Raw genomic sequence first — 70,965 nt, forward strand, 5'->3', positions numbered from 1 at the left:
AGTGCTCCTAAACACCTCAGCATCAGCACCCAGCCAGCCAGAGATCCTGCTCACTCCGTGGCTTTTCTGCTCAGTAAAGCAGAATAAATCTAGTGGGGATGGAGCCAGCAACAACTCTGTGTCATCCTGCCCCCATATCCCCAGCTTCCAGCCTGTGCAGGCTCATCCTCAACACTCCCTCATCCCACTGTGACAGGAAAGGTGCTGCTGGAAGGCAGGAGGTGACGTGGGAGGTGGCACAGGAGGTGGTGGATGTTGGGAGCCGTGATGGGGTTGACTGCTGAATTATTCTCACCCTAATTGGAGTCAACATTTCACAGAACCACATTCTCAGCTGCACAGAGCTGAAAACGGGCAGGACAGGGGCTGCAGAGATGAATTCCCAAATGCCACATGGCAGCCCCTGGTTTAGGGCAATTGTTCCTGTTCTTTAAGCACCTGCAGACCCTGGAGAGAAGCCTCTGAAGCTGGGCTGCAGTGGGGGCTCCAGTCATCCTGGCCCAAACCACCCTGCATTTTTTTAAGCACCTTCTGTTCAATTCCTTCACACAGCACCAGGTGAGAGCAGGGCACATCCTCCTGCAAGAGCTCACGTTGGCCCCGTGTCCCCCAGCCCAGAACTCCTGACACCAGCTGCCACCCTCTGGACACATAATCCTGCCAAAGAACTGCAGTCTCAGCAGTTTGAGAGCTAAACCTTGTTCTGTAATCCTTTGTGCTTCTGCTTTTTTATTGTTAAATTAACTCAGTGACAGGAACACAACTACTTTTGCACACTCAGAATTTTGGAGAAGGTCTGAAAGGAAGAGGACTTGGAGAGTAGCAGGAGCAGCATTCCCAGCAAGTGCTTATGGGGAGTTGTTGATTAGCAGCTTTCAGACAAGCTCAACCCAGCCTTTTGTGTGAGCCCAGGTCTAAAACTCATTTATGCACGAAGCTTTTTAGGCTCAAGGCAAAGCAGAGACAGACTCAGACTCCACATGAGCTGCAAAGGCAGAAATGCCTCAGGAAGGTGCTCCACAGTGACAGCAGCTCTCAAAGATTCTTTGTCCTCTCAGTGTTGCCTGGGTTTGACTTTTGACAAACATCCCATCCTTAACTGAAGAATTACAGAGAACCTTTACCCACATTCTCCTCACAAGGGCTCTAACACTGGGGGCAAGAGATAACAGACTTTATTACCATTTTTATTATGAAGTTATGATTACTCAGAGCTACAGGCCCGAGGCTCAGTGCTGGGGGTTGGACCTGTTCAGACTCTTTTCAGTGCCCCACAGGTGATGTTTTCTGATGTTCCCCTACAGGGAACAAAGCACTTGGTAACATCAAAACCAGCAAAATGGCACAATTCACCTTCAGAGATGGGAGAAACCTGACAAACCCAATGAGAGACATATGCAAGAAACTGCAAACAGCCACAACTACCCCATTGCGTTTTGTCCTTGCTTTGACTGCTTTTGCTTTATACAAGGTGTTTGTGGCTGCAGTGACCATCTGCATTGATTCCTGTTGCTCTGCAATCCTGGTGCAGTCATGGAGAAGAGCTGATAAACTGCAGCCTTGTTGCTTTGCACCTCTTCCCTGGGCTCTTTCTGCCAACATCTCCACCACAACATCACAAGTCTGAATGAGAAGCTCAGAAAAAAACAGCTGCTGCATGTGATGACAAGTGGGGTTTTTATTTCAGACCCCAGGGCAGTCTTTAGCTTTCAGATGAGCTGTGAGATGTGGCCAGCACACAGGACACCTGAAACCCTTTTCCAAAACTAATCAATTTTTATTATTGCATCCTGCTAAATCATCCCTGTCAAAAGAGCTATGGGTATTTCCCATCTCAATTCCTCTGTTACCTAGTGCCACAATGCACAAAGTAATCCTTTGCCATCTTCTACTCCAAACACTTTGCAGTCTTTAGGCAGATTTCTGTGTAATTTACAGAAACACAGGAATATTGAACGATCTACAGCTCAGGACAGATTATTCTCCAAAACAGAGGTGAGAGGAGCAGCTGCTACTGCTCTGTGAAGAGAGAACAAGTTAGATGGTGGCTCTAGGACTGAGTGTGTAACAGCAAAGCCCAGCTATCCCCAGACCCTGGGCAAGAAGGCTGCTCTCATCAGGGCAATCACAAAAAACGTGGCAAGAGGCAAAATCTTTATTCCAGTTCTGAATTGGAAAAAACCCGTCATGGCCACAGCTCACCACTGGACAGTCCAGAAAGCACAAGGGAGGGGGCACCTGGCCCTGCCAGGCACACACTGAGGACACAGTCCCAGAGGCACTTGGAGAGGAAGCTCAGCTTCAAAGTACAAGCACTAAACATTTTGGCTCAAATTTTTAATATAAAAATTCACTAAAAAGGCTAAAATGTGACAAACCATTGGAAATACTGTGACAAACATCCGCCCTTTACGCAGTAAAAACCAAAACAAACCCAAACTGGCAAGAAGCTTTGAAATGCATGCTTTCTTCTTCCTCCTGGCACATCAGACCATCAGCTACTTTAAACGTTCCTCTAGAAAAATCCATGGCACCTTCACCTCGTAGTTCAGTGCAAGGGACTACTCTCGATGGACCAGCACAAATAAACCCAGTAAAAAGAGGACTGCATACTGCAAGAGAGAGCAGAGGAGACAGGAGTGCACACTGACATCTACAGCAGCAAATGTGCAGGGCACAGGGTTCTGCCCGTGTTCTCATGAAGGAATTACAGCTGGGGTGGGAAAAGCAGGCAGGAAATAGAAGAGCTCTTACCTTAAATTTTGGATAATCGTTCATTAAGATGGTCACTATTCCAATATAGGGCACAAATCTACAAGAATAAAGATTTTCTTAAAACAAACACTATTCCAGGGTGCAGAGGGAGAGTCAAGCATCCTGAGGGCTGCAGTCAATGGGCTGGTGACTTCTTCCTCCCTGTGGCAGTGGGGCTGAGTGACAACCAACCCCAGTGTGTGTTTCAGCCTATGCCTGAGTCAGATTTCAGTTGCTTGCAAAGGCTGAGCCTCCCAGGACAAATCTGATGACAATTCTCATCAAGTCTGAGCCCATGCTACCCTTACATCTGTGTCCATCCAGCCTCAACATCTCAGGACACAGCTCACAACGTGATGCCTTTGCTTAAGCCAAACTGAGAACTGAATTCCCCACAAAACCCAGCAGGGACTGCTCAACACAAGGGGGGAATTTACCAGATGGCTTTTGGGGACAGCAGTGTGAAAAGCCTCATCATTTTCAACTTCACCTACCCTCTTGCTCGTCCTACTACATCCTTCTTCTCCAGCCAGTGCTGCCCCTGTTTGTAGAGCCCTCTGTCATCCACGGCATTGTTGTCTCCCTTTGTCAGAAATTTGATGTCTCCGTTTTGCCTGGTAAAGACAAGACAGCCAGGTAAGGCAGGACAGAAACTTGTTAAAAGCCGTTCTACAACAAGCATGGAGAGACCAACACAAGGGCACTAGAAGCAACCATGGCCTACAATTCAAGGAGGATAAAAGAGGGAAACTCTGTCAAATGCAGCAGAAAAGCAGATGGTTTGGAAAAAACTGCCATGGGAAGAATGAGTTCTGGCCCCAGCCAAGCTTTCCAGCAGAGTTTCAGAACAGAACCAGCACAAGCCATTTCTAGTGCAGGTGCAGCTATTGCTTCCTGGTTTCTGACCCATCTTGTGTTGATGCTTCTCTTGCTTCACACAAATGTTGGATTCTGGTCTCCCTACTACCACACAAAAGGAGAGGTTGGGATTGAAGCACACAGCTCTACACAACAGTGGGCAGAAGCAAGCTGAAACTCAGAACTGGTTAGGAAAGGGGGAAAGAAAAAAACCAAATAATACCATGATGACACTGCATGAACTCACGATGTGCCTACATCTGGAATGCTCTGGGCAGTGCTGAGCCCCCCAGATCCTTTTCTGCAATGGAGAGAAGAACTGGCAAAAGTTGAGAAATGGTTAACAAGGTCTGGAACCACTTCCATACAAGAAACTACAGACTAGGACTCTTCAGCCTGTAAAAGACAGAACTGATGGGAGATATGACATAGTCCACCACAAATGACAGCAACAATCAAACAGCTTTTCACTGTCTCTTGCAATGCAACAGCCAGAGGGCACCAAAAGGAGCTCAGAAGTAATGGGTTAAAACCAGGCAGAGAAGGTGCTCTGCAGAAATAGCCACAGCACAAACCAAACCATGTCTCTCTGTAAAGGTATTCCGGTTAACAAAAAATTATATTGGCTCAAAACTTGACCTGATACTCCATGTAAAAGAGGAAATTAGGCTGTTCATAAAGAACTAGGCCTTTGTGCTTGAAATTGTAACCTTCAGAAAGCAGGGAAATTATCACTATATACTATCTCTAGTCTTTTATTAATCCTGAGATGAGTTAATTAGCTTGCCAGAAACAGGATTGTGAAGCGTGGAGCAGATGAATCTTTGCTTTGACCAGGAAAAAGCTTTACAAATTCTTTCCCAGCCATTCCTGTTCAGATTCATCACTGTCACCTTCCCATGGCACCTACAGGCAGGTGCTGAGCAGGAGCATCCTCAGTGCTTGAATCTCAGCTCTCACAGAAATGACAGATGGGATACAGAACAGGAAAGCAGGCAGTCTCCTTTGGAGCTCAGGCTGTTTTCATCATGCCTGAACACCAACCGGTTCCTTGACAGGAGAAGCTCAGAAAGGAAAAAGGGAAAAAACCCACAACTCTTTCTCCAAAGCACATCTGGCTTGTTGTGTGGGAACAACAAACACTCCAGGAGCTTAGAGACACCGTCTGGGAAAAGATTAAGATCCCCAAAGGTGCAGATAATGTAGTTTAGCTCTGAAGAGTGATGGTGTAGGAGTGCAGCACCTTATTGAGCAGAGTCAAGGCTCTGTCACGATATGGCATGAGAAGCCCGTGGTGCACTTCTCTGTCTGAGTGAAGTCTGGTCTGGCTGTCCTGCCCCAAAACCACTAAGTAAATTTTGACTGCAGACTCAGTGTTAGTAATAAAGAATGAATTCAATTTGGGGCTGAAAACAAGAAGAAAAGGCCAGCAAGTAAAAGACATTTTCTCACTGACACAATATTGATGTTAACTGGGGCCTGAGTTGCCCCAAAATCACAGAGAACACTGTTTCTGTTTTCCTGTATTTTGACACTCCTGTCAGCTTCTGCAGAGACTTTTCACCTCCAAACTGGCACTAGAAAATAATTCTTTAAGTAGTGAAAGAAGCAACTGACACCCAAATCCTGCCTGCAGCTCCCAGGTTCAGGTTGCAGTACGGGTTTTCCAGTTTATCTCTCCTAATAAAAAGATTAGGTTTGTGTTTGATTGTTTTAGTTAAATGAAACCTGAAATACTGAAAAATGGTTTTACCTTCCCAGGATTGCCACTATGGCCTTGTTACATTTAAACAAAAAGTAGTTCTGGATAACCTAATATCTAGAGATAGAGCCAGGCAAAAAGAGAAGGGTGGGCAACATCTGGAGAGAAAATGCTGCACTGAACAGGGGAGGGGGAAACTTGCATTTCACTTGAAAGAGTTCCCACAACATCACAAAAAGTACTCGTGCAACATTAGGGGTCAAATTCAGCCCGTAAACTGACCTTATTTTTAAATCAGTGGTATCAAAGAGCAGCACTTTGAAAACTGACACTGCGCAAAGTTCTGGGTACAAAATAAATCTGAACAGCAAAGAATGTGCTTTGCCTACTGGGAGAGACATCATCTCATTACCTTAGAGCCAGGATTCAGCTGTGTATTTATGTGCACAAGGCTGGTCACCCTGAGTTGGACCAGACAACTGGTCTGGATATTCCAATGGCTTTGGGAAAGGGACCCTCCCCATCCCATCGATGTCTCGACTAGAGGGATCCTCAGATGTCACCTGCTACAGCTGCAGCTCACACCAGAAAACATTTACTCAGCAGAAACAGATGCTGGGACCCCAACCAGCTGCTGCCTCTCAGAAATGCCTTGAAAAATCAGGGATTCAGTTCAAGATTCACTCAAACAACTCACATGGTTTGCTCATACCCCCACACACTGACCTGGAGAGGCCATAGCTCCATCCAGCAAAACAGGAAAGCTCATGACTGCAGTGGAAGCCTTGGCTGGAAAACTAAGGCCTGTTCAGCCATGAAACCAATGCCTGTTCCATTCCTTCAGACAAACAACCTCCCCAGTGCCGAGAGTATCCAAGGATAACAACACAAATTTCTAGAGAGACAAGAGGTCCTGAGTCTGCATGACAGCAAAGACAGGACCACAGAGACAAGCTCTGAAATAACACACAAAATACCTTTCTGCCACAGCTGTGCCCACAAACAAGACTCACTTCACACACAAACACAGCCATGCTACAGCAGACAGCACAGCAGCTCGGGACAGAGAGCATGGCACAGGAGACAGTCAGTGGTGTCAACCTTCCAGTGCCTAAAGGGGCTCCAAGAGAGATGGACAGGGACAAACAAGAGCCCTAAAATAACAGAACAAGAGGGAATGGCTTCCCACTGCCAGGGTTAGATGGGATATAAGGATTAAATTCTTCCCTGTGAGGGTGGTGAGGCCCTGGCACAGGCTGCCCTGGGATCTCTGGAAGTGTCCAAGGCCAGGCTGGACAGTGGGAGGTGTCCATGCCCATGGCACGGGGTGGAATGAGACTGGCTTTAAGGTCCCTTCCAACCCTAACAATTCCATGATTCCACAGTTTGGAGCGTCCAGGGCAGTGGCACAGGCTCTCAGCTTGTGCCTTTTGCTGGATGATCTTTACAAGTTAACCAAGGAGGACAGATTTTGTCTGTCTGAAACTTCTGTGTTACCTCCTACAGCACCTGGATACCTGTGACTGACATCCCACCCACTTGTTTACCCAAGCAGATGAAGAACACCAGTCAGGGAAACATCAGCAGGAGAATCCCCAGACTCTTAACATACTTCTCATGGATTTTCAGGACACGATGGACGATAGGAATTTCCCTTCCTTCTATCCTAAAGACGACTATTTCTCCCACTCTGATTGGATCTTCAATTCGGTTGGTGAGGAACAGGAGATCTCCTCTGTGGAAAGCAGGCTCCATACTCCCACTGAAAAAGAGGAGAGGAACAACTGAACAAGATTTAAACACTCAGTACCAGGTTTTGGAGTTCATGGCCCTCTAAGAAAAATCTCACAAGAACCTCATGAGAAGGAGAAGCTGTGGATACCCCATTCCTAGAAGTGTTCAAGACTAGAATGAAACTTTGATGCAGATCTTCTGAGAACACCACCTTGGATGCTGGGCAACTGTGTAACCTCTATTGCAATCAGGTTTTCAATCATCATACTGCCAGCAGCTTGGATCTGTTGGGAAAAGAGCACTGCCAGTACCTGGTGTTACAAGCACATCCAAAAGGAAAAGCTTTTTTAATGAGTAAAAAGCTGATGATGAACACTGCCTTTTGATTTCTGAGCTCACCATTGGCAGGGCAATGCTGGCAGCTCTGTAATGATGGGGAATTTTTTAAAATTTAATTTACTTTTTAGAGATAGCTAGATAGATTATCCTCAGGAACAAAGCGCTGAAAACATCAGGCTCTTGCATTCCCATCTGAAACAGACAAAGGGACTTGCCAAAAATCTGTTACTGTGATTCATTGCTTTGCCTAATTATCTCATTTCAGGCACCACGACTCAAGTTATTTTTCTTCTGTCTTGTAAATGGCAATTGTTACCAACTACTTATCCTTCCTAATTCCACATAAATAATGCAAAACAGAACAATGAACTTAAAGTACCACGTGCATTTGTGTTTTATCTTCACAGAGCACAGCAGATGCAGCCCAGAACAGCAGATCAAGTCACTGAAGAGGGGATGTGACCCTGTCATACTCACTGGAAGGAGCAGAGGGAAACATCTGCCCTGGGCTTCACATGAAGAGGGAGCTCTGGTAAGTGGCACCTGGTCATGGCATTACAGCATTTCTACATCATGAACACTGACATAGAAACACAAAGAAAAGGCCGATGTGGCCACGGAGCAGGTGCAATATCCCTGCCAGCATCCAATGGCAGCCCAGGGAATCTGTCCCAGGCAGCAGGAAGGTGGGAGTAGCACTGGTGGCACCCACTGCAGGGCACTGCTGTAAGGACAACGTGTGACAACCAAAACAAACAGTGACAGAGTGACAACGCTTAAGCTCAGGACCACCTCTGTAATGGACAGCCATTAAATCATCACAAATGGTTGGAAGGGATCTTAAAGATCATCCCGTTCCACTCCCTACCATGGCTGGGACACCTTCCACTAGATCAGGGTGCTCCAAGCCCTGTTTAACCTGGCCTGGAACACTTCCAGTAATGGGGAGCCACAGCTTCTCTGGGAACCTGTGCCCGGGCCTCGCTGCCCTCACAGGGAAGGATTTCTTCACTCTGACCCATCTAACCTGCCCCCGGCAATAGCAAACGGGACACCCTATTGTGCCGTCACCACCTGCCCGGGTATAAAGTCCATCTTCCTCTTTTTCACCAGCTCTCTCCCAGCCGGCTGACAGAGCGAGGTGAGATGCTCTTTCTACCCACTCCCTCCTCCCTCGCTATTCCTGAGCCTGGATTCCTAAGGCGCCTCCCCCGCGCTGGGGCTGTGCAGGAGCCTCGGGCAGACCCGTCCCTGTGGGGATCCCCGCGGGGCCCCGGCCATTCCCCAGCCACGTTAAACCCCCGCACCCGGGGACTGACCTCAGCACCACCACGATGGGACTCTCGCTGCCCGTCACCACCATGAGTCCCTTCCAGATCATGAGGGCTGAGGACACGATCATGCCGAAGTTCAACACCTGGTAGTACAGCTGGGGGGGAAGGGGGTGGATCAGGCCCCGCCGCCGGCGCACGGCGAGGCGGACCGGCCCCGTCCGTCCGCTCGGCTTCCCCCCCCAACCCGGCCCTCCCGGCCCCTCCGGCACCTGCCGCTTGTTCATGCGCCGCACATCGTCCAGAAAGTCCAGCGACAGCATCGCCGCCGCCGCCACCGCCGCCCGCACGGCCCCGCTTCCGCTTCCGCCCGCGCGGACACGTCACCGCCGCTTCCGCCCCGCGCGCGCAGCGAGGGCTCCGGGCGCCGCCGCTGAGGGAACGGGACCGGGAGAGGCCGAGGGGGCCCCGCGCTCCGCACACCCGCACCCAACAACGCACCCCCTCCTCCAGCCAACACCCCGCGACCAGCAAACACCCATCCCGCTGAAACGTCACAGCCACTCAATCAAAGCCATCCAACCAACGCCCAGTTCCATCCATCCCTCTTCCAGTCAGTCCCATCCACTGAACACCCACCGAACCAAACCCCTCTCCAACCAACACCCGACACCTCTCACACTCCACACCCCATTCAGCCAACATCTCATCTAATCTACAGCCCCACAGGACACCCCACCCACCCAACCCCTCATCCTACCCCCCCATCCCACACCCAACCTTTACTCATCCAACCACACACCATCCAACATCCAGGCAGCTCCAACAGGCCACGTCCAAGCATCCCGAGACCAGATGGCGATGAGCCCAAGCAAGGAGATAAATAGTTCTTAAATTATTTAAACATCGTCAGAGTAAACAATAACAAGCGGAATTCTGGCTCAATAGAATGAAAAAAAAAATAATGGTATAGAAGGTAATTGTATTACACAAAGCATGGGTGTGACAAGGAATGAGGGAGGAAAGAGAGTCAATGTGACTACATGGAAAGAAACATCTCCTAAAGGATGGGTAATGCTGAGCCACAGCAGGAGAGGAGTTGTGGAGCTACTGATGGAGCACTAGCCCCTGCTGCACTGCAGGATGGTGGCTCCCACTGGTTCCAACACCTCTGTGGCCTGTGCTCTGCTCCTCTCCCCTCAAAAGGAGCTGTCAGGGAGCCCTGGCACTGGTACATCGGGAGCTCTGGAATAGTTTCACTCCAGCTGACCCCACTGACGGGATGGGGGACATTATCCCCTTCTGGCAATGGTGCCAATCTGAGCTCCCCACCTGGGATGAGCCACCGAGCACCAGGCTTGGCAACACCCACCCCAGGATGGCTTCCAGCAGTGCAACTCCACAGACAAATGGCCAACGTGACCCCGAGGGGACCACGTCCTCCTAAACACTATACTCACCTAGGAGGACTGGGGCTACAAAATCCTCTTTCAAGGACAATTCAGGTCCAAGACATCTCATTAAACTGAGCTTTGCAAAAGCATGTTGTTATTTGGGCAACTAAAGAATAATCAGCACAACTTGGAGCTCGAACCCATCCCATGTGACGTGGATCCCGGATCGGCCAGCACGGTCCTGACAAGCACATTTGGCTGAGCCAGCGTTATGAGTTAAAATGAGTAACACAAAGGCAAGATGGGGAGAGAAAAAAGAAGCCATAAATAGGAGGAGAAAGAACGGGAGATTGGGAAGGCAAGGCTGGGGCTCTGGGCAGAGGCTGAGGTGGTGGCGGTGCACACTCAAAGGAGGAGAGCTCATCTGAAGGAAACTGCAGCTGCAAAGTGCTCCTGGATCCTCAGGAGTTGGCCAAGCCCCACTGAGGATTCTGGCCCTGCTTTCCCTTTTCACCTCTCTGGGCTGGCAGAGAGTTAGTGCTTCGGATGCAATGGCAGGGTTGGTTTTGTTTTTTTCTGTTTTAAATTTCCCTTACAAACAGGAGTTAACAGAAAGCAACGTCCATCCCAAGAAATCAACAGAATATTTCAAAGATTTGCCCCATCCCCACCCTGTATTTTGAGTAGAAACCCCCCAACAAAAAAACCCCGATCAACCAAAAGGGCTTTTTTTTTGCTTTTAAGTCTTAAGAGACTTTGAATGATTGTTCTGTGAGGTGCTGTTGGGGCCTTCTGCGCCACACGTCTGACTGTGCTCACAAAGAGCTGAGTCACTTTTGCACTCTTTGTATTTGTTTTCCTCTTCCACTGTAGTGTTCAACTCGCCATTGTAGTCCTCGTGTCCATTCTTACCCATCTCTGTTTGTAACTTCTGCCTTTCGTCTTCCTCCTCCTCCTCCTCCTCTTCCTCCTCCTCATCCTCTTCATCTTTGACTTTATGAACAATGAAGAGGTGTCTGTTCAGAGAGATGTGGGAAGTGTAGCACAGGCCGCAGAACAAGCACTGGAAGGTGGAGCTGTCGGTCTTGTGCCGAGGTATGTGTTCCTGGAACTCAGTCCTGACGTCCGTCTCGAAGCCGCACTTCGCGCATTTCCAAGGCGCTTTCAGTTTTTTGGCTGGCGGAGCATCCAAACCCGCAGTGCTCTCTGCCTGACCCAGCTCAGCTGTTGCCATCCTCTTTGGAGATTTTGCCTTAAAAAAATAAGATTAAAAGGTTACTTTATCATTTGAACCCACGGAAGAGCAAGTGCTAAAATCCACACGCATGTCTGAAGATGCCTGAGGGCGAAGTCATACCTAAGGGATTCCTGGGCCATTCCCTGCCCTACCCATACCCAAACACCTCATCCGGTGCACAGGATTCCAACTGCTGTCCTGTGATGTGAGATGGGAACTCTGGGAGAGGCTGGCTGGGCAGACACATGATGGGGAAATAGTTTAGAATCAAGGAATCATGGAACGGTTTGGGTTGGAAGGGACTTTAAAGCTCATCCAGTTCCACCCCCTGCCATGGGCAGGGTCAGCTTCCAGTATTCCAGGTTGCTCCAAGTCCTGTCCAGCCTGGCCTTGGACACTGGCAGGGACGGGGCAGCCACAACCTCTCTGGGTAAAAAATTTGATTTGGTGTGGGAACAACTTAGACTTTGGTGTGGGGAGGAGGAGCCCACACAAGAGGGACAGCTGAGGGACAGAGGGGTGGTCATTAGCCCAGACAACACTTCTCAGATTGAACATTCTCCCCTCCACTCAGATTTTGTCTCAGTAACTCATACCCTCTATCTTAGAATCCTGCAGCTCCTTCTCCCATGAAAATAACTCGCGTAAATATGTCCCCGCAGTGTCCAAAATGTGTATCTTTAAAATAAATGGTGCAAAGAAGCCCAAGCAGCCAACCCTCCACTCCAAACCAATCATAAATAAAATCAGTAGAACAATTACATTTGCTATACAAAATTACACATTCCTATTTAAGACAAATGCAGTTCTCACAGGTAATGGATCTAGCAAGTATTTTAAAACAGAAAATAAATCTTTTGTAAGTGGCAGAGAAAATAAGGGAGAAGGAAGAAAAATGTGCCATGCTCATGAATGGAGTACCAGGGGAAAACAAGGGTAATAACAAACTTAAATTACGAAATAGACTGAATAAATGCCAGTAAAACAGAGCAAGAAAATCTTGAGAAATTCAAGATGCAAATGCATGTTGTCCTGGTGCTGGTGCAGCTCAGCTGTGCTGGCACTGCTGACCCTGACCCCAGCAGAGGGAACCAGGCTGGATGGAATTGAGGGAAGGAAATCTACCCTATGGATGGGAGGGTTTGACTGGCACAAGGCCACAGCTCGACGTAACACCCCGAATGAACAGCTACTCGCCAAGTACATTTAATTGTACATTTAATTTTCCATGAAAATAGGTATCAGTTACTTCTGCTCTGTTTCTCTCTGGAGCTTTCGCTTTGGCCATCTGGGATAAGTCTGGGTTTTTGATGCCGTGCATGAGGCTGATGTGGTTCTCCAGCATGAATGGATGCGGAAATGTCTGATTTTCATCTGTGCAGTACCTAGGAAACAAAAGAAGGAAAAAAATTTATTAGAGGATATGCTCTGCCAAACCAAGAGGTGTCATTGGAGACAGACTGTGGTGAGTAATGTACCATTAGATTACCAAAGTACGCAGCAAAACATTGTTTTAATAATAAAACATTACCCTGAAAGAAATCTTGAACAGTTTGGAGTTTGTCACAGTGCTCATGAATGACAGCAGGGCATGTCTTCTTTACAGTGCTAAATAAATGTAGTGGGGGTCTGGAACCCTGTGACAAGTGTCCAAGAGGATAAATGATCAGGATGGAAAATATATGGGAGAACAACAAAAATGGCCTCTGAGATGAGAGAATTATACAGAGAGAGCTAGTGACTCGTGTGACACCTAGGAGGCCTGTGGCACAACCCAGTCCTGCACCCAGCACTCCCAAGTACCAGGGAGAACCAGCATTACATCCACCAGACTGTACCACAATACAGTTAAAATTCTTACCAAACTGCTGAAATTCCAACTTTTATACCAACAATCTAGGCAGAAACACTCATGAACATGTCACTTATATGTAACTCTTCATGTTTGAACCTGGCAGGACTCCAGAATTGCTACAGAACTGGCTGAGATCTCAAAAAGGAGCTGTGAGGGGGATGTGCCATCTGTACCTTCACCCCTGGATGACTGAGGTCTACTGGAATAAGTGCCAGGCCTTGCAGACACATAAACCAGCCCCCCTGAAGTGCACAGAGGGCTCTGTTAGCAATTGAGAAAGCCAAAATTGAGTATCTGTGCTGTTCTGGTGCTTGCCAGCACAACATGATGAATGTCAATCAGCTGCACATGGACCTGAGCACGGACAAGTGACACCAGAGTCCTCTGAAGTGCCTTAATTGCATCTGAGAAAGAGGCAGCAGGGGATTAAGAGCAGAGAGGAGCTGAAGTGTCCCTGGGTGACAAAGACATCTTCTAAAAGGACAGAAGAAGGTTCCTACTGATCTTCCAGTAACTAGAGGGAAATTAAATAACAGTCAGCAATGATGTGAAAATGCAGACATGCTCATTGAATACTTCTGGGTTTTAACAGGAATTGCTCAGAGGATAAATCAATATTTTATGATGATGGAATTTTTCTTCTTCGTGCAGGAAAGCTGAGAGGTTATTAAGTGCTATTTATCAAAAATAAACATGTTGAAAATCAAGTGTTTCAGACACTTTGTACTTAAGACTTGGAAAAGAGGAACATAACAGTAACCAAGTGAATTATGAAAGAAAATGCACAATACATCACAATATTTTGCAATTTGCCCTGATTTAGAATTCTTTTCATGTGAGCAGGGAAAGATGTTTGCCTAACCTGAATTACTCCAGTGACAAGCATGGCAGGAGGGTGCTCAAGTAAGTCCTCCATCACTGATTTCTCCCTACAAATTTATCCAAAGCCAGAGACCTAAGCAGGACAGGGGTAGAAAGGGGAAATCACACTTGGGAATGTTAGAAGCCAGAGAATCGTCCCCTACAAGCAAACATGCTGGAGTCACAAAAATTGTCAGTAATCAGATCTATGACAGATTTTATTCACACTTCACATGGAAACCAGGAGAAGACGGTGACATGAAGTTAAGGCATCAAAACCCCTGAAGAGAGTTACAGGTCAGAGTGATACAAAATGCCAAACATGAAGAAGGAAAATAGACACCAGAAGCAGAAGAAAGGAGGAACAGTGAACATGTGATGCCTTACAGAGTGCTGAAAAGAGTCAAGGAGGAATTCAGAGACTGGAGGTTAAGATTTTTAGAGCAGCACTCTACAAGCTAAGAGAGATCAAATGGAAGACAGGACAGAGACCCCAGATCCAAACAAAGAGCAGCTCTTTGAGATGCTGGGATGGTATTTCCAGGAAGAGGTTCCATCTGCAGCGAGCTGTGATTTCAGTGAGTCTGCCACTACAATGACTGACGAGAGCACAACCGCTGTCCAATTAAGACTTCATCACCAGATTCTGTGAAAGAGCAACTACAAGCTGGAGAATTAAATGCAGCCACAATTCCCTTGGATTACTAGCTATGTTTTCTCTGCTGGCATGATCATTGCCCCTGGGGTGAACCAATGGATCCACAGCTGTGTGTTGTTCTGAAAAGTAACAAGGTAATGCACTGCAGGCTGGGATACCCTAGGCTATCAGAAATTTCCACACAAATCCTTCTTCCCAATAATATCTTATGCTCATTTTCATCCTGAAACATTCCACTTTAAAAACAACTGATCCAGAGAGAACAGATTTATAGAGATCAGGTGAGCGTAACACCCAAGACCATTACTCACAAACTTAAAGCTGAATGAAAGACAATAGGAGCCAACATTTCATCTCCTCCAGATGTTAGAGCAGTTACAATAAATGGAAAGTTTAGAAGTCCTGGATGAAAAAAATGTCTCAGGAATGTATTCCCAGTGGTAATGCCTACACTGTATCCATTTACCAAAAGCTATTGTGCCTCACTATGGAGTCCAAAGAAATACAGTACTTGAGGAATGTACTTGTACTCTTCAGATGAGGTTTTAGCAACTTGAGTGCAGTGAAGTGACGGCACATCAGAAATGCTTTCATTACACCAAAATTTTAGATAAATTAGAAAAATCCCCCAACCTACATGACTGCAGACTTCTTTTCCAAGCCAAATGTGGTTTAATCCTGATTCAAAAGAATGTCTCAGAATGAGACAGGAAGAAATTTTGCACAGTCACTTAGCATACAGCTTTCTCTGCAGCAGTTACAGAGGTAGATTCATAGGCACTGGGCTTTGTCCTGAACTGAGATTGTATCCACAGTTTGTTGACCAGCAAAGATTTTCATTCATCACTGATTTCCATAAATTGTCTCAAGTCTCCAGATCCATTTTCCAACTCTGAGGTGTGAGTTCCCAAGCCATTCCAGCAAGGTCAACTCCACTGCCCTGCAGCCTGTGCAGCCGGTTCTGCCCTTCTAAAGCAGTGGCAAGATGTGGTTCATTATTAGGACTTTACACACCTTTTGCACCCAAGGAGAAGGCCCAAGAGTGATGCATGACCACACCAACCACAAAGCAGTGAAAGAATGGCCCAATATTTAATTGGCTGTTTCACAACGATGCAAAACATAGATCTTATTTACCCCCTGCAGATATCAAATCACACCTCCCTTTACATTTCCCAAAGAGATTCACTGCACAGTCAAAAGCAAAGTCTTATTTTAGCCACTAAGTCTCTTGTGTTTCACACATTCTTCTCCTAACTCTCCTTCAGTAACTTACAGTCTAGAGCAGACAGGAGTAGCAGACATGAGTTATTACAACTTCCAGACGTGAAGGACTGGACTGCTGCTGAACACCAGTCAGCAGAGGGGCGTTGGGTACGTACCAGCACGTGTAGACCTTCTTTGCTGTGTCGTGGTTGTTGCGGATGTGTCTGCGCAGGCTGTTGGAGGCGTTGAACGAGCGCTCGCACTGCCGACAGGGGAATCTCTTCATGGACTGCCAGGGAAAGACAAACAGCTCTGAACAGCAGGGACATGGAAGGCACTGATTGGATTCTAATTCCCATGCTCTTCACCTGGACGTTACCTCTCAGATGCAAAAAAAATCCCTTACATAATATGTAATTCTACTGATAGAGATCACTGAGATTTTGAGATCCCACTTAGATTCAGCCCAACAGCTGGGTAATACCAACACTCATCTTGTAAAACCAGGACTACTTAAAGCACATACTTGATTTTTATTGATGTTTTTATCAGGAATTATATATATGTTTCTTCTGTGGGTTCATTTCACTACTGGACCCCATGCAGAATTCACTCAGTGGAAGGTCCCTTTGTCCCCAGAAGGGAGCAGGACTCAGTCCACTTACCCTTCTTGCTCCTCGTAATTCAGCACAAGAAAAGGGCAAGATGCTAAAAAGCATCACACAGACCCTTCTGTTATCCAGGTATGATATCCACATCCCCCTAAGAAAGTCTGTCCTGTAACCAGCCTCCTCCAAAATTTTCCTACAGCCCTCTATATAACCTGCACGCAACATCTTCTTAGACTTGCTTAATGAATACATATATGTGTTGAACTGAAATATTTGGCCAATTTCCTACTTCTGTGACATTTGAATGGGAAAATCCAGCACTCAGGCTGCCCTCATCTTCTCCTCTTGAAGTGAGGACATCATCAAGTGGAACAACCTAGCCCTCCCCAAATCAAGCTAGAAGGACTTGGACACCATGATACAGATTCCCATTCATGGCTGGGTGACTCAGGATATCAAACAAGAAGTCCTGATGCCAAAGTACTGAGAAATCTGGCTGCACACAGCATCTTGGCCCATGTTCTGCCAGCGACAAGGATTAGCTTGACAAAAGTAGGTCAAAGCAATGCAAGGCTTGAGCTGGATGAAACACAAAAAAAATTGAGATTTGCAGTTCCTGTAATGACAGCCCTGCAAAGGGGCCTGGAAGGCAGGAGACTGCTGTTCTTCCCCAGTTCACTAGCTCAAGTATTTCATCCAAATCCTTACCCTTCCATGATTTCTCTTCATGTGGGACACATAGGTTTCCCTATCAGGGATCCACTGTGAACATTCCTTGCAAGTCCAACCAGTTCTTCTCAGTCTGGACTTCGATTCAGGATTATGTCCTTCCACCCTCATGTCTTTCCTCATCAGAGGAGAGGAGGAACTCCCATTGGCTACCAAAAGCTCCTTTGGTGAGGTATGAACCTGGTTCCTTGAAGCCTTCTCAGACTTCTGCCGAAAGTTTGAGAGCTCTTCAGGATTACGGGGGACTCCATGAACACCCTGTATAACAATAACAGTAGAAACACACATAACATTTACATGTAATTCATATTTCACACCTTTATTTATAAAGAAATACCAGCTACTATTTAAATACATAATTTAAATCCCCACTGGCCAAACAATGTATTGTTGTCTTGCTCCTGTATGTCTTCCCATTTCTCCTAGAAGCTGCTGCAGTGCTTTCCCTGACAAGAAATCTTCCCAAAAAACATGAAGCTTCTATTTCTGTTTCCTGCACGACAACAGCCACTCCTTGGTGCCTGTTTAGCATTTTGGATGAGCCCTGGGAACTCTGGTTAAGTAGGGAAGATGTAATGGAAGAGAAATTTCAATTGTCATTATTTCAAGAGCCCAAGCTCTAAAAACACAGAGCTTTGGTAAGCTCTGAATGAAATGTTTGCTGGTATCCTGGAGGCCCCAAAGCTGCTTTGTCTTTGCTCAAGAGATGGGAAGAGAAAATGTTTAAGTTTCTCCAAGTCTATTTACTTCAATTCTACTCCATCTATTGATATTTACATTTTTCATGCTTCAAAACTTTGCTCCTGACATATAAGATCAAGCATAAAGCCAAAAACCAGCCTTATAAGGAATATGGCTCTAGGCTCTTTGGTTATCCAAGAGGCCAAAATCCAAAAGTCCCCCAAAAAGTTATTTTAACAAAAAAATCGAACATAAGGAAAATAATCTAAAAATGAAGAGCTGTGGGAAAGCAAAAGCAAGTAAAACAGTAACATACCAAAGAAACCTCAAGAAACTCCCCCAGGAACAACAATAGTTCATCCACACAAAAGGCTAATTTAGAGGTTTAACTGTGCGCAGTAATTAATAATGGGTAAAGTTTCAACACATGAAAGCCCCAGGCATTTGGAAGTCTTTCTGTGGGTTAGACTCCAAGCAAACCTCCAAACACAAGGTCCCAGCTGAGAAGTCTGTGTGCTTTCCACCTGGCCCAGCTGATGACCACAGAAGCCACGGCACTGCCAGCTCCTCAAGAATACAGACACATCAATCACCTTTATCCCCATCTGGAAATCTCTGGAGTGTTTCAATGCCCATTGCTCCATTGCTACACCAGTGGGGTAAGACAAATGAGGAGCATGGAAAAATGAAGTGATTTCTCTGCAGAATCAATACCACAAAGCAAACTCCTGCTCTGTGGCACTCTAAACCTGAGGAAGATGAGGAGGCACACAGATCCTTTATCTTGCATGTAGGCACACACTAGACAGCACCTCCTAAAAGCTCTACAGCACAAAGGTGATCTCAGAGGAGATGGGGGAGTGCAATTACTACCCTACCACAGCCAAAAAGCCTTCAATTACCTCAGAGGTTAAAAGACAAAGTGCTGTGGTTAAGATCTCAGGGTGCTGATGCACAAAATGCTGCAGGCAGGACCCTGGGGTGGGATCTGACAATGAACCACAAGGTGAGTATCTCAGCTCCAGTTTTTTAGCACGGGGGATAAACACCTCTTTGAAGGTCCTAACCTTAATCTCAACTCTATTTTCCTAGCTGTAATGCACCAAGATTAGCAATCATCGACTTCACAGGAGGGCTTCAAACTGTAATTCATTACTGCATGCAAAGCACTTCCAGATTTGCAACTTAAAGACACGAGGGAGAGAGCAAAGGAGGAGTTCTGAATTGGTCTTGCTTTCAGGAATGAGCTAACAAATCTTCTGGCTTTTTCAGTGTTAGTATAAACAAAATAAAGTCACTGATTAAAAAAAAAAAAAAGTCCTTTTTTTTCCTTATCAAAGGGAAAGGAGACTGCAAGCTCTTTCTTCAGAATGCCACTGAGAAATCTTCTGAAAGGATTTTCCTGGAGTGCTGTTAGACACTGAACATAAAAACATCCTGAGTAAGATAACAGAAAAATGTAGCCCTTTTACATTTATGAGATAATCAGATCTGTAAGGCTGGTACCTCCAGGGCAATCACTTCTGCCTCTCAGTCGCCTCTTGCAGCCTGGTGTGGCTCAGAGCAGCAGGGAATCAGGCTGTTAAATGCCATGTAACCTCCCTCTGAGGCAACTGCAAAGGGGCCAAAGCTCTCCAGGTGAGCCCCCAAAATGGTAGATTCAGTTTTCATTATATAAATTCAGTAACACTGTGGGCAGAGAACAATTGTTCCTGTCTCCCAACCAAATAAAAGGCTGCCACATGAATGTAATTACTTTAAGAGACTGGGGACTCCCCATTCCTGGAAGTGTTCAAGGCCACAATGAACACTGACAGTGCCCTGAGCAACCTGGGATAGTGGAAGGTGTCCCCGCAGGGGGGAGAATGAAATGGGCTTTAATGTCCCTTCCAACCCAAACCAGTCTGTGATTCTGTGTTTCCATGAAAATAGAAGAGTTAAAAATCAAAGAGATTTAACTGTAAAAACAAGTTTTTGTCATACAGCTAAAATGCATCTAGATGAGAGGAACTGCCTGTATTAAGACCAACTAACACAAACCACTCCACTGACATTTCCAGATCCTGTAGTCTATATTTTCCACTAAGATATTTCTCAAGAATCTTTCACTTGAACCACTTGCCTCAACCTGATGGTTGATATAAATTCTCTGTGAACTCAAAAAGTAAGATCTTGTACCAGTAAGGAAGAGAGTTACCTACCTTAACATGCTGCATTAGCTGCTGCTTCTGCATATACACCAGCTGACACTGTGGGCACTTAAACACTCCCACTAACAACTTGCTGGTGTTCTGCTGGAAGTGCTCTTGGAGCAGCTTCTTCTTGTTAAAGACCATCTCGCAAGAGCATTTGTAGATCACCCTTAAACAATTAAAAAAAAGTCAATTCAGTCTCTCGGCCTCAAGAAGACAATGTAAAAAGTTATCTCAGCAACTGCAGAAAGGGACGGACTTCTGAGGAGGGCTGTGCTCTCCATGTATTGTCAACACACACCCACGTGGGCAACTGAACCAGTAACTCAACTGGGAAGAACATCAAAATGCCTCAGGCACATACCACAGCTTGCTAAAAATAAGTTTACTTCTCTGCATATGCATAACACTGTGTGTGTGAGCACAGACAGATGGGAGCAAACACAAAGCATACCAGCCAGCTACACACTGCTTTCAATCCCACCTTTCCATAGTTCCTCCCTTAAAGCACAGATTTTTGGCACTAGCTCAAGCCTTGGAGGAAAAAGCTACAGAGTGGAAAAATCAGGAGGCTTCTCTCTAGTGATTTTTGGGGGTAACACTGCCTGGGATAACTCTCCTCTTCCCTTCCAATGCCAGATGCAGCAGTTGCCCTGGAGCCATCTACCAAGAGGTGCCACTGAGGGTCCTGCTGGACAAAGAGGTGACAATTAAGTTCTTTTTAGGGTTATTTAGCTCTTGCCTGACCAAAGTCCTCTCCTCCTACCCAGGAGAGCGTGCTTGTACCAAGGCATGCTCTGGTTTGGAACAGACCCCTGCTGGCAGACAAAGCAGCAGATCATCTTATACAAGGACAGAAACCAAAAATAGAAAAAAAACTGTGAGGGAAAGGGGGAATTCTGGAACCACCCAGTGAAGGAAAAGAAGAGATAAAGCCAAAACACTTACTGAGTAGTCTTGTGAGGCTCTGCTGGGTGCTGGCTGGCCACGTGAGCCATGGTGCTGTCGGCAGACTTGAAGGCCTTTGGGCAAAAAGAACACTTGTGGAAGACTTCGCAGTGTTTCTCATGGATGTGCACTTTGAGCATGGCCAGGGTCATGAAGACAACTCCACAATGGATGCACCTGGGGAGGCATGACAAAGAGCTCAGTTACAGCCACAGCACCACTTCCATCACACCCTTGGACTGGGACAGATGGAAGGACCAGGCTGTGGTGGGTCCTTGATTCGAGCAGTTCAATCTCTTCCATATTAATTGAAGAGTCAAGGGGGAATATGATACATGAATTCTGAATGGAACTCACAGCAACAAGCAAACAAGATCTATAAAAGAAACCTTCAGAGACTAAAACAACACAAAAAAGAATAAAGATGTGGTTCAACAGAATGCCAACCTGTGAAAGCCAATTCCAGCACAGGCACAAGTGAAAGACTAAAGTAAAATTACCTGATGAGATCTCCCCGTGGCAAAAAGCAGCATAAATATCAGTTAGTCCCCAGTACAAAATAAAGAGAAATAATATCCAGTTAGAAATCTTCAGCAATTGCTACTCCACTGTGCTCCAGAAAAATCACAACAGCAACAGAGAAGGAACTGAGAAGCCCATTAAAATCATTAAGATACAGGTGCTGCCTAGAAAGTGCTTGTCTGGAAGGGCTGTCTGAGTGCTCAGGGAAGAGAGAGGGAGAAGCAGAAAAGGATTCTTCTCAGCAGCTGAAAACAAGGCCAAGAAGAGAGCAGGGCCACCCCACTGTTCCCAGCCTGCCTCTCCTCCAGACACACACCTGTGACAGGTCTCACCTAATATTCCCACAAGATGGCAACCATCAGCAGCCTTACTTCATTTAACTTCAACACTCCTCCCCAGATCTGCCTGCTGTGCCCTGAGAGATGTCACACTCCAACTCACAAGGGCATGTGAGGATGCAGCCACGTGTTGTCACCTGCCTCGAGCACACCAGCCGCAGGGTTTGCCATCCCATAGGAGCACCTCTGCTCATCTGGGACCAGAACAGCCTCTCCCAAAAGACAATTCCCATCATCCCATCAAAATGACACCAGTGGAACTCTGCTTAAGTCAGCACTGCATGTACAAATGTTAGAGCAGGAGAGCCCAGCCTGGTAATGCAAGGGCCAACCTTGTATTCATGGGGCACGAGAGATGCACAAGGGATAACCTCCTCACCTTATAAACAGGTTTTCCCTTCATTTCCCTCCCTTCCCTGGGGGCTGTGTCTGCCCACAGCACTGCTCAGGGCCATGTGCTCAGCGCTGCCACGGCACTGCTGGCACAGATGGACCCCAGCTATCGTGCACTGGAACAGCTCCAAGCCTGTATCAAAAACAAACAAGCTGCTGGAATATCCTTCCCTCCGAACCAGCCTCCCAACAGCGTTTAGGAAACAAGCCCAGGCTTTGAAGTTGCACTTCAAAAGATCATTAGGCAGAAGCCAGCCTGAAGGAGCCAAACACTCTCCCCCACATTTTTAAGAAAACACAGAATTGCTGTTGCCTTAAATTTCAAGAGGGAAGCAGTGACAGAAGCTGGTGTCACCTCTGGGGAAGCATGGAGACATTCTGCTGGGGTAGTTCTGCCTTCAAGCCTGATCCACAACCACATGAGACAGGGGGAGAGAGACTTTCTAGTACAGTAACACCAGGAACCACGTTGTTATGGAAGAATTCCCCAAGTATAAATGGAAGAACAAATACTAATCCTGGCAGTAAGGAATGACTGGTACATCCAGGAATATCCAACGGGCTTCCTCCACAAATATTCTCTGAACTAAAAAGAGATGGTTCTGCCAGATGCTTGATTTTGGGAAGTACTTCATTAAGAATGAGGAATTAAACAAGCACTAACTCAGGGTCAAATGATCACAGGTTAATTTAATTTACAGTAAATGGAAGTCTAAACAACAGCCATGCTGTAATTAAGAATTCCAGTGCCAGAAGGACAAGGTATGATAAACTAATTAGCTGAACAAAGTGGATGGAGGATGTCAAGGGGCTTGCCATGTAATTCCTGCAAATTGCAAATCCTGCTATCATCCCCACTACTGCTGGATCCCTCAGGGCAAGGAGGGTTGGCTAGAAGTCTTGGAAAGCATTCTGTAAGAGGAGATAACAGCGACAAGATGTTGTCTTAACCCTCTGAATGCTTCCTAGGCCATCACCTTCCAGCCCCTCAATTCTCCAAATGGCACCAAGCAGAAAAATGAGTCCCAAACGGGTGGGGACAGCTGAAAGGGGCTTGGAAAAAGTGGGGAAGGTGACCCTTGGAGCCAAGAATAAAGGAGCGTTAAGAACAATCTTGTTGAGTATAATTTTCAATTGTAGAAGACCATTCTCATTTTCAGTGCAATCACTAGCTATGACTCAACTCCAAATGTTGTGGGGCACACAACCATACCCCAAATTTAATTGAAAGCATAGGGGCATGAGCAGAAAAGGAGACAGAATAAAGACTTATTGTAAAACCAAACCCAAACCTATGCTCCAGAAATTCAAGAAAAACAGGCACGTAAAGAGAAGCAGTGAATGTCAAGCTGATCCTTGGAGGGATTAAAAGAATTCCTCAGCTTCCCAGCTCTGCAAGTAAGAAATGTGAAAGAAAAGAATGAAGTCACTCCGTGACTACAGGGCAGATGCCACAGATTATCTAGATACGATTCTGCAACCAAAATTTATCTTTTCTGTTTTCAACAATGTCAGTGACATGAGCCCTGCAGCAGAGACAGGCAGGATAACAAGGATGGCACAGCCAGACCTGTGTAGTGGACTCAGCTTTCACAGATGAGCTTCAGCAGATGTGAATTAGAGGAGAAGTTAAAGAAATTCAGCTTTTAGAGTAGCTGGATAAAGCTAAAAAATCCCTAAGTATAATTTATGAGCTTTGCCTTCATTTAGATCTTCATTAATGTCCCTGGCAGAGAGAGTAGGTATCTGCTAACAGTATCTGTAGCCAGATGGAAGCTCTTGTTGCTGGATTCCCAGGTGCCACTGAAGTCCCAAGAACTGCACCAAACCCAAGTTAATTTTCTGACACCTCCTCCATTCCCATTTTTCCATCTCAGGGAAAACATTTTTTCCTCCAGCTTTCCTCCTTCCCAGATTAACTTATTTTCAAACAATCCCAGTGTCAAAGCTATTTAATATGTGATGGAATTAATTCTTTGTTGTGGGCTGGGTCTCCTCAAATCAGATCCCACATTAAAAAACCTTATCTGCATATAATTAAACTCAGAATCAGTTTGTTATGTGCCTCTTGTCTTTACAGTTGCAAGAAAAAGCCCTTGAAAACCTCAGTGTGATTCAGACCAAACCACACAGCAGAGCTTCCTGAATTTGCAGACATCTTAAAAGAACATCTCTGAGAGCAGAAATTGCCCTGCTTGTTTGAAATCTCAGAGTATTTAATGGCAACCAAGAGAAAAAACAGAACTTTAAGGAAACACCATGTGTTAAGAGCTGTGCTACAGCTCGGGTAACCTAAACATGCCAAGGAGGGAAGGCTTGTAGGGAAAAGTAATGTCTTATTAAAGCAAGCTGTTTAGTTGGAGAAAAGATATTGTACCACATCCAGAACCTTGGGAGCCTTCTCCACCTGTCTCAGCTCATGAGAAATGTCTGGAGAGTTGCAGGGGCATAGAAGGAAATAATCTATGCCCTTCTCATAAAGGCACACATTCTCAGCCCATTACAACTGACATAAATATAAATTCAAGCCTTAAGGAGATTTACAGGATTAAGATCTGCAATCTTTTTGCTGTAAGTATCAATCCTGAGACATCCAGCTGCAACATGAATTCAATACAAGAGCTTTTCAGCTCAAAGACGCAACAAAATAATGTCTGCTCTCAGAAACCTTCCTTAAATCCAGTTAGTAATCATTTCCCATTTCAAATGTGTTTTGTCATGCAGAAAACCATGCCAGGCTCCAGCTACATCCACTTTCATTTCTGCTGTAAGTAAGACACAGTTCACAGTCACAGAATGTTTTGGGGTGAAAGGGACCTTAAAACTCATCCCATTCACTCCCTGCCAAGGGCAGGGACACTTTCCATTGTACCAGGTTGCTCCAAGCCCTGTTCAACCTGGCCTTGAACACTTGCAGGGATGGGTGTCCTGGTTTCAGATGGGACAGAGTTAATTTCTTCCCAGTAGCTGCAACAGTGCTGTGTTTTGGATTCAGAATGAGAATAACATTGATAACAGACTGATGTTTTGGGTTTTGCTAAGTTGTGTTTATCTTCAGTCAAGGACCTGTTTTTGTGCGTGTGTGTGTCTCCTGCTCTGCCAGTGAGAAGGCACACAAAACAAACCATGAGGGAGCACAGCCAGGACAGGGACAGCCACAACCCAAGTGCAGAGGTGTAAACCCCAGCTCCCCAGGCACACACCTGTAGCCAACCTTGCGGGAGTAGTGCAGACAGTTCTCCTTGACGTGGGTCTGGAAGTAGGCGGAGCGGCACACGGCCCCGCACTCGGGGCAGCAGTACGGGGACTTGTGCGCGTGGATCCTCTGGTGGGCACAGAAACTGCACTGGTTGGGCAGCATCATCTGGCACACTTGACACGTCTGATGGAAGAAAAGGTCACGTTAGTTAGTTATTCTCTACTTGGGGTTTTTTTTCCCCCCCAAATTCACTCTAGAAAACTTCCAGGTTTAATAAAGGGAGCACAGGCACATTCCTCTAGCAGCAGCATCAACTCCACAATGCTCTTTAACTAGTCTCCTTCACATCTTTTCCCAACATCTTCCACAGTTAACCATTCCACACAAAAGTTCCACACTTAAACTACATCTTCTGTGGTTTATTTCCTTTTTTCCCCATAAAAAGGAAAGCAAACTCTTTCACCTCTTAGCTCCGATGATGTTCTGAATGCTCAGCACTTTCATTTCCTGGCTCGAGGAGAGCATTTTTCTCAACAAGCACCCACTCCACACCAAAACATCACAAAAAAGGAGGAAAATTACAGCCCAATTCCAAACATCTGCTTCTGAAGGCAATGTAGTCCTGACGTGCACCTTCCCCATCAAAACCATTGCTGTGTCTCTTGCAAAATTTCTTTGTATCAGATGAAATTTAAACTTTCCAAGACCACAAACTTCGTGTTTCCCTTACAGGAACTTCCTGATGACTAGAAATAACTCAAAGCCTCTTTCTCTCCGTTTCATCCTTAATGAAATCCATTTTTACACACATGCTTACTATCAAAACCTCTTTGCAGAAGCATCATTTACTTGACATTTGAAGTTTTTATGCGAATGTATCATCCTGTTTTCAACAGTTGTCAAACCTCTGCTCCCTTTCTCAGGTGTCTCGACTCTCTGTACTCCTGCAAAGCCCAGGGGCAGCTATTCATCCCCTGTAGGATGCACATTACTGGGTGCCTGAGCAGGAATAGAGCTGGAGCAGATCCCAGCCCACTCTGAGCCCTCCAGGAGCAAGAACTCTCTTCCAACATTTACAATCCCATGCAAAATCACTGCTCTGACTTAAGAATGAACAACAGCACACAGCTAATTATGGATTATCAAATCAAGTAATTTAACTAAATAATTTCTGTGGACTTCACTGCTGGCAGCCAGGGTAGAAACATGGGACAGAAGCCCCTAAAACTGACCAAAAAAAATAGAATAAAATTAATGGCCAACTCCCTTTTCCGTGTCATTGTTATTTCATGCAGCACCTCTGTGATGTTCCACTACATAACACCCATCAGGGAACTGTAAAAAACCCCTGCAGGTAAGAAAAACCATCACTTAAAATGAAATGCAAAGCTATGACAAACCTGAAAGGTTCATGAGGTGGAAAGGCATAAAAAATTAGGCACTCAAAAGTGAAAACTGCAGAAATAACCAAACACATGAAAAGCCTCAGACATGATCTGAGATATGTTGCAACTTAAGTTTAGAGGAGAAATGGTTTCTCCAGGAAGGAGAGAAATAAGTGCAAAAACCATGTGGTAGGACTCCAATGTACAAATCCAAAAGGAATTAAAGGAAACTCAAGAGCATTTCAAATGCTGCAGAAGTCCCCTAATTTCAGCAAAGAAAAACAGTGTAAATGGGCCATGGGAATGGGAAAATGAGAAACAGAAATGCCCTCAGGATCTCTCTGCAAGGAGCTGAGCAGGACCTTTAATTCTCCAATGCACTCTCAAATCCCCAAGTAAAGAGCTGCAAGAAGTAAGTAATAAGCAATAAATTAATAGTAAATAAGAGCAGTAATAAGTAATAAGTAATAAGTAAGTAATAAGTAAAAGCAGTCATATTGTGGTTAAGACTTTTTTTCTAACTGGCTAGAGATTTGCAATGGAAAATTTATCTTCCTGGCATTGTTAAAATGGGATTCTTCTTGCTGTGATCTCAACTAGTATGTAAGGCAGAGTCAGCACAACCACAAGCTGAAAGCACCTTTGCCCTAGTAGCTCAGTGAGAAACACTCTCCCCAGATCCTGCCTTGTCAAAACCAATTTAGTTTTGATTTTAAGTCAGTTTGAGGCTCACCTCTTCCTCCCCCGCATGTCATACCCACTGCTCCCAAAATCAATCAGCACATGTTTGAAAACCTGAATTTTCACCACTCTGTCTCTTGTGCTGGATCTAAAATATGCCAAAACCACTCAGTGTTTGATGAGCTCCACATCTGGGCATTGCTGCCTGGGGATGTCATAGGGGCAGCCAGCTCCTGTCACCTCCTGTGTTATGTGAAGGGCTCCACAGGACCAAGACCATGCTAACATACGGCAGAAAAGTTTGGGGACTGTGAGCAAGAGGCACCAAAATTGTGGTTATCTACTTTAGGCCTGGCAGAAAGCCTGCCACAAAGTGTGGACACATGATACAGGAATAAAAAGCAAGACTCAGTGAGGATAAGGCTAAATTAATTCATTGCTCCTGCAGACACCACGGAAGGAGCTGGAAGGATTCCCACACTGACACCACACATCACAGCGGGGACAGAAACAAGCCCAAGCCTCCAAATTCAGATTGTCACAAAGAAGAGAGATGAGGCACAAGGATAAACAAGTAAGAATAAGGAAGCTCTGATCCTTAAGCAGCATTTCTTCTGGACTTGGGAAAAGTCAATGCAGCTTCTCCCTTCTGGCCACATGGAATAATCCGGGCTCTCCAGAGGAGTGAACAACCACAAGGCTAAGGAAGGCTGAGCTGCAATGGGTCAGGCTACCTGGATTTCCCAAACAGCTTTCCAACATCCTTCACTGCAGGATTTTGAGGAAACTAAAATACCACTACATAAGAAGGAGTTTGCTTGGATAAATAAGTAGTTAGAAGAAAAGAATAAGCAGTGATTTGACAGGGGAAGGTCCCCAGAAGTTCTGCTGGCATTTGGGCTCTTCAAAATAACCTCAGAGTATCTGGGAAAGTTAAACAGCAAAGATTGATGACCATAACCCAGTAACTCAGTATGTTACAGATAAGGGCTGACCACGAGGGTTGGCAAAAAGAACGTGCAGGGCTGAGGGTAATAAAATGAACCAAGCAGTGACCATACTAGAGCTGAGGAAGGTTCCAGCAAGAGGAAAAAAAAAAAAAAAAAGACCACCACCCATAACTCGTATCTTCCTGCTCACAGTCATCCTTTTCTCAACACCTGCAGAAGACAAAAGGCCAGACATCCTGCCCAGGAGGATTACAGACGGTTCTGCTCATCCCTTTTGTACCAGGAGCTGCTGCACTCTTATCAGGAGCCAATGTGCAGCCATGCTGGGCTCCCTAACAAACACTGAATCTTGGACACAGAGTGGTTCTTCCTTTTTGCAGCTCTTCTGCTTCATATGAGAAATTACAACTTGATTCCAGATGTCACATTTTTATCTCTCTCCTAGTTTTCCATGACTTTTCAAAGCAGTCTGGCAGCAATTTGAGACATTCATTAGTAAGTTATTTCTAAAACATGTTACCAGGACAGGATTGAGTTGTGTAATGTCTGTGTTTTTCATATACTCCCATAGCCTACGCTTTAATCAAGAGTTATTTATTACAAATTTTCTTTAATTCTGGTTTGCCTGCCACATTTCATTTGGGCTTTTCTTCCACAAGTCACATTCACACACAGACAAATGCTCAGAAGCTCTGCCGTTTTGGAATACTTGATCTGATTCCCATTTTTACTTATTAGCTTCTTCAAAAGGGGGAAAAAAAAATATTCACTGAGATACAGTGCCGACTGAAAACATGTACTACTCAAAAAAAGTTTGTCTGTTGAACCCAACCCTGGGGTCACAGAGGTGTTTGCAAATCAGGGCACTTATAGTAACACACAGTTTTGCCCCAGACAATGCCTGTGGAAAGGAAACTGGCATGAGCAAAGAAACATTCCAGCAGTTTTAGTCTCTTTGCTGTTCCAGAGTTAAGTGAGGAAGTCCACATCTACTTAAGAGCTGCCCCAGACTACAAGGGTCTCCCTTGACGTGATCATCATGGAGCTTCAGTTAAAAACACTTGGGCACCAGCCCTATGGCAAGGAACCAGGGCTAGGAAAAAGATTCATAAGCCAAATTCTCTCTCTCTCTCTCAAAAAAAAAAAAAAAAAAAAAAAAAAAAAAAAAAAAAAAAAAAAAAAAAAAAAAAAAAAAAAAAAAAAAAAAAAAAAAAAAAAAAAAAAAAATTACTAAGGACTCGAAGTTAAACAGTCATAGGGGAACAGAAGTTGTATTTGCAGACTGTTAATGTTTTAAAGAATGCTTGCCCCTAACATATTTAAACCAAAAATCCCCTACCAGTGGTGCCCTAAAGCCCCAGTTTTTCCCAAATCCAGCCTTTTGCAAGGCATAATTTTTATGCTTCAGGCAGAGCTGCAGGGGCAGCCAAGGGATCACAGAGATTAGCAGGATCCTCTTGCCATAAAAATATAGTGACCAATTACTACTTAAAGTTAACCTTTAACTTCTCAGTAGCTCTCCCTTACTGCCTGGCTGGGATCAAGGCCAGCAGCCTGTGTCCCTCAGCAGGGATGCTCTGACTAGTGGGAGCACAGCTGTCACACCTTCATCTCTGCCCCCTGTGCTCCCCTTCCCACAGCCCTCTGGGATGACTTGGGCCACACTACAGTCAAGCTCCAGATGCTTGGAGGGCTATTTTTTACTTATTTCAACCATGCAGGTTATAGCACTGCTACACAAGGTTTTAGCAATGTGAGGAGAAGCAGCAGGCAGAGAACTGAATCTGCTGTCCCTGTGATAACTGAACTACACTTCTGCCCAGGTTCTCTCTAAATGAACATGCATCATTGCATTAACATGTTCAGTTCATGGGTGAAAAATACCCCATTCAACAGAAACTCAAGATTATTCATTTGAAGAAGAAAAACCTAGAACTCTCATGTAGAGATTTCATTCCAATTAACCATACCCAAGCACAACAGCTATTGTTATTTCCCTAATTTTAGCTGCCTATTTTGTCAGCCTAAGGAGCCAATGCCACAATGAGTGAGCCTGCCTCCCCTTCAACCAAAGGACAGGATCACAAGACACCCTTTAATCCCAAACTCTTCCCATCCATTCTCTCTTCTACCTTCAGCTCACTCCCCCTTCACATTGATTCATCCTCAGCCTCATTGTTGCATCCCACCTCCTCCCATCTGCCTTCTGTATTTGTATCCTTGAACCTCACTAACTCTTCAACACTCCCAAATCCAGTGTCCTTCCCCAGACCTGCACCAAGACCAACTCCTACACACATCTCAGTCATCCCAACACACCAGGATGCTTAAGCTTCAGTAAGGTGCTCCAATAAAAACTTATCTCTGGAAGCTAAGGCTGTTAAATAAACACAAAATGCATTTTTTGTATATGGAAAAATCCCTGGTTAAAGCATCGGTGTAAATCTAGAAACTCAACAGTTTAGAGAAACAAAGTGGAATTGTAATGGAAAAATCCACTAGCATCACAGATCTTAGACAATGTTGCAACAAATCAGCTTACTGCTGAATTTGCAAAATCTGTAGCTCTTTTCTCTTTATGATCTCAGCTGTAATTTCAAGAATTTCAGTTTCCACATCTTTTCTTTTGACCCACTTCACCAGGTTTACGTGGCAAGGTTTTGGTTAGGAGGGGCTGCTGGCCTCTGTGAGAAGACACCAAAAGCTGCCCCCGTGTCAGACAGAGCTCTGTGATGGACCTGTCACTGGCCAAGACTGAGACCTTGAGCAGCACCTCTGGGATAACAGGTTAGGAAAGGGTAAAAGATGCTGTGCAGCACCTGGGAAAGAGGAGTGAGAAGATGTGAGACAAAGAGCCCAGATGCCAGGGCAGGTTTCCCTGGACACTGTCAGGAATCCATGGTGATGCAGGTTGTTCCCCTCTAACCCACAGAGGGCCACAGTGGATGTGCCCTGAAGGACACTGCAGCCCATGGAGACAGCCCTTGCTGGAGCAGGTTTTCTGGCAGGACCTCTGACTCCATGGGAAGCTCATGCTCTTCCAGCCTGTTCCTGAAGGACTGCACCCCACGGAAAGGATTCATCCCAAAGCAGATCCTGAAGAACTGCAGCCTTGGAAAGGACTCATGATGAAGCTGTTGATGACAGACTGTCTCCCATGGGAAGGACTCCATGATGGAGCAGGGAAGAGTGTGAGGAGGAAGGCTGGGTGGGCATTTGGCTCCAACTAGAGATCTGAATTCCCACTTGCTAAAATAATCACGTAGTGTATTAACTGAGTTTTTACATCCACACTTTCAAGTCACCAGTGTGATCCCACATGCTATAATGGGACATTTCTCTTTTCTTACAGTGGTGACATTAAAGGCCTCTGCTCTTTCACCCTGCAGGGCTGATTCCTGCCCATCCATGATGATCATCTCGCAGCCTCCCAGCCGAGCCTTTTTCTTCTCACCCTCTACCCCAATTTCTGGTCTTCCTGGCCTGTCCTTCCCAGAGAGGCAGTGTCCCTCCACACTGACAACACTCCAGTCTCTTTCCTGTGATGCCAACACAACCAGAGTGCTGCACACAGATCACAGAACACAGAATGGTCTGGGCTGAATGGGACCTTGAAGCTCATCTCATTCCACCCCCTGCCATGGGCAGGGACACTTTCCATTAGGTCAGGTTGCTCCAAGCCCTTTCCAATGTGGCCTTGAACACTTTCAGGGATAAAGCAGCAACAGCTTCTCTGGATTGGAGACTGTGTTTATTGCCCTTGGTGTTTGCAGCAGCATTAGACACTTCAGAGGGCACCTTGTCCCCACAGCAGGATTGAGCAGACCATGACCACTGCCTGGCCCCTCATTCCCCTGCCTGTCACCCACAGAGCTCTCCAGTCACAACTCCAGGTTTCCTGGGGCAGTATCATAGGTGCCCAGCTGGAAGAAGAATGCAGGAGCAATAAGAAAAGCATATTGGGGAACTTCCTTTTAGTGCCAGCAGACACCAGCTTCCAGCCCCATAACCAAGGACATCCCCCCTATCTCCAGCTGTCCCCTCCTCCTCACTCTCAGCCATGTCCTGGCCCTCAGTTCACAGCCCTGCTCCTTATCCTCTTCCCTCCAGCTGTTCTGAGTCCTCTGGGGGCTGCAGGACCACCAAGGCCAGGCATGGGTGGGATTCAGATCCCACACTGACTTAAGCAGACCATGGAGCTCCACCCTGGCTTTTCTTCCTCACCAGCCTCTCCTCCTCATCCTGATGCTCTGGTTTGGCCTTGGGTGCAGGCTCTGCTCCCCTGCCACTCTGTCTTCACTCCCAGTGATCCCTGCCTGGAGCTCCATTTCCCCAGTATGCTTTCATCATAACATCTTCCATCCCTCTGCTTCTACAAAATCCACAGGGAAAATTCCCATATAAAACAAAATCCATCCTTGCTAGTACCTAAGGACTGCATTAATCACTCTTGTTTTGGGAAAAAGAGAAAACAGTGCTTTATGGGGCTAAGGGAATTTTTTGCTGATTTTCAACCCTCTTGTTTTCTAAATTAAAACATGAACTTGGAGGGGGGAAGGAAGAGAAAAACAGGAAAAATACAGCTGCTGCCTTTCTTATTTTGCTGCTGGGAAATTATCAGGGCAGCGTGGGGTTCTACTAGCTCCTGGCAAGTTTCATCCAATAAATTATAAAACATTGATTTAAGACAGGGAAGGAAGAACAAAAAGAAAAGGCAGCAATAAAATTGCTTTTAAATTACTCGTGTAGGTGGTACATAAACAGGACACGTCATAACTCATTGAAAAATTCTTACTGGACAAAAAAAAACCAGAAAAAAACAAGAAAAAAAGTAAGGAGAACAAAAGGTTCAAGAAAATTCAGAGGTCCCGAGTTTATATTTTGTACTTTATTCAAGTTGTTAGCTACCTTGGTGGATTTTGGGTGGTCAAGTCACAAAAGAAAGGGAAAAAAAAAAAGGATTAAATATCTCTGGTTACCAGTAGATGGACAATTATGCCCGAGAGGGTCAGGAAGTACTTTTAATTCTTGCATATGTTATTGCGCACTGGTCTGTCTTACCAAGAAAACAAATAAGCTCTGTCCAAAACCAGTTTGTGTCTTTTGTTCCGTTACTTCTGCTGCAAAGCTCTTCCAGAATTAATTCCCCTGATGATTACAGACTGTCCTCTGATTTTCTATGTAAATCTATTTCAGTCTGTTCTTGCATCATTATTGCCCCTAAATTTAAAAGCTCCTTTCTACAAAGATGACAGCAGATACAGCGTGAGAGTGGATAGAGAGGACACCCTGTAATGAAAAGCACATCCTAAATGCAGGCACCAGGAGCTGCATGGGCTTTGTTTCGCCCCCGTAATTTGAGCCCTGAAAACTGTCTGATGCTGATGAATTGCCCAGAGCAATTCCTGTGAGTACAGGAAGTATTTCTTGTGGGCAGATTTCATTGCTGGTGGGGGAAAAAAGTGTACTATACTCTATACTCACCTTAATCCTTTGTCTGCTTCAATGCTGAAGGAGATCCACCCTCATTTACCAGGCCTTTTCCAAGCTAAACTCATAAAGGGGTTTTCATTTCCGCTTAAGAGATCATATTTCCATTTCTGGTCATTCTTCCCTCACTTATTCCAGTCTATCCTGATAAACAAAACAATACACTCCTCTCCAGCTCAGTTATTTCTAACAGGAGGGAGCATTACCACAGCCCTGGCTGGTGCTGCAGATTGATTTAAGTCTCCTGCACAGTTGTGTCACTTCGGTCATTCAAAGACTTCTCAAGACCAAAAATCCTGCCTTTGGCTGCTTTTCATACCATTCCTACTCAGTCTTCAAGTTCATCTTGATCCTCCTGTAAAATACTCCCTATTTTCCATGACTGCTTACTTTGTTAGTTTGGTTCAGCAAATTCTTTAACACAGTCATCCCCCAAGGTCTCCTTAACACAATTATTAACTGCACAGACACCCAAAACAGTCCCTCAGGAGATCTCATAAAAACCTGATCCCAGCTGCAATTACTTCTGGGAGTTTACCTGATTCTGCTCCAACCTCACAATCCAACTTCTCCAGTATATCCATTCTTCATTCAGCATTCTAAAAACCATCTCATTGAACATCAAGGAGATGAAGATAAACTAATTTCTCTATTCCAAAAGTAAAGATTAATTTGGGATAAACTACATCTGCTTAAATATCCTTTCTCCCCCGTCACACCCCAAAAATCTTGCTCTAGAATACACCACTGTACCAGACCAAACAGACCTGAAGTTACATGAAACATCTGGTACCACCTCTTCATCATCTGGACAAGTACAATGCCTACATAGAAAACAGCTTCTGGTTTGAACAAATCCAACCTACCAGCAATTCAAATTCCCATTCTTCCTTCTTGCAGTTCAGCCATGGAAAAGCAGTACACAGGTCCCATTGAGCAACTTGATTCACAAGCTTGTAAAAATCGCAGAATTGGCCTCATTTAGTTGCCAAAAAAAGGCAAAGTCATTCTGATTCATTAAGATGATCCATTCAAAACATACATCCAAAAAAATCCAGTTCTTTATGTTTCTGAAGTGATTATTCAAGCCTGTATCCTCCCTGCAAGCCATGGAGATCCCATCCCACCACAGTGTTTGGCTGGGAGGAATTGCCTTCATCCTACACATATTCTGTACCAAAATAAACCCTGCCTACTCTGAGCAACTGCAACCATGTCCATGTCTAAAAATACAACATTAAGGTCAAGCTCTCCATCATTTTTTTAAAGGTCTTCCCTTTAGAAAACCACAGCACCTTCTCAACCACATCATCATCACCCTCTCTTCCTCCCACTTGCTCCAAATCTCCTCCTTTCCCTGCTGTTCAGACCACATCTCTATCTTTCTTTCTTCCTGCAACAGAACTGTGAGCCAGCCATGTCATTCACATTTTGGTCACACCTAGGAAAGTCATTTACCCATTATCCATCCTATTTATGTGGGATTTACCCACAGCCATGTAAGGAATGTAACACCAGGTATTTCCAAGCCATCATCTGGAAGCAAGAGAAAATACAACAATTCCCTTTCAAACAGCTCTGGGAAACCTGAAAATGTCAGAGTAATTCATAAAGTCATGGTAAGAAATTCCAATTGAAGTGAAAAGTCTTAAGTATCAACACAGGGTGAGTTTTGTCATGGAGCAGAGCCAGCTTAGCTTCTTCCCTCTATCCAATCCAATCCAATCATTTCTCCCTCTTATCACAGAGTGCAGATCCTTCAGCTTCTGTGTAACTGAAAACATCATACTGAAAAATAAGTCTTTTTCCTGCTATTTCTTTTCTCCATCAACCCTGCTGGATCAGCCCTTCCTTCTCAGCAAGGTGCCACACCAAAGCCATGTCCAAACCAGTTTTTGAGTTAAAAGCACCATAACTGAGCACTTCAAAGCCTGTTTGGTTTCACAAGTTATGGTCACACTAGATGTGCATTCACATTTGGTGTCACTTAACAGAAAAGCTTCCAAGAACATGGATCAGAAATCACCTGGCTTATTTTCCACCTTCTAGTGGAAAGCTATAAGCTTTCCAGCACTAAGGTTCCACCTTGAAGCTCTTCAGAGGGGTAAATCAAGCCATGTCTTTATGTGGAAAGCATAAGTATTTCCCAGTTTCTCAGCAAGGCATGGCAATGAGTTTGTGCCTGAATTCTGAGACTGAATAAGAAATTAAAAAATACAAAAAAATTTCCAAATTATCAGAATGCAGCTTTTTGCTGTCTTTAAGAAAGACAATCATAGCCCATACCACCACCTCTAAACCAGCATTTCAACACAGTGAGACAGACATCAGATATGGAGGAAGAAATACACAGGTTTTGTTCAAAATGCACAAAATTATGATAAAACTCTAGATAATTAGTCTCTTGAAATCTAGGGATGTGGTTCATAGCCAAGTTTGCCCACAACAATTAATACTATTTCTGCATCTTGACAGATTGTCCCACCACTGCAGCGTGCTGTGGATCAAGCACGACAACTGGTGTGGACTGTGGTTTTAATTAGATGTATCAGTATGTAAATCAACACCTTTTGCCCTGTGGACAGAGTGGTTTAGAACCACAACCAGGGCACTAAAATATGTTCACTACAGGCCATCAATGCCCTCCTCAACAATGCAATTTCAGAGAATCAGAGAATCCCAGATTGGGTTGGGTTGGAAGGGACCTTGAGGACCATCTTGTTCCACCCCCTGCCATGGACAGGGACACCTCCCACTGTCCCAGGTTGCTCCAAGCCCCATCCAACCTTACCTTGAACATTTATGGGGATGGAGCAGCCACAGCTTCTGTGGGCAACCCATGCCAGGGCCTCACCCCATCACAAGGAAGAATTTCTCTGCACCCAGTTTCTACCACAGCACCAAAAAACAAGTGTCCTGGCACAACTCTGTATATGGAAACCAGAGTTTTTAACCACTTCTACCATGTAGGAGTGTTGCAAAATCAGTCACCTGATCCTCTCCTGCTTACACCAAAATTTCTCTATTTTTTTGACCAAAACAGAAAGAACAACACAAGGAATTAACTTAATGCAGAGTCAGGGTATCATCTCGGAAAGGAGTGGCCATGTTCTCCTTTTCCAGGAGTTTATGACACACATTTCAACAGCTTCACCTACGACCTTCTCACACCACGATTAGTAGTATTACATTAATCAATGCCCTATATATAAAACCTTCAGCTTCTCAGACCTTGATACTGCTGGAAGCTACACTGTATTATCCACGTGGGACATAACATATGAAGGTCATCCATACCTTTTCCCTTGGACAGCTCAGAGAATCAGGGACCCCTATGAGACCACTGAATTTCACCCATCTTTTACCTCTCAGCCCAGTGACACCAAACACCTGGGATCTGGTAAAAAGCAGTGGGATGGTTTCCATCAGCTACTGCTAAATCCAGACACACAATTACAGGCATGGGGCACAAATGCTTATTTCCTTTAGAAATGTAATGACTTTATTGAAACAGATGTTCTGGGAACAGCATGGAGCACCACCGGGCAGCCTGGAGGACAGCAGGTACAGTGGAAAAGGACTCTCAGAGCAGTGCCTGCATCCTGTGGAGTGTAAGCATGGGAAGATCTAACAGGGAGGAACTGGTTTCAGAAGCTCAAAAGTAGCCTCTTTTTCCAGTGCTTCTCTTCAGAAAAATACCACAAAAATAATCTCACATCTAACAGAATTACTTGAAGTGAGAGGCGTAAACTCTATTCTTGGTTAAGTTACAGAATAAATTATTTGAACACAAGCTAAAAATACTTACTATCACACATTCTTTTCCTCTTTAAGGAGCCCTTGAATTGATAATCCCACAACAGAAATAGGAAGTACATTTTTAATGCCACTGATTAACATTTTAGTTCACTTTGGAGCATTCACTGTATCCCTTCTCCTGGAAGTTTTAATGCCAGACAGCTGACATTTCCTAAGAAAGCATTATAGTTGAAAAATAAGTTCAGGTGTTGACAGAGTGCAGTGCTCACTGGCCTGCCTCAGGCAAGAAACCTGATTACGTGGCCACACTGATCCCTTTTGGCCTCACCATTTTTCACTACATCAAAACCATTCAGCCATAATCTATTTTTTTTGGTGGCTAATCAGTTTAAGATAACAAAGCATCTAAATGGGACCACAGCAACCTCAACACTCCTGCAAGCTATTCAAGTGGCACAGGGAGGCTCTGGAGAGTGCAAAGATGTGGTCGTCCTCCCAAATGATGGTGTAGAGTCCAGGTTTTTGCAGTCCTTGCATTGGGAGCCAGCTCTTCTGGCAGCCACATCAACATGGAAAACTTTCACCTCATCTAAAGAGATAAGGAGAAAGGAGTCCTCCTCCTCTTCAACTACAGGTTGGTTAACACTTAAACAAGACTGATCATGTCTTCCAAAATAAAAGCCATAAACAAAGTGTATGGTCCTGGTACACAGCAACAATCATCTTCTCTTCATCAGGAGAAACCTAAGCTGGAGTTTAATTTAAGAGGATCCCAACGAGGTCCATAAAGGTGGTGGAGACCTGAGCAGGGCAGGACAGGAGGAAGGCAGGAAGCCACTAAAAAGAGTCTTGAACCCTGCTATGCCATCATGGCACCCACTCACCCTGTACCACCCAAAGGGCAAAAGTAGCCAGAAGCAGCCTTTCCCTCCACACACCACAGAGGCCTGTCCAAAACACAGCTGACCACACCAACAGAAACAACACCACCTGATGCACAACGCGTTACAGAGAAGGTTCTGGCACCAGTTCCAGGAAAGGCAACATTAAACTGTGCCAGATCTCCTCCAGCCACGCTTACAGCACAAAAACCTGTTTCAGGTAACGCTCCACTGATCCTCCCCTCCAGCTCTTTTGCACTCCTCATCCAAGCAGTCTTTCATCTCCATCACCTTTCTTTGATACTCGATGATCTCCACAGTCTCCTTACTACGCTCTTTTTACTGGCAAAGGGTAGAAAGACAGCAAGCAAACAACACTAAACATCTCTTCACGCGCACCCGTCTGGGCTCATGTGCATTCCAAATCCTCCCCATAAGCACTTTTTTAGGCAAAGCAACTCATCTGCCACCACGATGCCTACTTTTCCCCTTGAGGACAATCTCTTTAAACTCAGAGAGATTTAACTAATAACATTAAAATGATGACTTACCAGTCTCTCATTATCTTCTGAGGTTCTCTGGTAATGAGCTGCTAAAGAAGTGTAATCCTGCTCCTGCTTGTTACACTCCAAACACTTAAGTCCATGACGGATTAGCCTCTGTGGGTCCTTGTAGAGAGGCAAGGCTGGCTGAGCGTTTGCAGAAATCCCCACCCCGCCTCCTGAAGCAGCACTGGACTTAGGTGGAGGAGAGGACGAGAGCAAAGTCTGAGGAGCTGAAGAGACTGAAGAGCTTGTAGGAGAAGGTGAAAACATTTGGTCTACGGAAATTGGTTTCATGAGCAGCTGAGAACACTGCATGATAAATCCTTTGCTCTTATGATCTCGTGCATGTTTAAGCAAGCTACACTTATTAAAAAAAAGGAGCATAGTTGAACACTGAGTGCACATGACTTCAATGTGAACGCTTCGCCGACTATAGTGTTGAGTCAGGCTTTTCTCTAAGGCAAACGAGTCCCCACATTCCAGGCAACAGTACCCAGAGGCAGGTAAATTAATACTAGTGTCAGGCGGGGGGCTAAGGTTTGGAGTATATATCGGCACTGGATTGGCACTGTGGAGCACTTTTTGGAACGCCTCCATGACAATGGGAGCAGCTTTCTTGACTTGGTGCACCAGTGGCACTGACATCTGTGTCACTTGAGGCTGGTTTCGCCTCTGTGCCGATGTCTTTGCTGTAACAGAAGCAGCAACGCTGTGGGGGACCAAGTTGAGATTTGCCAAGTGCACAGCTTTGGGAAGAAGGCTGGAGGTGGTCGTGTTGGATGGCTGTGTCCCCGTACCCTGCTGCTGCCTCTTGACCCCCACTTTTATGGCACCGCCGCCACAGTTTGGCAGTGGGGACAAGGACACGGTGCACGTGGTGTTTACAATATCCATTTTCATACTATCTGAGTAAGGACTCATTACATTTGACAGCTGGATAGCCACAGCAGCCCCGTTTTTGGTTGAATTCCTGCCAGCCTCACTCTCTGTAACTGCACTAGTGTCAGGGGATGGGAAAGATTTGATAAACTCATCAGTAGAAGAGGTTTCCGCAGGTGACTCTTCTGAAAATTTGACCAACTCATCGTTTTCTGGCAAAATTCTAGTTACAGTCCTTTTAATTTCACCGGAAGATGTCTTGATAGTCTTTATTCTAACTTTGGGAATAGCTGGTGGAGAGCCAGCTGCCATGGAAGGGGAGCCTTTCCCACTGCTGTCGCTGCACACACTCCGAGGACTCTCCGGCTGCTTGCCAGCCTTCCTCACCACCTCCAAGGGGCTTCGGGGACTCTTTGGCGACTTGGGCATTTTTGGACTTCCCTTCGTCCCATCTTTAAAAGGACCAGGTTCCTTGGAAAAATTTGGCTGATCGCTTTTTGGAATACACACAACCTTTTTGGCCTGAAGAGCTACTAACGCTGCCACACAGGATGACAACTTGGAATGAGCTGGCTTTAGCCTCTGCCGAGGTGGTATTGATGAAGACACGTTTAGCTCAGGCACAGACCCCTTGCCATCTCCTAAATTATTGTGAGGGAGGTCTCCAAACACCAAGCCTTCTCCAAGAAAGCTGTTGGTATCTAACAAGTCTTTGCTTGACTCCACAAACCTATCCACTGTTCTGTCTTGTTCTCTCCTGCTTATTTCCAGCCGATTCTCTGGCTGGCAGTGGATTTCCATCTTCTGCTCCTTTTTACAGTACTGATCAAACATGCTTAATTCGGGCTCAGGCACCTTCCGAAGATGATCTAGGACTGAAGCCCCCGTTGGTACATATATTGAAGGTGGTGGAAAATAAGGAGTTTGGGCATGTTTGGGTTTATCTCCAATACTGTTCTCTTTGAATGTATCCTCTGGTTCAGGGCTGGAAATGGGGCTAAACTGACTGAATGTTGGCAAAGGCTCTGACTTGGACTCGTCCAATTTATCAGAGTAACCTCTCGAGCTGTCACCATTAATAAAAGTTGACTCAAACTTGCCATAATTATGGACTAAAGCATGAGCCTCGGCTGGCAGATCAGAGCCACGAAAGCCATTGTGTAACAGACCAGTTCCAAGGTGATTCCCCTCCTTTTCTGCCTCAAAAGACTCCTGGCGACTTGTGTTCTTCACTATCACACTCACAACAGGGGCATCAGAGGGAGGCAGAGAGTGGGATAAGGACACATTCTCATCGATGCACATTCCTGATGACTTCAGGTGATTCTCACTCTCCTCCCCAGCGGATGGAATGGCCTCCTTAGCATCGAGACTGGTTGGATCAGGGATGTCAAAAGCGGCCAAGAGGTCATCAAAGTCGGGGGTTTTCATGTCCCCCATGATGAAAGCTACAAGTGAAAGCACAGAAAATACCTTGTCAAGTACATTTCCCCCATGGACAAACTCTGTAAGGCTCATGTGCACCAACATCTTCTGTGACAAAAATCACAGCTGCCCAAAGCCCGAGATGAGGGCAGAGCTGCTCCTCAAAGGTGCTTCAAGCAACATGGTGATGGACAGCAACCATGCCCTTATCCCAGGATCCCTAAGAATAGAGCTGACCTTTGAAACTACACCAAGCTCATGCAGGGGACGTCTTTTCAACCTGTCAGGTGTATCACTGATCCAAAGCCAGCCACCATCATGAGCCTCAACAAAAGGTTCTGAAGTGCATTAGCAGAGTGGTTGTTTTTTTTTTGTTTGGCAATGTTTTTTTATGTTTGGCTCTTCTGTAGAGCCAATAGGCAGCAATCACTGCTGATTTCTCAACAGATTGTCACATTTGAAAAACTCAATCCTTCGTTGAGGAAGAAAGGCAGGGGCAAACAGGTGGTCCAAGAGAGACAGACCTGGAAAGTGAGATCACTCCCTACTCTGAGCAATTTAAATAATAGAAGTCTTCAGTAAATATTTCAATACAATTCCAAGAAGGGTTTTTTGAAACAGGGGCAATCCTTAATTAGGATGTGAAGCAAAAACCGCCCAAAGACAGAATAAAGAACTATAGCCAAATCATAAGAAGAAATTGTGTTCCCAGCCAGCTCTTTCTTTCTAAGTTCTTCAGAAAGGATGTGGGGACTTGGAACACTCCACACAGCAACCTACAACAGGAATAATCAAGCTCTGGTGAGATGCATGAAAACTGACAGCACAGAATTACTAGAACATTTGTGTTCACTACTGTCAGGGATACTGGATACCAAAATATTTGCAAGTTGGTACAATACAGAGACTTCACAAACGTTTAGTGAGTCATTCTTTGAATACATTTTATTTAAACCCCAAATTTATGTGAACTGGTGCATGCCGTACATAAAGGAGGGGAAAAAGAAGTGTCAACAGAACTAGCAGGGCACCAGTTCCTGCTTGGCAAGGAGCTTCCACAAGCAAGGTAAGTCCTGCCACACTTCACTTGGGCTGCAACAACACTGCCAAAGCCAGCAGCAAGCGAGGCTGAGGAGGTGGCAGGATTCCAGGACAACGGGGAAGAACTGGGAGCAGAGGTGGGGCAGAGAGGAGGACCGTGGGACAAGGCAGAGGGAGAGAGAGAAGCCATCTGATGCCTTCCCAAAAGGGGCCTGATTTAAGGCTGCTGTTGTTATTGACAATTCAGTTGAGAGTTGAGTCTGTCAAGCATCACATTCAAACCAAACAAAGCCCAACCCTTCTGTCCAGGCTGCTGGAACGGGGAATAGCTCCTAGGCCAGGAGAAATCACTTCAGAGTGGAGCACAGGGACACAGTGGTCTCTGAGCTTTAGCTCAGCTGTTCCTCCAGACAAGTCCCAGAGGTGCTGCTTTGGTTAATCTACTGCAAAACACTCTACAGAGATTTACTTGGCTTAACAGTGGCTTGCTGTTGCTGAACTTGAAACTCCTTCTTAAATTAAACCACAAATATGGAGGTCCAAAGAGGGCTATGCAATAATTTACAACCACGTCCCTCAAGGAATCACAGCTGGGCATGAAATCCCTGGAAGCCCAAATTATCCACACACTCCACATCCCCAGCACTTGATAAGGACTTTGGAAACAGCACAGACTACTGTAGCTGGCAAAGGCATGGGCCCGAAACTTCCCATTCCTTTGGGTGGGAAAACTTGTACCAGCTGGGAGAGAGCTAGGCACTATGCAGCTCCCAGAATTTCTGGCACACAGATCCTTCCCCAAGGAAGACACTTCATTCCATAACCTGGCATGCTTGAGCTTTGTACAGAGAAAAATGAGCCTGCCAATCACTCTTGACCTTCCCCTTCCCACTCTGGAACACCTCTCTACATCTGTGTTTTAAAATGCAAGACAAAATAAATCCCACGTATCTGCAGCACCTCAAAATATCCTTTTCTTGGGTGAAATCTTGCTTTTTCCGAAGCATTTGTGTTCATCTTTGAGTCTTTTAAAACACTGTTTTACTGTCTTTGCAATCATGAGGGCACAAGTCTCTACCCAAGTATTTCTCCACAAAACTGCATCTTAAAACTTGTCATGCACAAAGCTACACTTTCTCAGAACAAAACAAGTTTTGACCTGGATTCTAGAAAATAAGTATCTTATCGAAGCAATTTTTAGGTAACATAAATTTAAACTTTTGACTTAACACTGTTTACCTCTGAACACAGATATAAAGAAAAGAGATATTGAAGGAAATTATGTAAACTAGCTTGTGAGGAAAGCTGAAAATAAAGACCTTTGTCCTTACTCCACCATTCTTGTGCAAAGGACTGAGAACCCAAGCTTGGGATCCAATGAAAACATGGAGATTGAGATTTGCAAAGCTGTAGAAGAGGTGAATAAAATGAGCAAAAAAGGACTTGTGGACTAAAGAGTGTATTTCAGTGTGCAAACTCAACCTCACTACAGCATATTTCTCCAGGAATCAGGAAACCTAGAAGGCTTCAAGCCCCCCAAAAACCCCATGGGAAGGATGTGAAATCTCAGGGCCATGTGCTACGGATCAGCTTCAAAATTAAGGAGAGACACCACAGGAGCCACATCCTGCACTCACTCAATACCAACCTTCGTTTAGCAGTGTTACCCCAGGGACCTCTGGAGATTGGAAGTAGATGCTCTGCAGCTTTCAAACTAGGGAGGAGGTTTTAGGCTGCCACTTAATAGTGAAGCATGAAACCCCAGTTACACTAAGGAAATTGAACACAGAACGGTTTGGATTGGAAGGGACCATGATGATCATCTAGTTCCAATCCCCCGCTGTAGGGGATTATTTATCATGTACGTTGCCATTACTAAATACTGGCAATTCTGCAAAACAACAGTGTACAAGGGAAAACATCTGCCAAGGGCTGCTCAAACCGGGCCGGTGTCTCCGGGAGGGGATGCAGAGACTGCACGACACCGGAATCCCAGGGGAAGGCAGGGCAGCAGGAGGGAGAAGCGCGGGGAAGGCAGGGCACGGGGTGAGCGGCTGTCAGGGCTGCGGGGAGGGCACGCAGGGCGAAACCGGAGGGCGGCTCAGGGGGACCCGGGGCTGGAACACCCGTGAAAGTTTCACGAGCCCGGAGCGGCTCTCGGTGCAAACGGGGCCGCTGGGCTGCGGACTGGCCCGGCCCGCGGCACTCCTGCACACACACAGACACACACCCACACACCCGCACACACACACCGCCCCCGGCCCACGCCGGCCCCACCCGAGACAAAGGCCGGCCCCGCCGCCCCCCGCGCTGACAGCCCGGCCCGGCCCGGCCCCGCCGCACGTGGGCCGCCCCCCGAACTTAGTTTGTCCCGGCGCCGCCGGGCCGGGCCGGGCCGGGGTGGACTGGGCCGCCGCGGGCACCGCAGCCGATCCGGGGCAGGGACCTGAAGCCCGGGGAGAGGCAGCGGCCTGCGGGCCGGAAGAGCCGGTGCGGGCGCGCAGGGCTCGGGGCGCCGGCGGCGGGGCCGCCCGCCCTGCCCGCGGGGCGGCAGCACCGCCCGGCCGCGGGGCCGGCGGGAGGGAGGGAGGGAGGGAGGGAGGGAGCGCGGGAGGGCGGAGGGCAGCGGGAGGGGCGGGCCCGGCGCGGCGGGGCCCGGGCGGGCGGGCAGGACTCACCCACGCAGGCGGCTCCTCCGGGCCCACCGGGCCCGCGCGGCCTCACCCCGCACCGGGCACCAACGGCCGCAACATGGCGGCGGCGGCGGCGGGTGGGGCCGGGGGCGGGGCGGGGCGGGCCGGGCACAGCGGAACCGCCCCCCCTTCCCTTCCCTTCCCTTCCCTTCCCTTCCCTTCCCTTCCCTTCCCTTCCCTTCCCTTCCCTTCCCTTCCCTTCCCTTCCCTTCCCTTCCCTTCCCTTCCCTTCCCTTCCCTTCCCTTCCCTTCCCTTCCCTCCCCGCCGCAGGGACTCACCGCCCCGGGCCCCCGCCCGCTCCCCCTCCGGAGGCTCCTGACAGGCCCGGCCCGGCCCCGCCGCCGAGGCCCCGCGGTCCCGCTGTTGGGAGGTTTCCTCACCGAAACATGCCCCGCGAACGGCTCCCGCTGCAGCCCCTGCCCCGTGTCTTCAGCTCCTTCCCCGCCGTGTCCCACACCCGCCCTGACGCGGTTTGCTCACAGTCAGTGATCCCGCACGGAGGCGAGAGCGGGGATGAGAGGAGCTCCAGGCTGGTGACTGAGCCTCACCCCGATCCCTGGGTAGGCGACGGAGCCAAAAAACCCCTGGAGCCGTTTCCAAACACAGCGAGGACAAGGAGATGTCTGGGATCTGTCAGCACAGGTTACAGAGGGCCTCCATCCCTGATAACCTGATGCCTTCTGCATCACAATTACTAGAACGGTAGAGTTAGATTTGAAGTAAAGGAGACATTGTTCCCTGTGAGGGTAATGAGACCTTCTTGGTTGTCCAGAGCAGCTGTGGCTGCCTCATCCCTGGAAGTGTCCAAGGCCAGGTTGGATGGGGCTTGGAGCAACCTGGTCTGGTGAAAGGTGTCCTTGCTCCGGGTCTGGAACAGGATCAACTTTAAGGCCCTTTTCGAGCTAAACCGATTTTATGGCAAGTTCAGGGGATGAGGAGAGGGTGACTATTGTTTGTTCTCCACCCATGTCCAGCTGTGGGCTCCTCAGCACAGGGGAGACAGGGACATACTGGAGAGAGGCCAGCAAGGTGCCAGGGAGATGATGGAGTGGTTGAAGCACCTCCACTGTAAGGAAAGGCTGAGAGAGCCAGGGCTGTTCATCCTGTGGAAGGGCAGACACAGGGAGGGCTCATCAATGTCTACAAGCACCTGCAGGGAGGGTGCAAAGAGGAAGGAGCCAGGTTCTTCCCAGTGCTGCCCAGTGCCAGGACCGGAGGCCATGGGCACACACTGATCCACAGCAGGAAATATTTTTCCCTGTGATGGTAACCACAGGCTGGCACAGGTTGCCCAGGGAGGGGATGGATTCTCCATCCTTGGACATGTTCAAAAACAGTCAGGATTTTCTGAGCAGCCAGCATTAGCTGGCCCAGCTTGAGGCTGGACCAGACAACATCAAGAGTTCTTTTCCAACTTCAAGTACTCTGGGATACTGTGAAGCGTTTTGTATCAAGGTGTGGATATGCACACTCCTACTGTAATAAATAACCATTATTTCTTGAGGTTGTCTTCCCATGAACAGACATTTTAACAATTTACCCCCAGTAACAGATGTACAGCATTGCTCACATTGCTCATACTACATTTGTTTCTCATCTAGTTAAATAATTATTTTTTTCTTTGTCATCATGGGCAAAAAAAAAAAGATCTTTATTTCTAACTGACACATGTAGCTTCACATCCTTGATTTCTGAATCAGTGTCATTGCTTTTCTCCTTTTGGAAGCAATAGCCAAAATGAGCAAAAGGACAAAGAGAGTCACAAAAAGAAAATATTTTCAAAATTGTAACTGTTAGCTGTAATTTTAGCACATGTCTAGGAAAACCTCTAAATTGTATCTAGTAAGAGAGATGACGTTTGTTACACAATTTACTAAGAGCTGTCACAGTCCTGAACAAGTTACAGCTTGCTGGAAAGCTTTAGTAATTTGAAGGATTGTGGTAATTAAGAAATGTAATGCCAATGGGAATTTATCTCCATCCCTCAGATGTCCAAGGAGAAGAGACAGCCCTGGAGTGGCTGGGGTCCCTTTCTCAAGACAGCAGATACACAAAAGGCTCTAAGGAGAGTCTGTGTCTTTCAGCATGACCTAAAAATCACATTCCTTTTCTTATTTTTAGTCCAATGTAGTGATTTGACTAATCTGGAAGCAAAACATCTTCCTCCTCTTTGTTTTTCTTTTAAAAGTTTAAATTTGTCCCTTTAGGCTTGTTTTGTAAAGGTTGTGGAATCCCCACACCTGGAAGTGTCCAAGGCTGGACAGGTCTTGGAGCACCCTGATCTAGCAGAAGGTGTCCCTGTCCATGGCAGGGGTGTGGAATGGGATGAGCTTTATGGTCCCTTGCAACCCAAACCTGTCTGGGATTTCTGTGATGTGATGTGGAAAAGATAAAAGCTGTTGATCTTAGAAGACTGTACAGAGCAGCTCTCTGCACTTGGGAGGTGCTGAGGCCTGACAGAGAACAACATTGGTGGGACCTGCTGGTGGCACCTCAGAGAGGGAAGCCCCTGGATGAAACACTCTTAAGCTATGTCCAGCTACATGTGGGACCTTAACTTGTAATTCTTAACCTGCTTGGGGTTGTTGGTGCTTGCCTTTTAGCTGGGGGAAATGGTTCCCCCCAGGTGCTAGTGTGTTGAAAAGTGTATGGAGGCAGGCAGGCTGGCAAAGACAGTGAGACCCATTTTATTTTTAATAACAAACTTCACAAAGTCCTGAGCATTCATGTCTAAGCAACTGTCAGTTTTCACATCAGTGATTAATTTGTTTCTGCCAGAAGTCCATGTTGCAGTGAATTACCTTGAACTGATTGCAAAACTTGCATATTACAAAACTATAATTAATGTTTCAGAAACTCCAGGGAAGATTTGTTATTGGCAGGGTGAGTACAAATCCCCAGACACAAACATTCCTCTAAGATAACAGCGTAGCCTTTGGTGTTACCCACACACACACAAAATGAGGTGTAACCTAAGCCAGGGTAATTAATTACACGGATGTCTTCTGTATACCTTTAAAACCACTTACACCTATCACTTTGGCTTTTTGGTCTCACTCACTCCCAGGGCCTGCCCTCTGCATTGCCCCAAACTGTTTTTTTCCCTTTTCCTTACTGACACAAATATTGTTGAGCCAATGCATCTCTTCGGTGAAGATCCCTCTGTACAACCACTGATCCACCATAAACACAAGAAAACCTGCCTCTACTCCACATCCATGCTCACTCAGCACAACTTGTAGTGGCTATGATACTCTCTTGCAGTGATGGAGCCCTGACCTTAAATTCCTGAGTCAAATCTAGGAGAACAAAGCCATGTATCCCAGTGAGTTTGCGAACAGGAATAAGAATGATAATGTGGCAAAATTCCAATAGAGAAGGACTGTTTCATATTCTGACATGTTTCTGAATCCCATTTGTTGGAATTTGGTGGATTCCCAGTTGGAGACATGATGAGATAGATGGATTTCTTGCAGGGAGGTTGCAGCCAAACCCTGCAGAAATGCCAAGGATGCACATTGCCTGTATCAGCTTTTTCTGGTGCAATACTAAACCCGTTCTATTACTCAACCAGAAGACTGGGAGAATAACTTCCAGACAGCCACATTTCTTCACCCATGAGGACTGCAGGCTCAGTGCAGTACAGACAGGCTGCAAGGTCTGGGCAAGCAAGGACCCTTTGTGCAATCTTCTGACAGCAGAGCCCTGAGCTCTGTGTCGTCCTGTCCAAGTAGAGCTGATGTGACCATTTGAGGGGCTCCTCACGACTGCTGAACATGAGTGGGATTCACAGTGACCCCTTTCCTCCTCCAGCTGCTTCCAAACGGACTCACTCCCACGCCCCAGACTATGGCAAGAGAACCTTCTCCAGATTCTCTTCTGATGAAGCAACGTCTCCTGTGGCTGCAGCGTTGGGCCTGGCCCTGGCTCTGCAGTGGCTGGGGAACACCATGGTTTCCCCATGCATTTCCCAGGGTGACAAGGGCTTGAGCTGTTCTTGCCTTTGTGCCTCCACTGAGATGGCAGTGGGACAGCTCTGTGAACCAGAGAGAACTGATCCAGGCTTGTAAACCTCTTCAGGGAAGAAATTAAACTTTGAGTCATCCTTCATTATAGAATCATAGACTCATTTCAGCTGGAAAAGCCCTCTAAGTTCATTGAGTCCAACCATTAATGCAGCACTGTCATGCTCACCACTAAACCATGTCCCCAGGTGCCACATCCATTTGTGTTTTAAATCTCTCCAGGGATGGGGACTCCACACTGCCCTGGGCTGCTGTGCCAGTGCCTGAACATCCTTTCACTGAAGAAAATTTCCTTAATATCCAACCTAAACCTTTCCTAATGCAACTCAAAGCCATTTCCTCTTGTCATTGTGGGAGAGCAGAGCCCCACTTGGCTGCAGGGAGTTGTGCAGAGACAGATTCCCCCTGAGCCTCCTTTTCTCCAGTCTGAGCCACTCCAGCTCCCTCAGCTGCTCCTGGTGCTCCAGACCCTTCTCCAGCTCTATTCCCTTCTCTGGACCTGCTCCAGCCCCTCAACATCTTTCCTGTCATGGGGGGCCCAGAACTGCCCCCAGCATTCAAGTTCAGCTTACACATAGTCTGACAAGAGGTCGTGTGGCCAAAAATGAAGACTGAGGTACTTGACTCCCAGGTGAGATCCAGCTGGAGGGAGAGCTGCTGGGATACAGGGATCAGCAGCATCGAGCCACAGCCCACATTGCTCCTGGAAATTCTCCTGAACTTTGATAAAAAGTTTAAACAAAGCTTGAAAAAATTGCAGGAAAAATAATTTCATAAGGGTTCTCTGTCTTAAACTGCCAGTAGCACACTCCAAGCAATATCAGTGCAGTTGTATCTTGAAAAACTTCCCCAAAATGCTGGCACAAGGTCAGTACATGGTACAGGCATAGCTGAGGGGTGAGTGGGATGTTTTTCCCAACAGGAGGAATAGGCAGCCAATGTGACCATGTTTAAGGTAAGGTAGGAAGGGTCAGTAGATTAAATTCTTCTGCTTCAAATTATCTCACAGAGCTAGCAGAGGCATTTAGGAGAACATATGAATATGTTTCCAGATGTTAAACAAGGATTAAGGGCAATACAGCCCCAGAACAAGGGGCTAATGTACAGAAGCTGATTCCACTACTAGAATAAGGATAAAACAGCTCAGAAATGAAGGCTTTTGGTGCACAGGCCCCTTCCCTCACCCCCAGACCTTGCCACTTCTGCCCTGGCCCTTACATACTTAAATACCCTTCTTCATGCTTCTGGTTGTTGAAATGTTCTCTGGCACTTTCCCAGGTGCTCACAAGGAGCCCTGCTGATCCTCCCTGTGGCGTAGTGAAAAGGTCATGGGGGACTGTGAGGAATCTGAGCAATTTATTATGCAGCTGGGTGCGAGTGGGGTGGGTCCAGCCCCAGGCAGGGTGGCACTGCTGAGGCTTTATCCCACGAGCTGTGCTGAGGAGCTGGATTTTAAACTGTTCCCAATCTGGGGTAGGGGCTTTTCTTCATAACTAGGGACAAGAGGATAACTAGGAACCAGAGGAGTTTTCTTCTTGCTCTCCAAACCTTCAAGTTTCTTGGAGTCCCACAGGTGAGGCAAAAAAATCCTCTGTATTTGACTTCCACCCTGTCATATTAATGTCATACTAATGGCATAACAATGCATTTGGATCAGGAGCTGGGATCAACCTTCGTGGTGTCTCAATGCAGGTCCCCTGAGAAAATCAGGGTGTGCTCCAGGGCACTCTGCTGCTCTTTCTCCCTGGGTAATCCTTCCACCAAGCTCTCAGTCAAGGGAAAGACCAGTACCCTGGAAAAACTTCTATATTTTCAAATTGGTTTCAATTTTGTTAACACAAATGTTTTGCTTTCAACTTTGTGTCTTGCATTGTTTGACAAATGAGGGCAGAGCCCATCATATCTACTGCAGGGGGACAAATGTAGACAAGTTGGTGCAGCCTCAGCCTCCTTCATGTCCTGTGCCTCCTGAATCACCTCTGCCTCCACCTATTTCACCTGCACCTCCCCTTCCTCCTGCATCTCCTGTGCCTCCTGCATCTTCTCTCCCTCCTGTGTTCCCTCTCATTCGTGCCTTGCCTTTGGCCCTTGTATCACTTTTAGTTCTGTATCCTCTGCCCAATGGGGCAACCCACACATTGGTACCACACAGCACACAGTTCCATACCCCTGTGAAAGACTTGCTGGAATTAATCAGCAGGAATTACTCCTCTGGAGAGGTCACAGCTGTCAGCCACATGTTGAAGGGCTGCAGCTCCTGAGAAGCAATGTGATATCCATTTCCTAAAAGTTAGAAAGTCATAGAATCCCAGAATAGTTTGGGTTGGAAGGACCTTAAAGTTCATTTTGCTACACCCTCTGTCATGGGCTGGGACACCTTCCATGAGACCAGGTTGCTCCAAGCCCCAGCAGTGCACAGAGTATCATAAGAAGTGCAGGCTTCTGAATACTTTCTGTTCAAACCAAGCTTCGAGAGAAAGAAAAAAAGATAGGAAAATATAAGGGGGTGTGACAAATGGGCTTTTCAGGAAAGAAAAAAACCCCACAATTGTAAGATTTGTTAAGAAGAAGATTCTTTTTATTTGTAAGATTTGTTAAGAAGAAGATTCTTTTTATGCCTTAAAACATGATAGACTCTACTGAGAAAGCACTGTAATAGCACTGTCAAAAGTCATCTGAAAATTAAGTTTTCCATTGTGGGCCTCCTTTGACCCCATTAACTGAGGACATTAGAGCATTTTCATGTCCTTTTTTATCCTGTTAGGCACCCACGGGGCCTCAGTTAAGCAGGGCTGTCACTCAGGACACTGAGTGATGGGCTGTGGTGGCTCTGATGTGTCAGCCAAAGATGTTTAACTGTAGCACAAACAAATACCTCTGGCCTTCAAGAAACAATTTTCCAAAGGTTGAACTCGTATTGACTCATGCCAGCCCAGCAGAGAAATGTGCTCAGCCCTCTCATTGCAGGGAAACAGCAGCATTTCCTGTGAGGGAAAATAGTGGAGAGGAGCCAGCAATGAATAAGCAGCCTTATTGCATGGTGGATCATAAAACCTCTTCCTATGAAAGGGCTAAGTAGGGCTTGTTAAAACATTGATGAAGTCAAAGAATAAAATTACAATGAGGTACACAGCATAAAATTATAACCTCCAGGTAGGTGAGTAGGTTGAGGTAGGAAGGAAACAGGTAATAAAGGAATTAGACTCTTTGGGAGGTAACGTATGTCATCTTCTCCTGGAGCATCTTTCCATGTCACAGAACGTCCAGTGAAGAAATCTCTCCTAATATCCATCCTAAACCTCTCCTGGTGTAACTTGAGGCCATTTTCTCTGATCCTACTGCTGGATTTCACATTCCTTGAGAAGGATATGCATCACACAAGGACCTCAGAAAGAGCTTCTGCACTTCAGCCCATGACACAGGGACCATGTATGTCTAGGTTTTGTTCCAGCCACTGAAGGAAGCCACTGGAGTTTGCTGATGTGCTGGGGGGTTGTGATGTGTTTCTGAATGTCCTGTGGGAGGAGTTGAGATGGACTGACTGGGCTGATCTAAATCATGGCATTAAACAGGGGCTTACTTTGTCTCATAGTGTGTGTGTTGATTTGGCACAGCCTGGTTTTTGGCAGTGGGGGAGGGCCACAAGGGTGGCTTCTGTGAGGGGCTGCTGGAACCTTCCACCATGTCTGATGGAGCCAGTCTCTGATGGCTCTGAAGGTGCACGTGCTACTGGGCCAGTTAGAGAGGCTGGTAAGTCCTCTGTGATGACATATTTAAGAAGAAAAACAAAATCCTGCAAGAATCTTTGAATTAGTGGAACTTGTTGCCAATGGTACCTATGAGCAGCAGTTTTTCTTCTAGTCAGAGAAGAAGAGGAAGTGAGAACATGTGAGGGAAAACAACATGGCTGGTCCAAGGTCAGTGCAGAAAAGGAGGGGGAGGAGGTGCTTCAAGCATTGGAGCCAAGATCCCTCTGCAGGCTGTGGTAAAGATTGTGTTAAAACTTTACTGTCCCCCTGTAATGCATGAAATCCACAGGGGATGCAGAGATCCACTCACAGCCCGTGGGAAAAGTGCTCCCACCAGAGCAGGGGGATGTTAGAGAAAGCTGTGGTCTAGTGGGACACCCAAATAAAGAGAGAAGGACTCTTCTGCCTCTGTTCTTCCAGAGGTAGAGAGAGAAGGCCCTTGCTTACAAACTAAAGCAGCCCATGGACAAATGACCCCTGCCACAGCAGTTTTGGGATGACTGTTTGCCTGAGGGAGGGACCCCATGGCACAGCAGAGACAGGACTCCTCTCCCTGACTGAACAAAAGACCTCAAGTGATGAACTGACCAACACTCCCATGCCTTGTCTCCCTGTGCTGGTGGTGGGAAAGAAGGAGAGCCTGGGGAGAAAAAAGGTTTTTAAAAAGCTAATTTTACTTGTCATTATCCTCTCCTGATTGCTAATAATATACTTTATACCTTTAAATTTTTACCTGTTTTGCCCTTAGAGCTTTTTCTCCCAGCCCTTCTCTCAATTCCTGAGCCCTTCATTAATTTTTTTCCCTCTCATCTGCCCAACTCTCTGTATCAAGAGAAGATAAGTGAACAACTTCTGTGGGTGTGGTGTTTGGCCTGAGTCAAACCACGACAAAGTGAAAGGCATCCACGACCCAAGGAACTCCAGACCCTGACAGACACCAGCATGCAGACCACTTAGAAGGATTGATCTTATGCTTTCCATAAATCTTCTCTTCTGCCCAAAATCCTTCCCTTTTTCCTCCCAGATTGATTGTAATTTTCAAAATGATATTTGATATTCTCCATTATTACAGCCTTGGCAGAACTGTCCCAAACCAGTGCAGAGGCTGGACCCTCCAGGTGAGATATCACTTTTGATGCAAAGTTATTAACTCTGACATTACCATATCACAAGCAGCAGATGCTTCATTCAAGGGCTATAGCACAAAAGAGCTGAAGAAGTGTGTGTATCCAGAATTAAGGCCTGGTTGTGTCCAACCCCTGGAAGTGTCCTAGGCCAGGTTGGACAGCTTGGAGCAACCTGGGATAGGGGAAGGTGTCTCTGTCCATGGCAGGGGGTGGAACAGGATGAGCATTAAGGTCCCTTCCAACCCAAACCAGTCTGTGATTGTGATCCACTGAAATTCAAGTCCAGGCTGGGTCTTCTCCCTGCCCACAGTGGAGCTGGAGTTTGGTCCATGGTTACAGCTGTGGGTCATCCTGCTGCTTCTTGTGATTTTGGCCCCCACAGTGGGGCCATGGTGACTCCATGGCTTTCAGGAGAGAGAGACTGGGGCAGGCAGTGTGAGGGGAGCCCAGCAGCAATGCCCATGGGAAGGTCTGTGCAGGTGGGCATCCATGAGACTGCAGCAGCTCTCAGCAGGCCCAGGAGGGACTCCAGGGGCTCTGTAATGCCAGCAGTGCACTGAGAAAGACTATCCCCAAACTGGAAATGGTGTGTAAGTGATTAAATTGCAGATTTTCCCTAATTAACACAGATGCCAGAGAGACGTTTTTAAAAGCATGTGAGAAACTCAACAGCTGTTGAATTTGCATAGCCAATGTGCATGAAAAAGCCCCATCGGTGAGAGAACACAGTGCTCCAAGAGGAGCTGTCTGCACTGCCTCTGACCTCTCAGGCATGGCCCTCCAGGGACACCTGCAAAATAACCTCAAAAAAGAGAATTATATCTTTGTGTCATTTGTGTCTCCACCCAACACAAGGGATACACCACCTTCTCTGCCTCTGCTCTGGGCTAAATGCTTTTGTATTCCACAGGCAGTGACAACCACCTTCGCTTCCCCCAGCAGCCGTGGAAGACGTAAACCTGAGACATCAACTAACCCACCCTCTGCTCTCCAGGAAAAATTCCTTACTCTTCTCTAATTACTCAATCCATTAACACAATAAAACCATGCTTAGAAGGATTTTTCCTTTTGAGAGTGGTGAGACCCTGGCATAGGTTGCCCAGAGAAGTTGTGGCTGCCCCATCCCTGGAAGTGTTCAAGGCCCAGTTAGATGGGATGTGGGTGGAGTTCCCTGCTGAGAACCGACTCTTTGCTGATGTTTCCCTTGTTAGAAATGATGACAAGCTGCCTCGTTGGTGCTCTGCTTTGCTCTGGAAAGCAGGGAGGTTATCAGGCCACCACAAGCTCCCTGCACAACACTGGAGCTGTTTGAGATACAAGGTTTAGGAAAAATCAAAACCTGGGAAAAGACCAGTAACAACAAAAAAATTAGAGGAAATCATGGGCTTGGGAGGAACTTCCCAGGGGACAGAATGAGAGGAACTTTATTTCTTTCCCAGGGGACAGAGTGAGTGGAACATTATTTCTGTAGCTTTCTCTGGATCATGAACTGTTTCTTACCCAGCTGGCCACTCCTGCATGGGGTGGCAAAGGTCCCTCTGGACTGGAGGCTGCAAACCAGCTGTGCCACACACTGAGCTCCTCCCATGTGCAGCCTGGCACAGGCTCTCAGGCTGGGCCCTTGAGGGAAAGGCATGAGCAGTGCCCCAGGGCTGCACTGGAGTTCACTGCTGCACTGACAGTGCAGGAGCCTGTTGGACCTGTGGTGCAGCTCCTGACCCCACACTGCAAAATACACAAGGACATCAAAACATGCACATCAAACCTTTGCCAGACTCCCAGAGTGCTCCACCACCCCAGCTCTCCTCCAGACCTCTAAAATCACGGGCACATTTACCTTCCTCAGGAAGTTTCCACAAAAAAAGCAGCCCAAGGGCTTCCCAGAGGATCACCTGAAAAGATGCAGAAGCCTCCAACACCTGAAGGTAAAAGCAGTCATTAAAAAGGCATAAACAAAGGGCATCATGATTGTTTTGCCACGTCTCCAGACTTAAAAGGAGGCTGAAATAACCTTTATATAATCCCATTAGCATTTTCCAGCGAAAACAAGGCATTTTAGGAGGCTGAGCAATATCTTTTCTTATCATCCAGAAAGGTTAGAGGTATTTATCTGATTTAATATTTTATAATTTATATGAAGTGACACAGAAGAATAAAGCAGGCAGGCTGAGAGGTGGCTGCAGTGACACAGCAGAAGCCACCCTCTGCTTTTCCAGCAATGCCCAATGGCCTGGGCATGAGCCAAGTCTGGGAACAACATCCCTTAACCATCAGCTCTTCAGAAAAATGGATTTTGTGTTGTGCCCTGCTGTGGTGAAGACCCCACATGCCAAGGTCAGCTCCCCACACTTACAATACTGCCACTTGACCCTATTTCAGTGTCACATTTGCAGGAGCTGGTGCTCTACCATCACATTCCCAGGGGATGAAACATCTTATATAATCATAATATCATGGAATTATTAAGGTTGGAGAAGCCCTCTAAGGTCATTGAGTCCAGTTGTCAGAACCACCACTACATCATGTCCTCAAGTGCCACATTCACTTGTTTTTTTTAACACTTCCAGGGATGGTGAGTCCACCACTGCCCTGGACAATGCCTGACCACTTTTTCTGTGAAAACCTTTCCCCAATATCCAATCTAAACTTCCCCTGGTACACCTTGAGTCAGATTCCTCTCATCCTATCCCTTGTTCCATGAGAACAGTGTTCAATTCCCACATGGCTGCACCCTCCTGTCCAGGAGTCATGGAGCACAAGGTCCTCTTTGAGCCTCCTTTTCTCTGGGCTGAGCCCCTCAACTCCCTCAGCTGCTCCTGGTGCTCCAGACCCTTCCCTAGCTCTGGACACACTCCAGCCCCTCAATGTCTGTCTTGGAGTGAGGATCTCATGCAGTGACTGTATTTTTACCTACCTGTTCTCTGTCCTTTCCCTTGCTGGGAACACAGCCTTGACCAAACTGCTGCATCCTCCACAAAGGGAAGGAGTGAGATGCCCCTTCTGTGGCAGAGGGAGGGAGAGCAAGAGAAGAGGGAGGATATAGGGGTCAAAAATAGGTTCCAGTTCCCAGAAGGACCCAAAGCAGTCAGTGCTCATGTGGTCAGGCACCAGTGCTCTCCACAACAGAGGAGCAGCAGGTCAGCACCAGGACCCCTCTCTGGGACCCCAAACTGCCCCATCTCACCTGCCCTGAGGGACCTGTGGGCACCCCATTGCTCCAGCCGTGCAGTCCTTGAATATTCCCTATTTTTAATCTCTGATAGAGGATGAAATTGAGGAGGTTATTCTTTGCTGAAACATTTTGGAAAGTCGTAGCTGAAATCTCTCACTTGTCTCTTCCATCTGTTTATTTTTACCACTTAATAACACGTCTGTCTCGTCAACTATTCCTGACACTGTGGCAAGAAAATCCAACTCAGTGAAGACAGATTTATCAAGGAGACCTTAGTTCTTCCTTACTGTGTGACATCATGTCAGTTCTCCTGTGCATGAAGTCTGGTCTGTAATTTCAAAGTGTGTCTTCTATCTCTTTGAGGGGGTGATATGACCAATATATTTGAAATTGTTGCTTGTTATGCAAAAGGTTATCCAAACTGTGAAGATAAGAAGCAATTTCAAGCGCTTCAAGGAGCCTCCTTTTTTTTGATGATGTGTTTTTCTCTTCACTGCCACATGCTGTTACAGACCTAATTTCAAGGGATTAGTAACAATGGCAAAAAAGTCATTGAAATAATCTGTGATAGAGGACAGAACTCTGGGACAACATGAGAAATCTGTGCGATAAATAATTTCTCACCATTAGTAAGAAAATCGTGGTCTGCAAACTTCACTGTGACACCAGACCTGCCCTCCTGCCTCTGCTTTCCAAAGAGGGGCCCCGGGTCTCTGCAGAGGTGCCCGAATGAAGGTCAGCAGAGTGAATCTCCTTATGAGTCATCTTGGGCTTATTAGCTTGACAGTGCATGGCTTCACTCACCCCTTTTGTTTCAAACTGTGCTCCTGGTTTCATTCCTGAACCATCTACCCCCATGGGGAGGCCTGGAAGAACAGAATCTGAACCATCTGACATTTTCAAATGAACTGTTTTGCCACTTTTTCCTTATTTTTTTGCCCTGCCATGAGTTTTGTTTCATAAGTTTTGAATCCAGCTAAGCTGAACCAATGTCCTTGTTTGCATTTTGGACAAGGAGCAGGGATATTTCACTGAAACAGAGTCTTGAAACTCCCAGTTTGGTGTTCAGAATCAGAAAGAATACAAACACTCTCCTTGCATATTCTGGTAGCACAGCCACAGCTTTGGCTGGGAGGGACATAATCCAATGTTCTGTTGGAAGGAGGATGGTTGCCAGCCTTGGGAGAGAGGAGAGCAAAGCCATGGATGTCTCCATGTGCAAAACATGATGGATGAAGGCTGTCTGTGAGACACTGACTGGATTTAATGATTCCCTCCTCACTGGTACTGAGCCTGTCTCTCCCATGACTGTCTTGTGCATGGTCCTGTTGTGCTCAGAGGGAGTTGACTTCCAGGACCTGGTGTTCCAGAAGTGACCCTCAGCTAAGGAAAGTAACCCTCAGCATTTCAGAAAACAAGTGATTCCCATATCACACCAGTTCACAAGATCATCCTCTTCACTCCTTGTCCACATGAAAGGCTGCATTAACTTCTAGAGAACATGATAACCTGCCCTTTGGGAAGCTCCTTCCTTCCCTGGGAGTAAACAGCCCCTGAATGCCTTTGGGATCTCTCCTGCCTGTATGAGAAGCTACTTCCAATAACCAGGGAAAGACCAAAACTATATTGTTGAATCTTGGAATTTCCCTTTGTGTCCCTCTGTATGTTTTATTACACTGCAATATTCAGTTATTGATATTTCAATTCAGAATTGATATTCCATCAACAGCACCATACGCTCTGCCCGGTAATGTGGAGTAGGAAATGATCTGGCAGGTTCTGCACATCATGAAAAACCTCTTCATATGGAAAATAAGGAGAACCTACCAGTTTCTGAAGAGTAAATTCAGATTTAATCCTGTGAGGGAGAAGGATTTGTCCCAAAAAGATGGAAAGAGTTAAGTGAGCTGGTAAATTAAATTACTCAACATTGCCCCTAGAAATGACTCCTGAAATGAAGGACCTGTCTTGTGTTTCTTTCCCTCTTTGGTTGAGGCTGGAGTGTGGCTGCTGTGAGACAAATCCACCTCTTCCTTCCTTTGAACATGAAAATACCAACTGAAAACAAACCTTCAGGAATCTAGTGCCAACAGAAGGGTGCTAGGCTGGGGTGGATGTGCCAGTGCACATTAACACACCTCTTGACTGCACTTGGGCCCAGGGTTTTCCAGTAACAGGCTGAAATGCCATTTTCAAGATCCCCCGATTTCTCTGATTTTCACTGCCTCATTTTCTCAATCCTTTTGGGTACATCTGCCTTGTTTTGTCAGCAACTGCCAAACCTCAGCAAATGAGCCGAGAACTGCATCCCAAATGAATTCTGGAGCAGAAGAACCTATCAGGATGTTGTCCAGGGTCCTTCCCTTCAGCACATCTGCTGCAACAGAGAGGAAAAGAAGGGCATCTATCTAAAAATAAAATCATTGAATATTTAGGTGCTGCTATTTTTGTCATATATTGTTTTAAAGCTTCAATTCACTTGGTGCTTTTTAAAGACTTGGGTGAAGGAAAGCACCAGTATTACCTACAAAAATGGTTGCGAGTGCTGTTTGTAGCCTCTGGGCACAGATTGGCCCAGGAAGAGAAGTGGAGGGCAATGGCTGTGGAAGGTAAGGAGGTAGAAAGGGAATGTAAACTGGAACTGATGTCTTGATCCCACTTTGCTGCTGCCTGGGCACTCCTCCCTTCCCACCCTTCCAGGTGGCCCCCTGGGTTGTGGAGCCCAAGGTGCAGAATGGAAAGGATGTGGCTAAGAGACACATGTAACCTTGGGATGCCTTGTCTGTCCTGGATGCTGGGAGATATAAACATAGACTTCCAGGAAAATTTACTAGCACTAAACAGTTTAACCACCATGAGGGAGTTAGGATTTCACATGTCAAGTTGGGGATGAAGGATCCATAGTTCCATCCCCTCCTAAAATTACTCCAGCTGAGGCTCAGGGCACCAAGTCCACCTTTCCAAGATATGACAAACCACACCAGGGAATGAACCACCATGGGAATGTGGTGGTTCTCCTGGGCTTGGCTGCAGGGTCTCCTTGGAGGAGCAGCAGAACTGAAGACAGGGACAAATGCTGTGGTTGGCACCAAGACAGGAGACCTCCTAAGCCACCCAAGAGCCACACTTACAAAACAGATGGACAAATCACAATGAGTGAGGACTTTTTTTCCATCCACACATTTCACCTGACATAATTTCATCCTATCTTGTCACTTGATCCGCCTTCTAAATCCAAACTTCAGTATTTTTAGTTACCTAAAAAAAGAAACAATGCTCACCCAGAAGAGCCCAGAAGCTCAAGCTGGAAGCATGAAACCCCAGCAGATCAATATTAAGTTACACCTTGGCAATCAGAGGAAAAATAAACACAGTTAACTCAGAGCCACGTGGAGCTTTGTGCATTAAAAACACCAATAGTGTTTTATTCAGAAAAATAAACAGCCTTGCTTCGAATGAGAAATATTCAGATTAGATGACACTTGGCATGATAATGTGAGCCAAGAACAAGCTGTGCCTCAACAGCACAGGAGGGTGTGAATAATCCTCACAGAGGCAACGAGAGCCCCAGCTCCTCCTAAATGCCTGCTGAGACAATCCCACTGACCTGTTCCCAGTGGCTGCTGGTGTTGAGTTGATCTTTGGTTCTTCCTGAAATTAGTTTATTATTTTCTGGTTTAGCTTCTCCATCAGCCCATCTTATTTAAACTACATCCTCTGAATATTTTCTTTTTTTGAGCTTTAGATTTTTTTTCTAGGAGGCTTTCTAGTCTGCAGCCAGCTGGGGGCCCCTCTTCTTTCCCTTGGCTCTACTCACTGTGAGAATAAAAGCCTCCTCTGTTCTCTTTGGACAGGTTTCCAGCACTCGTAGAATGCTTTATCTGGAGGCAACATTTCAGATTTTTCTATGCTGCAACTGCCACCACAGAGAGGGATGTATCATTTGTATCTTCACTGCTGAAGGAGAGCAAAACTGAGAAAATTCTGCCTCCAACCCAAAGCAAGACAGAGCTTGGGCATTCTCCCCACCCTGCTACACCCCTGACCTCTCAAGAAGTTCTGCCCTCTAAGCTCTTTCTTCCACAGGACCACAGCAGCCAGAAGGGATCTCCAGTGGTCTCTGGTCCAGCCCTCAGCCAGCCTGGATCAGGTCATTGGAACCTTCTACAGTCCAAAGTGAACTGTCCTCCAAAGATGGAGAGCCCACGCTTCCCTAGGGTCACTCACTGGCCATTACTGAGCAATCTCCTTTATCAAACATGTTAGGGAGGGGCCTGTGCCCACCCAGGCTGTCCCTGTTCACCTGTGGCTCTCCCCGGACAGCTGCTTCTCCATGTAGTGCTTGAGGTTACCCACAGCACAGACAGGCACACAGACAAAACAATTTGCATTAATAATAACATTTTTGAGGTTATCCCTTCTCAATCCTGGTACATTCTATCTCTCCTGTAGGACATTCTGCAGCTGAGAACTCGGAACTGCAGAGGGCTGAACACCCTTTATTGCCCCTGTACCACGCTGGAAGGGGCAGGTGTCAGTGCACCTGCCTGGACACTATTCCTGGTCCAGTGGAACACCAGTCTCCAATGTAAACACACACTGGATGGAACATCTGACTTTCCTTTTCCTGGCAAGCCACTGTTTCCCTTCCCCGTTATAAATACATGCTTCAGAAATACATAAATGCATAACTTAACACCTGCTTTGACACAGGCATGGGAAGGAATCCACACTGGGACTCTGTGCAGAGCCTACACTATTTCACCTGGTTCCTGAGGTGCAGCCCTGTGTCCCTTGCACAGGTTGGTGAGATCCAGCAGTCGTGGCTGGGATTTGAGCCAGAGGGGTCCTGTAGTGTTTGTGGGCTTCTCATCACATTCAATGCAGCAAGATTTGTTTTCAGGCAGAAAATATCAGCCCGTGCCCTTGCCTTGCAGCAACACCATTTTTGCCCAGCCGTGTTATGACTGCTGGGTGCCCGTGTCCTCTGCCAGACACCACAATGACTCCCCACTGATCCCAGCACTCCCACGGCACAGGGAATGTTCCCTGTGGGAACTGAGGCCCTGCACATCACAGGGTGCAGACAGGAGAAACCTTTCCAAAAAAGCAGCCTTGGCCTCATTCAGACAGGGCGATGCCAAGGCTGGGAAGCAGCTGATGGATCCTGACAGATTTAGCACTCAAATCGAGGCCTGGATTTAAAGAGCAGCTGAGGCTCAGGGCCCATCCTGCCCCGGGCCAGCCCGAAGCAGGGCCAAGCAGAGCTCTCCCAGGTCGCTCTCATCGTTCTCCTCGGGCTCACTGCTGAAGGTGGAGGGGCTGCTGCTGGGCAGGCTGGGAGCAGAGCCTGTGCTCAGGGAGCCCTGTCCCTTGGGGTCCGTGCCCAGCACCAGCGCGTCCTGCAGGCACACGCTGCCCGTGCGGGCAGGAGCTCGCTGGGAGCCAGGCTGGGAGTCATTCCTCTGGCTGAAAAACTGCCCCAGCAGGGATTTGTGGAGAGTCACTTGCAGGCTTTCACAAGTCCTCTGTTTTGTGCTTGGCAGGATGTAATGCAAATCCAACTGCAGGACCACATCTGTCTGCAAGGGGAGAGCAAAGAAGGCAAAGTGAACAGGAGAATTGGATTGGAAGCAGAGCTTTCCTACTGCTGCAGCCAGAAAGGAGCCTTGGCTGGCTGCTGTGCAGGCTCACAGCCCCATGCTGTGGCACGATGGAGCAACACTACTGCCAGAGAAAATGAGCTGTACATACTCATACAGCTCACAATGCTTGCAGGCCTCAGCCATGGACTCTGGATTTCAGGACTTCTCCTGGGATCAGGCCATGTGGGATCCCATCAGCTCCACCAGGGCACTGTCACTGCCAGCATCGCCCCGGGGATATGGGCATGGGGGAGCAGGAGCAGCTGCACCACAGCCAACACTAACGCCCATGGGAGAGGAAAGCATGAACCACTTACAGCCCTGGAAGTGTTCAAGGCCAGGTTGGATGGGGCTTGGAGCACCCTGATCTAGTGGAAGTGTCCCTGCCCATTTAGGTCCATGTGAGCTTAAGGTCCCTTCCAGTCCAGATTATTCTGGGATTCTATGAACTAAAACACACCTCACACGGTAAAAGCCAACAGCTTTAACCAGCAGTGCTCCCCAGGGATCTACTGACAGCCTAGCACTATTTTAGAATTTTATAGAAGATGAAGAAATAAGAGAATAACCACATTCATGGCAGTGAAACCCCTGAAAAGACACGGCACTGTGCCTGAAACACCTGTAAAGTGCAGGAAGATGTATAATGGAAGAAGATGATTTTGGCAGGCAATGCCTGGTTCAGGTCTCCTGTCTGCACTTAAAAGCAATGCAGAACAACTGAGAAAGGTTAAGAAAAGAGCTTCAGGAACAGTCCAGAACTGAAAGCACTGCCATATGCTGAAGCACATCACGTACAGACCAAGCAGAACTTGCTGCAGGCAGATCCAGGCAGCAGCTTGAGAGCAGCACTTGGTGTAAGATCCACTGGCTGTGTGTTAGGGGAGGAAGAAAAATCCAAGTATAAACAAGGTGCATACTGCTGTTTGAGGAGAGACAAGCCAGGAGACAAGCAATTCTGCTTCTCTCATGGTCTTTAAATAGTTTGAGGGTGTTTTGAAATGTGCCAAAGAGGCACAGCTTGGATCAGGCTTGGCAGTGTTACTCTGATGACTGGAGATCCTGGCCAGCCCATGAGCTCATTTCTCAGGCAAAACACACAGCCTAGTGAGACATTCCTCCACCTGAAATAACTGGGCAGGTCTGACCTCCCCGTGGCTGATGGGGCAGAGAGCAGCCTCCCAGGCCAGGCAGCACAGAAAAATAGAACAGTCCATGACTGGTGACGCCTCTCTCTGCTCCCAGTAGAGGCTGCTGTGGGTCAGCTTTGATAGGAAGGTCAGGCAGGGAGACAACACAAAAGCAAAGAGCATCCACACTCAGGTTCTGCAGCCTGATTGTAAATCAGAAAAGATTTTGCTGAGGTGGAAAAGGTGAGGTGAAAGGACAGTGCTCTCCTATGGAAACATGCTGGGAGAGCTGGGTGTGTCCAGCCTGGAGAAGAATCCAAGATGACTCCAGAGCCCCTTTCAGTGCCTAAAGGGGCTCAAGAAGAGCTGGTGAAGGGCTTGGGACAAGGGCCTGGAGTGACAGGACAAGGGGGAATGGCTTCCCACTGCCAGAGGGCAGGGTTAGATCAGATATTGGGAAGCAATTCCTCCATGTGAGGGTGGGGAGGTACTGGCACAGGTTGCCCAAAGAATCTGTGGCTGCCCCATCCCTAGAAGTGTCCAAGGCCAGGTTGGACAGGGCTTGGAGCAGTCTGGGATAGTGGAGGGTGTTCCTGCCTATGGTTGGGGGGTGGAATGAGATGAGTTTTAAGGTCCCCCTCTAACCCAAACCAGTCTGTAATTCTGTGATTCTGTAAATAGGGTGGCTTTTGTGTGTTGGAGATCAGCAAGCCCCTCTTTGGTCTGGATGTGACACTGACACAGACACGTGGTCAGAGAGGCACATCCAGCTCCAGCCATGTGAACGGGGATACCAGTTCCATGAGAGTGCAGGAGAACTGTGGAAATTTGCACCTGGCTACTCTCTACCTGAATTTTCTGCAGTGCACAGAGCTGGAAGACGCAGTCCAGCTCATCTCGCTTGTACACGGAGGCGAGCAGAGTCTCCACATGGTCCAGACAGCTCTCCCTCTGGATGGCCACATCATCCGTCTCCTGGGTCAGAAAACAAGAGGAAATGCAAGGAAATTTCAGCATCAGCACGAAGCACTGAGGCACAACTGCCCATCAATCATGTGCTCAGGGCTTTGATTAACACATTGCCTGGTGGAAATGCTGTGTATCCTAATGGAAGCACTACAGAAAGCAACAGGAATGCAGAGGTTTTACACACTTGCCTTGTGCATATCAATGAGAAGACCCTGAGTACATTTTACTGTGAAAAATGGGGTACAGTGGGATTTTCAGCAGAGCAGAAAGCAGCACCTGCTGGTATCACAACTACCAGTAGCGTCAGCAGTGTGTCATGGAGGGAGCAAGTTTTCCAAAGCCACAGCTGGAAGCTCTGAGTTGTGCTGAGTACTGATTTAGCCCCTCACCATCTACAGAACTGCCAATTCTTGCTGAGTTACTCAAATTTAAGCAAAACAGCACTGTGTCTATGAGATACTCTTCACTATCAATTCAATTGTGGAGCCACTCATTCCCCAGGAAGAGACAAGGGAATAAAGGCCTTATGAAGTTATAATCATGGAATATCCTGAGTTGGAAGGAACCCACAAAAGTCATTGAGTTCAACTCCTTGCCCTGCAAAGACACCCCAAGAATTCCACCCTGTGTCTGAGGGCATTGTCCAAATGCTCCTGAAGCTCTGGCAGCCTTGGGGCTGTGACCAGGTCCTTCTTGCTTTGGATTTGAGCCCTCCAGATTGGGTGACAGACCAGTCTACCAGCCCCTTACAGAAGGTTTCCCTTTGCCAGCTAGTTCTGGCAACCATCCCAGTGTGATCCTCAGTAGGAGAGGTTGTGCTGGGCATGCTGGTGAAGGAGGCTGTTAGGGTATTTGGGGAGGTAGAAGTTGGAGAAGCTCTGGGAGCTCTTCCTGGCCCTCCCTGAACTGCTGCCTGCAAGCAGCCAAAGCAATTTGGTTCTGGCCAGGACAGTATGAGGAAAAACATTGGATCCCAAATGCTGGCTGGTATCTGCAGGCATCAGGATCACCCCTGCATGCAAGGCTGGTGGAACAGGAGTAGAACCATCCATGATGCAGCAGGTCACTGGAGGCTGAGGAAACATCATTTATCTCTGTGCAAGAGAAAGCCAAATCCATCTCTGCACTTGGCAGCTCATTACTGGAAAGATAAACTAGAGGGAGCTTGGAGAAGATCAGGCCAGTGAATGGAGACTAAACCTGGAGACCAAAGAGGCAGGAAGCAGATGCTGCTGACACAGGGCTTTGGCAGCATGGCTGCAGAAAGGAGGGCACAGCCCTGCTGTGTCCAGCCAGCTCCACCCTCCAGCACATGCTCTGATCTGCAGAGCTGCCTCCAGCCCGGGGTCCAACAGGATGTGGAGCTGCTGGAGCCAGTCCAGAGGAGGCCACAGAGATGCTCTGAGGGCTGGAGCCCCTCTGCTCTGAAGCCAGGCTGGGAGAGCTGGGGATATTCAGTTGTAGGAGAGAAGGCTTCAGGGAGACCTCAGAGCCCTTTCCAGGAGCTAAAGGGGCTCCAGGAGAGCTGGGGAGGGACTGGGGACAAGGGCCTGGAGTGACAGGACAAGGGAGGAATAGCCTCCCATGTAGGGGCAGGGTTAAATTAGAGGTTAGGGAGAATGTCATCCCCACTTTGGAACTTCTTCCCTGCAATTCAAAGCATGATTTACTCGCATGTTGGAAACAACTTTTTATAGATTTCAAGGCCCCGTAAAAATCAACATTTTTGCTTTTCTTGCCTAAACTACAATTGCCTTGCTCCTTCCTTTCATTACTTTGTCTGTGCTTTAGTTGGCACACTTCTTTTCCATGAAGCACGGATCCAAAACTGGACCCAGTGTACCAGCAATAGCCAGGAGAGCCAGACAGGATCTCACACAAATCTCAGAGTTCTTGTTTGCAACCTTGCCACAGTTTTGTGCCCTGTTTTTGTTGCTTCAGCTGTTTTGGGCTCCGACCAGAACTGGTTCTCCACTCACTGCCCATCCCATGCTGACACTATTTTTATTCTTGCTCACGTGCAGGAACTTGCATCTGCTGAATAACAGCCTTGGCCTCAAACTGTACCTTCACTTATCCAAATCCTTCTACAATCTGCTTTGTAGTACCTTGCAGAGACACTTGGTGTCATGGGATCTGTATATTTAATAAGAACATCAGTGAAAATAAAAACCAATCCAACAGCTCTGATTTTCCAAAAAGCCCAAACATATTCAATCACCCTCCAAGAAAGAGAGTTTTCTCTTAGTTTTAAGTGGAATTTCCTGTGTATTAGTGTGTGTCCATGGCCTCCAGTCCTGGCACTGGGTATTACTGGGAAGAACCTGGCTCCTTCCTCTTTGCACCCTCCCTGCAGGTATGTGTAGACCTGGATGAGTTCTTCCTGAGCCTGTCCTTCCACAGGATGAACAGCCCTGGCTCTCCCAGCTTTTCCTTCCAAGGGAAGTGCTTCAACCACTTCATCATCTCCAAGACCTTTTACCGGAGTCTCTCCAGTATGTCCCTGTCTCCCTTATGCTGAGGAGCTGGAATTGGACATGGATGGAGGATAAATAATATCCACTGCCCTTGCCTTGTCCCCTGAGCTTGTCACTTTGATGCAGAAAGCATCAAGTTATCAGGCATGGAGGCCCTTTGCAACCTACTTTAGCTGCTCCCAGTCACCTCCTTGTGCTTTCTGTGTTTAGGGGTTATTGGCTCTGTCACCTTCTCCGAGATCACAGTGAGGGTGACCCTCCTGGAGCTCCCCAGTTCTTCATTCTTGCCCTCCTGGAAGGCAGGAGTGACACTGGCTTTTTTCCAGCACTCAGGAAGACCATGAGGAGGTGGAGAGCGTGCTCACAGTCATCTCCAGCTCCCTCAGCACCCATGGGTGCACCAATCAGGTCCTGGGTGTTTCTAAATGTCGAGTTGGTTTGGTGCTCCCTGACCTGGTCCTGCTCCCCCTCCAAGTTCTCCCTCGCTCCAGACCTTCTCCTTAGTTTCAGGGTTTTAGGAGTCCTGAGATACTTGTAGAAGCCCTTGTTGTCCCCAGATGCTGCTCCACATGGGCTTTAGCTTTCTGAGCCCCATCTCTATAGTCCTCTTACACTACCTGCCCCTGCTTCCACCTCTCGCACAACTTTTCATGTGTGAGCTCAGTTTGGAGTCCCCAGCAAACCCATGCAGGCTTCCTGATGCCATTTCTTGACTCCCTGTTGATCAGGATCCTTGAAAATACATCAGCTCTCCAGGGCTGTCCCCCACACACACGGTTCTCCAGCCTACTGACCTTCAAGACATTCACCTGGGCAAGGAGCAGCCTGGTGTGACTGCTTTAGCAGGAGGGTTGGAGTGGATGATCTGCAGAGATCCCCTCCAAACCCAAACATTCCATGACTCTGATCTCAAGGGATCAATTAAAGCCCTGACACATGGGACTCAAAGCCTGTCAGGTGACAGCAACTCATTATCCACAAGTATCTGCAGTCAGCTAAATTCCCAGCCTCCACAGCCTCCTGTTCCATAAGCTAATTCACTACCATACTCCCCTTTATCATTTCTGGCTGTATAGGGAAAAATGGAGAAAAGGATTTTCTAAATTAATTTTTTAGACAATCCATAATTATTTATAAACCTTTCCCCGTGTTGGGATGTGTTTTTTAATGAAGATGGTGTCCAGGAATTGGCAAGATCAGGATTTAGCTGGCCCAGAAATAGGGATATTCTAAATAAATTGGAGAAAGGTTGACTGGCAAGGCCATTATGTCAAACAGCTCCAGATCAAGTGTCTGGAAAACAAGGCGATCCAACATAAAGGTTTTTAAAAAGTAAGGATTTAAACAGTATAGAGAAAAAAATATAGGAACACCTTGGGTCATATGCTAGAGCAGCCTCTCCCTCTAAAGGCAGTGCTTGCCAGGTAAAAATGGAAGTCAGGCACGACACAGGATGGGAGGGAATATGGGACAACTAAAGAAAATGGATCAATGCTAGAAAATTCCATCGTGATTATTCCTGGCAAACCCACAGCAAACCCATTTAAGTCCCTTTAATAACCAGAATGTGGCAAATGTTGGGAAAACTCTCATTTCCTACACTCCCCATCTCCTCAATGAAACAGCTCTCTGGGATCAATCCCCAGGGCTTACAACCTCACATTCAGCCTGCTGTTGTTGGCCTTCAGCCTCCAGCTCCTGCAGCTCAGCCATGCATGTGGGGTTTAGGGGGCCCCCAGCAGCCCTCAGCATCCCCCAAGAGCACTGGCAGGAGCCTAGAGGGAGCCCAGTGCCCCCCATGGCATCTCAGGGATCCCACAGGGGTAGGGTGGCTGCTGTGATGTCTGAGGTGGGGCAGGAAGGACATGCTGCTGCCTCTGCAGACAGCACTGGAGCTCAGTGTGAGCCAGCTCCACCGTGCACTAGGACAAGAAGAGGGATCTGGCTGTACTGGGGTCCCTTTTTGTCTCCCTGATCCCCCTTGAGACAGCTCCAGAGGCAGGAGCAGGCAGCTGGGTCCCCCCTTCCCCCCAGTGGCTGATACAGGGCAAAGCACACAAATACAGGCTCACACACACAGACACAATTTTCATGCATAATGCTCACAAGGGGAAACGATGCTGCAGCTTAGGAATGGGCAGGATCAGGCTCCAAACCTCCTGGATACACCACGCTGCATCAGTGACCCCAATGTGCTGAGGAGCAGTGTCCCTCCATGGGAAACAAGGGCCAAAAAATCCACCACAAATGAGCTATACTTCAGCAGAAGGACTACAGAAAACAAGGAAGATGGTTACAGAAAGGAGCAGCAAATTAAATCCATAGAAGTGGCATGGAGACCATCAGTAAAGCCCACACTGGGCACATGGTCTGTGAGAAAAGGTTTGAGAAAGGGTTCAAGGAACCCTGGTACAGCTCAGCTGGGAAGGAATATATTGTTGCATTAAGATATATTAGCACAGCAGAATAAAGAAGGCATAAGTGAAAAAGCCAGACCTACTTTCTAACACAGAAAACAGAATAGCTCTTGGCCTCAATCAGATTAAATGCAATAATTTAATCAGGCAGGCCAGAAATCAATCTGAGGGATAACTGGTTTAAGGCATCAAACTGCTGCCAAATCTTTTTTGTAGTGCATGAGGAGCAAGGCAGGGAATCCACTGAGATGTGGAAGGAGCCTCAAAGAGGTGTATGCAGAGGAGGGGATCCTTTTTCACCTGGGATCAGCCGTTCCCAGCCCTCAAGACTCAGCCCAACCACCCTCCCCACCTGTGACCTGGGGAAAGCAGCCCAGGAAGGGGCCTGGCCAGAGCACTCACGGCAAGCTGGTGGAGCAGGAGCTGGGGGTCAGTGATGTGGGCCAGGGGTGGCTGTGGCTTGGCACACACGAACATCAGGTTGGAGAAGAGCCGCAGGAAGTGGAGCTCCACCCGCACTCCACATGGGAAGGTGACCGTTCTGCTCGGCAGCTCTGGAAGGGAAATTCAAGCACAATCAACTCCTTGGAGGGTCCTGTCAGCACCTCCCTGCACAGCAGTGTCCCTGAGGGGCAGCTCCCTCCTCTCCACACCCTGCATGGCTCACCTTGGCCATGTCCCCAGGGCTCCGTGGCTGCTCCCAAGGGACAGATGGGGTCCGTCAGGGACCGAGCTTCCTTCAGAGTGTGCTTGATCTCCATCACCTGCTTCCCAGTGACCAGGGGATCACGGCCAATGTCTGTGGGAAAGAGTTGGAAGCACAAGGATCATTCCAGGTTCCTTATTGATCTCCCTGCCTTTCAGGCCTACAGGAATGTCTCCATGCTCCTCGAAGGCTACTCCCATGGGACATGGCCTGTGATTTGGATTTTAGGGAAGAACGGTGGGCTGGCTGGAATGGGATGGGATGACGTGGAGGCGCTCAGTGTCCGCTGTCTCTTCTCACCTCTGCCACTGAAGTGAGTGGTTTCTAGCTTCTCTT

At 46.9% G+C, this 70,965-nt stretch overlaps 3 protein-coding genes across 3 annotated transcripts in view; all 3 read right to left on the reverse strand.

The window, feature by feature from the left end:
- Positions 1–2,148: 2,148 nt before the first annotated feature.
- Positions 2,149–9,024, reverse strand: SEC11A (SEC11 homolog A, signal peptidase complex subunit). Its single transcript, XM_083870866.1, has 6 exons — positions 8,931–9,024; positions 8,707–8,816; positions 6,927–7,076; positions 3,249–3,368; positions 2,755–2,812; positions 2,149–2,612 (listed from the first exon to the last, which is right to left on the reverse strand). Exons 1-6 carry the CDS (start codon positions 8,979–8,981, stop codon positions 2,562–2,564), a joined length of 540 nt encoding a protein of 179 aa, XP_083726992.1. The 5' UTR covers positions 8,982–9,024; the 3' UTR covers positions 2,149–2,561.
- Positions 9,025–9,520: 496 nt separating this feature from the next.
- On the reverse strand, positions 9,521–45,273 carry ZNF592 (zinc finger protein 592). Its single transcript, XM_083871279.1, has 9 exons — positions 45,197–45,273; positions 39,180–41,500; positions 25,487–25,665; positions 21,031–21,207; positions 20,092–20,251; positions 17,189–17,467; positions 16,046–16,158; positions 12,539–12,674; positions 9,521–11,304 (listed from the first exon to the last, which is right to left on the reverse strand). Exons 2-9 carry the CDS (start codon positions 41,490–41,492, stop codon positions 10,792–10,794), a joined length of 3,870 nt encoding a protein of 1,289 aa, XP_083727405.1. The 5' UTR covers positions 41,493–41,500; positions 45,197–45,273; the 3' UTR covers positions 9,521–10,791.
- Positions 45,274–61,566: 16,293 nt separating this feature from the next.
- Positions 61,567–70,965, reverse strand: part of LOC310914796 (mucosa-associated lymphoid tissue lymphoma translocation protein 1 homolog) — a 22,754-nt gene continuing 13,355 nt past the window's right edge. Inside the window, exons 11-14 of the mRNA XM_083871208.1 lie at positions 70,591–70,722; positions 70,326–70,477; positions 64,910–65,035; positions 61,567–62,867 (exon numbers count right to left, since the gene is read on the reverse strand). Coding sequence (XP_083727334.1) covers positions 62,505–62,867; positions 64,910–65,035; positions 70,326–70,477; positions 70,591–70,722 — 773 coding nt within the window. The 3' untranslated portion in view covers positions 61,567–62,504. The remainder of the gene's footprint in view (positions 62,868–64,909; positions 65,036–70,325; positions 70,478–70,590; positions 70,723–70,965) is intronic.

This window comes from Zosterops lateralis, assembly GCF_965231275.1.
Source record: "Zosterops lateralis genome assembly, chromosome: 13".
NCBI lineage: Eukaryota > Metazoa > Chordata > Aves > Passeriformes > Zosteropidae > Zosterops > Zosterops lateralis.

Excerpts from the sequence above, each read along its gene's own strand:
- ZNF592 (XM_083871279.1), bottom strand. The coding sequence starts at position 41,492 with ATGGGGGACATGAAAACCCCCGACTTTGATGACCTCTTGGCCGCTTTT. Across the intron at positions 17,468-20,091 it reads AGCTAATGCAGCATGTTAAG|GGTGTTCATGGAGTCCCCCG; the intron begins GTAGGTAACTCT and ends ATTGTTATACAG. Across the intron at positions 12,675-16,045 it reads AAGAAGGTCTACACGTGCTG|GTACTGCACAGATGAAAATC; the intron begins GTACGTACCCAA and ends TTTGTTTCCTAG.
- SEC11A (XM_083870866.1), bottom strand. The coding sequence starts at position 8,981 with ATGCTGTCGCTGGACTTTCTGGACGATGTGCGGCGCATGAACAAGCGG. Across the intron at positions 7,077-8,706 it reads CCCATCGTGGTGGTGCTGAG|TGGGAGTATGGAGCCTGCTT; the intron begins GTCAGTCCCCGG and ends CCTCTTTTTCAG. Across the intron at positions 2,813-3,248 it reads GTAGTAGGACGAGCAAGAGG|ATTTGTGCCCTATATTGGAA; the intron begins GTAGGTGAAGTT and ends TTATTCTTGTAG.